General features: G+C 43.7%; 1 protein-coding gene across 3 annotated transcripts; it reads right to left on the bottom strand.

Annotated features, from left to right (window-relative positions):
• Positions 1 to 853: 853 nt before the first annotated feature.
• On the bottom strand, positions 854 to 56,367 carry RAB11FIP3 (RAB11 family interacting protein 3). Of its 3 annotated transcripts, XM_075179389.1 has the most exons (17): positions 49,208 to 56,366; positions 34,137 to 34,230; positions 28,068 to 28,156; positions 20,959 to 21,113; positions 20,325 to 20,501; positions 18,913 to 19,053; positions 17,957 to 17,992; positions 17,531 to 17,621; positions 16,263 to 16,366; positions 14,542 to 14,682; positions 14,248 to 14,329; positions 11,063 to 11,200; positions 6,192 to 6,347; positions 4,836 to 4,976; positions 3,699 to 3,808; positions 3,256 to 3,297; positions 854 to 3,173 (listed from the first exon to the last, which is right to left on the bottom strand). In XM_075179389.1, the coding sequence occupies exons 1-16, from the start codon at positions 55,892 to 55,894 to the stop codon at positions 3,267 to 3,269; spliced, it is 8,373 nt and encodes a 2,790-aa protein (XP_075035490.1). In that variant the 5' UTR covers positions 55,895 to 56,366; the 3' UTR covers positions 854 to 3,173; positions 3,256 to 3,266. The 3 variants fall into 3 exon arrangements, with proteins under 3 accessions (XP_075035490.1, XP_075035492.1, XP_075035491.1); XM_075179391.1 differs by lacking the exon at positions 18,913 to 19,053 and having other exon boundaries at positions 49,208 to 56,367; XM_075179390.1 differs by lacking the exon at positions 3,256 to 3,297.
• Between the last annotated feature and the right edge of the window lie 5,498 nt (positions 56,368 to 61,865).

Below are 61,865 nucleotides of genomic sequence, written 5' to 3' on the forward strand. Positions count from 1 at the left end.
TATATGATCCTTTGGGTCTATTTTGCTTAGTCCCTACAAAGAAAAACTCCACAAAAGGTGGACGTACAGTTAAATCTCAAGAACATTAATTTTGTGAATGAAAATCACTTTGACATTACTCTAAGGCGGGGAAAATCATTCAATGCGCCATCAGCCCTACACATGCACTTCTGCCACCTCAGCCTTTGCTGACTGGAAGCCGCCATGACGGTCCCAATGGGCTGTTCTATTCTGTGTCTGCCGAGAGTGAGGAAAGTTCTAAGATAAAATAATTGCTCTGCTTTTATTGTCTGTCACAAAGCATAAGTATGCGGAAATACTGCAAACAATAAACTGCTGTTATCATATATTGCTACTAACCGCAGTTTATTGGACGAACAGAAGCCGAAAGCAAGGAAATGTCTAAGATAAAATAATTGCTCTGCTTTTATTGTCTGTTATAAAGCATATGTAAGAGTAAATACGGCAAACAAACTGGTGTTATCATATATTGCTACTAACAGCGCAGTTTATTGATTGAACAAAATAATTTGGGACGTGAAACGTACTTTTAGAGAAATATGACAGCGTGTAGAGAGCAACTTAGGAATTATTTCCAATTTAAAGAGTTTCATGACATTCGTTGAAGTATCAAACAAAAAAAAAACCGTTGTAGCTTAGTTCTCCTTGTCATACAAATTTTCAGAATTTTATCACAGGATAACAAGGTTGACCTCTTTACCTGTCCGCCATCAGTAGTGAACGGATATGTATGAGTCTCAGCCAACATGGGGGCCAGTGAAAGGCTGCCTCTGGGGGCCACATGAATTTGCAGCGTCTTGGTTTACTGAAAATACTCAAACAAACATCAATGTTATTTCAATCAAACTGAATTTATTCCTCAACAGAAATGTCTGAAAATACACAAAGATAAAGAAAATGATCTCAGAAGAGTTAAATTAAACAAATGATTCTTTATACAGATAACCTACTTTCATGTTCCATAGAGTCACCTATTTGCAAGTCTTACACTGCATTGCGTGGCTGACCCATCTGCCCATCTGTATCGGCTCCTGAACACTGACATATCATTGAACGCTCTGACAGATGCAATCTACAATTATCTTCATTTAAACCAACTCAAAACAATATATACTATTTCCTCTGAACACGGATATCTGTGCTGAATACAGTAGTGCATGGTTTTTTTTATTGATTAATTTTAACTACATACTCTATTTGTAAGATAGATCAAGCTGTCCTAGAGATTGTATCAACGGATCAGGCCTGCGACATGGACACCACATAACAGGAAATCTCTTGGAAGCCGGTAAAGACGTCAATATCATATCGGCAAGTTTGACTTTAACCAAGAAATCCGTTCCGGATACACTTTACACGGGCATCCGAAGCGTCTCTCTAGCTGCTGTTCAACTACAAGTTTCAGCATGCCCGGCCGGACAACGGTATCTCAGTGAGCAACGGAAAAGTTATAACATAAAAAGGCAAAACAAGATTTAAAAAAAAAAATAATAATTTAGAGGGTCATGTAATATGACCTAACGGAATGGGACAGACCACTATCATGTGGATCAATAAATTGATTTACTTGCCGAAACTGAATTTTCACTTCAGAAAGTGTTTTTTTTTAGGGTAGAATTAACCGATCTGTCAACACTAGAGAAATAATACCAATAACCTCTTTTTTAATTTTTTGATTGCATGTTCCAATGAAACAGTCTTCAAGCAAATGGCCGCCATCCTACAACTGTGCACAATGTTGGAGACATGTCTTCAGGACATCATTTTGACCTCAACTGGCTGTTTAACCAGGTCAGTGCCACAGATGGGAATAGATCACACCAATATGCCCTGCATTGTATTGCTGTATCCCCTTGGCCACAACGTGGTTAAATCCAGTGATTCAACGGGAATGCGTCATCCCAGAGGGCCCCGTCGGCTCCTAGCCTGTATATATACAGATCAATATATATATATATTTATTTATTTGTATCTACTTATGTACATACACATATAGAAACTTTCTTCAAAAGTGTCTAAAAATGTGATTTGTCTGCATATAAAAAGAGAGGAGGACGCTAGAGGACAAGATCCCACTAGCTTATTAGTCATTTTCACCCTCTTAGTGCGGGAACAGGCTGGTTAGGCATTAAATGCAGCACCAACAAGTCAGACGTTTTGGATGGGGTGGTCACAGAAGCAGCCTGGAAATCTCTTGTATAGTACTGTATACACGTTTAGGAGATCCCCCAAAAAATGCATGTATTGCATTTAGACTTTTACACACCCGTAAGTATGTGATGCACAGATATTGTGCAAATAATATGCACACAAAAAGTTCACTGGGATTCTTTAAAAGAATATATATATATATATATATTTTTTTTTTTTTTTTTATATATTTATATAGTATTACTACTTTAAACCCATATTTTAATATAGCAGGCTTAGGCAAATTGTGGCTCTCCAGCTGTTGGCCGTGCATGCTGGGGCTGGTAGTTCTGCAACATTTTGAAAAACCACAAGTTGCTTACCTCTGCCATAGAACAGAACTCACAAGGATGTAAATGAATGAGAAACATGTTAATTATTAACATTATTAATGTTGGATCATCCCCGTGCTGCAGTTTCAAAACACACACAGACTGTATATACATTAGTGCATTGACACAACTCTATATACACAAAAATAAAGCATTAGACAATTGCCTTTAAGTTTGTGGTCCAATAATCCACATTGGGAGTTACTCCATCAGCTAAGCCCACAACATAGCTCTTCATTTTTAACCAATAAACGGGAAATAGTGATTTGGCCTCTTCCCATGGAAGGTGAGAATCGAAGCAGAAACACGTAGTCTTCGGGGTTACAGAACTCAGGATGTCCTGCAGTACATTCCTCAGAGATCCTGGGTGACTGTGATAAGTCCCACGGAAGCTGTACAGAAGCCACGAGTCCCTTTGTGCATTCTCTCTGACGGGAGGAAAACAGACGACACCCTGACGCACAACGGCAATCTCCGTGGAAGATCTTCACGAACCAGAGTTTGTCTGGATAAAGCGGAGTGCAGCCGTTGGTGCCCCCCACTGTCCGAGGTCACGTCTGCCTCCTCTGCTTTCTGGATCATGGGCAGAGCTACATCTCCTTCTGGAACATCTTGTGGGGTTAATGTATTCTGCAATAAAGAGAAACAGGTCAGCCGCCAAACGCCTAAACCAGCCGTGCCGTGTACAACTGTTCAGTGGCTAGCTCCTCACCTTTAATACATTCAGCACCATATGTTGTTTGGAGATCTTACACTGTAGTAATAGAAATAATACGCTCACTTTCTGTAGCTTTCAAGCCGCAGCTACTGAGAGGTAGCTGTAACTAGTGGTCTAAATAACATCCCTCGATTCCAACAACAGTATTGCATGCCCTCTGTCTCATTTTTTAAATTAATCGTAAGTGACTAATAAATAAATCTTTGACATATGCACTGTGCAGGCAGAAAGCAGCACACTGGTTGCTGCTGCCCTTAGGCATATGTCTACTGGGCCTAAAGCAGATTCCAGCGCTGCATGTGGCTGTTTACAAGATATATGAGATTAGATTTTGAAAAAGCCACAAAGAATGTATTGCTAAAATATATTAAAAGATGGACATAGGATTTAATTCCCCCACTATATAAACTATAACTGTAGGCGTTATCTAAACTTACTTCACTTCCAAGATGGCTGGGTTGGTCTCCATAATTGCCACGATGATACGGTCAATATAATCCTGTAATCGAAGGTTGATTTCTTCTTGTTTCTGAATAGCCTCCATAAGCTGCAATGGAAGAGAGACCATACAGTAACACAGGAGAAGGTGGTCATCGCTAATCACACCGATCTATAACTTACCTACCACATCGCTAGAAACGTCTAACCATCATTGTCTACCATACCTCATCTCTAGAATCAAACCATTACCAACAACACAAGTTCATATCTTCAATACATGATCTCTCTCTGTATTAGATCTCTAGAATCATCTCAAACCATTAGTAACTTCCATGCCTCATCTCTATACACAAACTGTTACCAGTAACACCAACCTATATCAAGCTTGGACAACTTGTGGCTCTTCAGGTGTTGTGAAACTACAAGCCCCAGAATGCTTTGCCAACTGATAGCTGGCAGGTATGATTGGACTTGTAGCTTCACAACACTTGGCGAGCCACAGGTTGTCCAGGCCTGATCTATATCTTACATATCGCATCTCTGTAGACCTTTCACCATTATTAATAATACCGGTCTGTGTCTTCTGTATTTCATCTCTAGTATTGTCTAACCACCAACAGTTACACTAACCCGACGCCTCCAGACCTACCCTCTCCAGACGCCTCCAGACCTACCCTCTCCAGACGCCTCAAGACCTACCCTCTCCAGACCTACCATCTCTCCACGCCTCCAGACCTACCCTCTCCCCACGCCTCCAGACCTGCCCTCTCCCCACGCCTCCAGACCTACCCTCTCCCCACGCCTCCAGACCTACCCTCTCCAGACCTACCCTCTCCCCACGCCTCCAGACCTACCCTCTCCCCACGCCTCCAGACCTACCCTCTCCCCAGGCCTCCAGACCTACCCTCTCCAGACCTATCCTCTCCCCACGCCTCCAGACCTACCCTCTCCCCACGCCTCCAGACCTACCCTCTCCCCACGCCTCCAGACCTACCCTCTCGCCTCCAGACCTACCCTCTCCCCACGCCTCCAGACCTACCCTCTCCCCACGCCTCCAGACCTACCCTCTCCTGAAGCTTCCAGACCCTCTTGAAAGCTTGAACCATCGCCTACACCACCAATGTCTTCCGTACCTCATCTCTAGAGACGCTGCTAATTTCAGCAGCCAGCGAGTCTGAGAACGTGGTGGAGAACAGATTTTTGGCTCCCTGGATGCTGAGGTTTATGATTTGTCCATTCAGTTCTTCATTCTGCTCCTTGAGACCTCGTTGCTCCTACAGAGGGAAAAATAAAACAAATGAAATATATATAACAGAACATAGAGTAATGTACCTACATACATATATATATATATATATATATATATATATATATATATATATATATATATATATATATATATATATATATATATATATATATATATTTATATTATCTTTGTTTCCAGCTTCTTAGCTTGATATCTCTTTTTTATTTTTAAATCTCCCCTCTGGTGGAGTGACAATAAAGAATTTCATCAGCATGTCCTTTCCTCTACAAAGGAGCAGAAAACTACAATTCCCAGGACGCACCATGCTGTTGTAGAAGCAGGGAGCGTGGCTAATAAGTCAACCAATTACAGTGCAGCTCTGGTGCACGCGGGCTACGTTATCTACGGAGCTCAGTGGAGGAGGGAGCCAATGCATGGAAGCCCGCTGTCTCATAATCAGAGACAACCCTGGTAAACAGAAATTAGGGAAACTCTATAAATGACTGTGGAAAGGGAGGGAGCAGGCAAGATAGCGGCAGACACCATATTGGTGACATGACCAGAGCGGGGGAAGGGATTGAGCTACCACAAGTATCATCATCATCATTTATTTATATAGCGCCAAGATATTCTGTAGCGCTTTACAAATGGGGACAAACACAGTAAACTAATAAACGAACTGGGTAAAACAAGTATGGTAAACATTATTAATCCCTTTAATAGAATACCATTAATAACATTTAAAGACCACTACTATAAATGCAGACAAGAGTCTGAACATGCTCAGAATACAGGGAACTGTTGAAAAGGTGATCCCTATCCCAATATAAACAAAAAAAAAATATCATTAATTCCGATACAAAAACAAAACTATCAAACAGACAAAAAAAACAACCCAGAAAGAAATCTTTATAACTATCTTCTCCAGAGTGGGTTTCATCATTATTTTGGAACTATTAGAATGTCTGTTGAATCTGTCTCCTGTCTCTCTTTTGGAGAAAATGCCACTGGCCATATGTAACAAGACTGATAAAGAAAAAAAATACTAATGTAATATAAAGTTTGTCAAGTAATATTGAAGCAGTTTTAACTCGAAAAGTCTTCCTATACAAATGTTTCAATGCCACGGCTAACAATGCAATTAACGTAGAGCTCCCATTACACGTTAATTCTAATGCAGTGGATGTATTTATGTATAGATGAAGATTACCATCATAAAACAGACACGTAATAACTGTACCTGTTTAAGTCGCCGGACTTCTTGCTCTAGCTCCGCCTCCCGGGTGCGGCAGTTGTACTCCTGCAGGGCGGCGCTATTACCCAGCCCCATCCTGTGCTCCATTTCAAGGCGCATCAGCTGCATCTGCTCTAGCTCCCGCCGGAGCTCCTCGATCACCTGGGATGAAGGGACAAGAAGATGGGAAGGTAACAGGGTTATGAAGGTAATATAAGGGGCTCTTACCCTTTGTACCACTCCATCTCCAGTCCTTACTACATCTTTCTGGACTTCTGCTGCTGAAGCTACAATGGATCCTGTACCCAGCACTGCTGTAGACTGTTCAGGTAACCTCATCCTTCCTTCAGGCTCCGTGTCCTGGCTTTCCTGCTGCCTCTATGCTCTGGAGGTGTAAGTCACAGACAGGCAGTGACCTCAGACAGTATATCTGCCGCACACTAGTTCTGGTCAATCTGACTGACCGATGCCTCCTCATCCAATTCCTTCTGCATACATACTTTATTGTGTGCTCCCAGGCCGGGTGTTAGACAGCACCTGATGTACACACACACATCTGGACTGCATTCTCCTGGATCTTTGTGGCTAACATTGTAAAATACACTTCTTGTGTCTTCTACGACACAAGTATGGAGGAAACCGGTCCAGTTCTCAACTTATGTTTAAATTTACATCCGTCAACTTGTATCACAATATCTTGTATATTTTCTGTACTGTCTATTTCATATATGTCCTGTTCTATTGATACTACACATCTTATTACAGATTATTCCTGCCACCCGCAACTATTCCCCTATACCAGGGGTGAATTTCTATATATGCCTTTTTTATAATAACCAGTAATACCAGATTTTGTTAAGGGTCTGTGCAGGGCTGTCGGCTCTGCAAGACCTCCCTGGAACTCACCCCCTACCCAAAATTGTATGCTGTTGTGGAACTGCAAGTCCCAGCATACCAGAGGCTGAAAGCACCTACTGACACTGGTAACGCCACAACTGGCTGTCAGGCCGTGCTGTGAATTGCATTATCGCCAACAGCTGTCTACCTCTGTATTAGAGGCGTCCGGCTGCCAAGATATACTTGCTCCGATCCCTCAAACTATTAGCACTTAAAATAGTTATTTCTGAATACCTCAAATGTCTCTTACTATTAACGGTGATCGATTGTTTATAGTTTAGGATACTCCAGCGATTTGCAGACAACTGAGCCAACAACATTAAAAGGTCATAAAAGGTCATGCTCATTCGCTCTGACAGTATAGGGAAATGTGGCGTATAGTCCCGGATTCTGCAGATCTGAAAGTAGTATGCGGAGCCATGTAGGGATGTACCAGCACTAAGCCTAATCCGTTGGAAGGATGGGTCTGTTTATCCAAGGAATTATGTAGCTACACAGGATTTTGTGCATCCAAGTCTCCGCAGCACTTGCAAAAAAATAAATAAATAAATAAATACTACTGCAAATGTCTAAAATCACATTAGACTTTTAAGTGGCAATCCGTGGTGGCAAGGAAATTGCCCGTGCTTGATCCCATTTACGTTCTCTACTCTGGAGGGGCAAAATGGGTCAATCGGGAAAGGCCACACGATCTTTATTCATTACATAGCCGTTAACATTTTGCGATCAGCTAGTACTAATTAGTCGGATGCTTGCCCTAAGTGTGCATGAGGAAAGCTTCGCTGGATATATCTGTTGGTTATAGAATTTTTGTCAAGTGGTATTTACTGTTATAAAGAAACACAGGAAGGAACGATTTCAACGTTGCTCACTGTACACTTTATTTGCTTAAGTTAATTGGACCAGCTGAGTGTCCATGGAAGCCAGCGTGTCTACATGAAGGTACTTTAATGACCCGTAAGATAATCCTTAAGAACTGGTTGGACCTGACTCTACAATCATTATTAGTTTAAGTAGACAAAGGCATCTTTAAGTAACAATCAATTTGCTTTCAAGTGATTATACCTGGAGACGGCAGTTACGATGTCACGCACCACAGTGACACATTTTCCTCGCTCTCAGACAAGCATCGGTATATACATTATGGAATGGAGAGGTGAAGTGGCCCATTGAGAGGCTGGAACGGACCCTGGTTACCTCTCCCCCCCAATCCTGTCCCACAGGGCCGTAGAGAGGGCTGTGTAAGAGGGGCAACCGCCCAGTGCGCAACGCTGAAGGGGGCGAAGTTTAGTTTCATTTGGTTAAAATTGAGGGTAGAGGGGGTGGCAGCTTTCAATCTCGCTCAAGGCGCTAATGTTACAGTTCTGCCGAGGATATTACCCCACTCATGTTGTCAAAGAAACTACTGTTGTTGACTCAAATATAAAAACAACATGTTCACTTTATTTGAAACTGTAACTTGTAACCTTGTTTTGTTTATTGTTGTCATTTTGCACTATCCTTACTATCCTACTGTAGGATGTCATGGCACTGCCAATGTTCTGACTGTATGAAAATGAATACGATAAAAATAAATAAATCTATGTATACTTCAGTTAAAAGGGTCACATTAAATATACATCCAACATGAAAATGCCTCTGGTAGCAGTTATAAATTTATCTGTAAAGATTTCTATAGTAATATTATACTGTATACATTCTTGTTTTGTGAGCAAGTCAAAAAGTGCCCAGAAATGAGAGCAAGTCACTGGAGGGAAGAGGGACAAAGAAGAATGAGGGCAGGGAATATCCTAAATAATTGATAGCAGGCATAGTAATGCTCTGCCATACCGATATCTACGTCACCTCACACTATTCCATTCTCAGCATCCAGCTCATATGTGGTTTGCCAAACCTACTTCACTATGATGCTGTAACTACTGCTTATTACAAGGGGATTTTCTTACCAATGAAAAACTCTAAGGGCTGAATTTATGGAACCTTCTAAATAGGAAAAGTGGAGGTGTTGCCCATAGCAACCAATCAGATTCCAGCAATCACTTATCTAGTACATTCTAGAACATGATAGCTAGAATGTGATTGGTTGCTATGGGCAACACCTCCACTTTTCCTAATACATTCTAGAACATGATAGCTAGAATGTGATTGGTTGCTATGGTCCACACCTCTTTTCCTATTTAAGAAGGTTTGAATAATCTACCCCTATGTGGGGCATTGTCTAGCGTGCAGGGTAAGCTTACATTTCAGTAAGATACTTATTAACCAGTGTATGCCGTCTAGAGTTCTATAATCCTTCTGTCCTTTCTAGATCCTGAGGCGACAGAGTGTCAACCTATAGCCCTTACCATAGAGGTTACCTGTGGAAGGGACAACCTTACCTATGTGCTATGACACAAACACTGGTAAAAGGTAAACAGTGATGCAAGGAAGAGGGAGGAACACAGGTCATGTAATATATTCATATATAATATAATATATAATATATCACAGAAAGGATTCCCCCTAGAAGACTGGGTGTTCGTAACGTTAAGAGTTGAGATGTGAGAGATGGTCTCCAAGAAATAGGAATAGAAGTCAGTGGTTGGTAGAAGAGGGCAATGTTCTACAGATCTCTAGATAGGTCAGTAAATATGAAGTGGTTATCTGTAATATATTAGTAGTAGGAATAGTAAACACACTGCAAAAGAGAAACATTTGTAACTTAATATGTTCAGTTCTCAAAGGGAGAAAAACATATTTAGTGGCAAAGTCTTTGTATCCAGCAATGACCTTATAATACTGCTCCGAGTAGCTCACACATTATGCTCCAGTTATAATTATTCCAAGTACATCTCTTCCTGCTGACTAGGACAACCCCTTGCTTTTCAGCTAATGTGGAACTATCCTGCCTGTCTTGTGCTGGCAGTGCATGCTGGGACTTGTAGTCCAAGATCCTAGCAGGAGAGCCAAGCTGAGCATCAGAACTCACGTGCATGTCTCACAGCACAGAGTAAGCAACGTTTAAAAAATCCCCAAAACAAATAAGCTGCAATATTTATAGCAGAATTATTATTTTTTTCTACTTTGTGACGCCTGTTCTGGATTTTATTTTGTGATGTCAAAAGTGGGCACGGCTGCAATATGCCTTATGAATAACACAAAAGGTATTATCTGTGTATAAATATAACCATGAAAAACACAAGCAGATACCGCCACCTACTGGATATTGGAAAAAGTGCACAATATCTATTAAACTGGGTACACACCTATGCAATCTCACTTCGTCATCATCATCACCATTTATTTATATAGCGCCACTAATTCCGCAGCGCTGTACAGAGAACTCACTCACTTCAAATGCAATGTCTGTAACAATTTCACCAACAAAGGAAAGCCCTGATGAGTGTGGCCATTCATGTGTACACACTGACGTGATTTACTGTCAGATCTGTGATCTTCATCTCTCATAACCATCTGACTCTGTACACTCTACAGATATCTGCCTACACTGGGGCTCAATGTTGGAACTATTGGTAGAAGTGTTGGACAGACGGTCGTGAGTACGTGCACACTTCCACTTTAGCCCGACATCGTTTCGTTGACTGTGATTTTTAGGAAGTTTAGGAAACCAAATGAACAGATGCGATGTGCTTTGGTACGATAAAAAATTATTGCTTGAGTGTAAACACTAATGCAATATCTGATCAAACAGCCGTGAATCTGCACAATGATCGCATAGATGTTTATCCGGCTTAAGGTGTATTAAAGTCAGTTTCAACTTTAAGAGGCGCTGTACTTAGAAAGACTCTAGAATGAATACGAACATTCTGAAGGACATTTCTAACAGCCCAGATTATATATCCCTACGTCCTTTAGAATAAAATAAAAGTTAAGGGCTTTCCCCATAAGTGAGACAAACATACAAAGACACTTTCCGGATGCTGAACACGTTTAATCCCTGATGTTATGAGAGGTAAGGAGCAGAGTCAGGGCATAGTCACCTCTTGGCATTTCTCCTTCTCAGACAGTTGTTTGAACTTCTCCTTATTAAGGATCCCTCCTAATTTGCTGTTCTGTTCCAGATGTTCTTGCAGTTGGTGCTGCAGTTCCTGCAGCTGTTCATGTAACCGTTCATTCTCCTGCAGAAAATTCAAGACATCTGTTTCTATGTCCATCCAATCGTCTAACACTACAATTTGTAAATCTAACTACCTTAAATCAACCTTAGCCAGACAGTGCACTTTCATCTTCTTTCAAAACGTTGTAATCTTACAGAAATGTCATCTATTAACACCTGTGTCCAGTTGAGATCATCTTAAAGCTATATAGTCACAATGTAGCACTGATTATTATTATTATTTATTTGTAAGGCGCCACAGATTCTGTAGCTCTGCACTCATTTCTAGATGACCACTCGTTTATTTTACCAACTATCCATCCTATGTTGTTTTACACATTCTTCTACAGCGCTCGCTACGGCCAGCCACCTACAGCGCTCGCTACGGCCAGCCACCTACAGCGCTCTCAACGGCCAGCCACCTACAGCGCTCGCTCCGGCCAGCCACCTACAGCGCTCTCAACGGCCAGCCACCTACAGCGCTCTCAACGGCCAGCCACCTACAGCGCTCGCTCCGGCCAGCCACCTACAGCGCTCGCTCCGGCCAGCCACCTACAGCGCTCTCAACGGCCAGCCACCTACAGCGCTCGCTCCGGCCAGCCACCTACAGCGCTCGCTCCGGCCAGCCACCTACAGCGCTCGCTCCGGCCAGCCACCTACAGCGCTCGCTCCGACCAGCCACCTACAGCGCTCTCACCGGCCAGCCACCAACTTCTCCGTCCAGCCACCTACAGCGCTCGCTCCGGCCAACCACCTACAGCTCTCGCTCCGACCAGCCACCTACTTCTCCGTCCAGCAACCTACAGCACTCGCTCCGGCCAACCATCTACTTCTCCGTCCAGCAACCTACAGCACTCGCTCCGGCCAGCCACCTACAGCGCTCGCTCCGGCCAGCCACCTACAGCGCTCGCTCCGGCCAGCCACCTACAGCGCTCGCTCCGGCCAGCCACCTACAGCTCTCGCTCCGACCAGCCACCTACTTCTCCGTCCAGCAACCTACAGCACTCGCTCCGGCCAACCACCTACAGCTCTCGCTCCGACCAGCCATCTACTTCTCCGTCCAGCAACCTACAGCGCTCTCAACGGCCAGCCACCTACAGCGCTCTCAACGGCCAGCCACCTACAGCGCTCTCAACGGCCAGCCACCTACAGCGCTCTCAACGGCCAGCCACCTACAGCGCTCTCAACGGCCAGCCACCTACAGCGCTCTCAACGGCCAGCCACCTACAGCGCTCGCTCCGGCCAGCAACCTACAGCGCTCGCTCCGGCCAGCAACCTACAGCGGTCGCTCCGGCCAGCCACCTACAGCGCTCTCACCGGCCAGCCACCAACTTCTCCGTCCAGCCACCTACAGCGCTCGCTCCGGCCAACCACCTACAGCTCTCGCTCCGACCAGCCACCTACTTCTCCGTCCAGCAACCTACAGCACTCGCTCCGGCCAACCATCTACTTCTCCGTCCAGCAACCTACAGCACTCGCTCCGGCCAGCCACCTACAGCGCTCGCTCCGGCCAGCCACCTACAGCGCTCGCTCCGGCCAGCCACCTACAGCGCTCGCTCCGGCCAGCCACCTACAGCTCTCGCTCCGACCAGCCACCTACTTCTCCGTCCAGCAACCTACAGCACTCGCTCCGGCCAACCACCTACAGCTCTCGCTCCGACCAGCCATCTACTTCTCCGTCCAGCAACCTACAGCGCTCTCAACGGCCAGCCACCTACAGCGCTCTCAACGGCCAGCCACCTACAGCGCTCTCAACGGCCAGCCACCTACAGCGCTCTCAACGGCCAGCCACCTACAGCGCTCTCAACGGCCAGCCACCTACAGCGCTCGCTCCGGCCAGCAACCTACAGCGCTCGCTCCGGCCAGCAACCTACAGCGGTCGCTCCGGCCAGCCACCTACAGCTCTCGCTCCGACCAGCCACCTACAGCACTCGCTCCGGCCAACCACCTACAGCTCTCGCTCCGACCAGCCATCTACTTCTCCGTCCAGCAACCCACAGCACTCGCTCCGGCCAGCCACCTACAGCGCTCGCTCTGGCCAGCCACCTACAGCGCTCACTCCGGCCAGCCACCTACAGCGCTCTCAACGGCCAGCCACCTACAGCGCTCTCAACGGCCAGCCACCTACAGCGCTCTCAACGGCCAGCCACCTACAGCGCTCTCAACGGCCAGCCACCTACAGCGCTCGCTCCGGCCAGCAACCTACAGCGCTCGCTCCGGCCAGCAACCTACAGCACTCGCTCCGGCCAGCCACCTACATCTCCGTCCAGCCACCTACAGCGCTCGCTCTGGCCAACCACCTACAGCTCTCGCTCCGACCAGCCACCTACTTCTCCGTCCAGCAACCTACAGCACTCGCTCCGACCAGCCACCTACTTCTCCGTCCAGCAACCTACAGCGCTCGCTCTGGCCAGCCACCTACAGTGGTAAAATGAAATGAGGGGAAGGGTCCCTCCCCCCCACAGGAAAACACTATTACCTGAAGCCACAACATGACACTCTTGCTGTGTGCTTGCAGTGTATGGGAAGGGAGGAATGGACTGCCCCCAGGGGGTGTGGGGGCACTACTTTCTATGTGTCAGGGAGATTAGAAATAGGGTTGTTCTACAAAAGACAATCATTAGAACATGGGGGTATTATAGCGGAGGCTGGATAGACTATGCTGCAGATGACTGAACAGAGACAGCACCATAGATAATTAGGAGTAAATAGGATTATAGGTGGTTTGACTGAAGATAATAGATAATTGGACTGACCTGAATCCACGTATGAAAACCCCTCTCTATCCCCTTAAACCAATACCTTTTGCACCATACATGCACATGTTTTACACATTTGTTTGAGCTGCACTACAAAAATAACAGCTAGAATCTGATTGGTTGCTAGGGAGAACATCTAAGTCTCTTTTGGTTTTCATATATGTCCCAAAAATGTTGTATGCTTTAGCACAGACTGCCCTGAATGCAGGTATGGTCCTCAACATTCCAATCTACGCTGTCCGGTGCACTATGGTGGAACACTGCAGAACACAAAGTAACTGGATGGGGTATATCAGAAGTTACCGCTCACCTCTACTAGTCTCTGTGTGGTCGCCTTCCCACTGGGCAGCTGGGTGCGGAGCTCCAGATTCTCACTCTCCAGCTCTTGAACTCTGCAGAAATAAGAGCGAATATTATTGCATTATAGTCCTGAAAGCACTAGGGAAAAGAGCAAGGACCTATATATAGGCCCCATCTATACATAGGCCCCATCTATATATACATAACTTGTTGTCAGGAGGAATCAGGTTCTGTTCAAACTCCGTGTCCTGAGCGGCAGCCTGAGCCCAACGCTGCAGCCCAGTTCCTCTAGGCAGAAGATTACCTGGCTTTCAGAATGCTCAGCTGGTAGCTACGGTCACTTTCCATCTTGCGTAGCTCGTCTCTGTGCTTGCGCGTCTCTTCACTATATACCTCGTCCGACCGTAGTTCCTGATCTTTAAGTTGCTCTTCTAGTGCGTGAGCCCTGAATAGCGGAAGAGTTCAGAGTTAACATGGGGAGTGGAGTTTTCAGCACAGTAATCTCATATCATTAAACACGTCCTTCCAGAAGACCCTGACTTATAACCCCATGTTGTGACAGATATCTATAAAATATTTGTGTCATGTAGGCTACAGAACGTGGCCGGAACTTGTCATTAGCAGTGAATTCCAACTGGACACCTGGGTTCAGAGCACAGAGTTGTTGTCACAAAACTCAAACAAATAATGTCGACATATTCCGCAGTCTGGAAGCCGGACAAGTGTATCTCAGTACAGTTTGGCAATACCACCCAAATACTCACGAGAGTGTAGTCTAGGCCTGGCCAACCTGTGGCTCTCCAGGTGTTTGTGAAACTACAACTCCCAGCATGCCCTGAAAGCTATTAGCAGGCTAGCTACTGGCAAAGCATGCTGGGGCTTGTAGTTTTACAACACCTGGAGAGCCACAGGTTGACCAGGTCCGGTGTAGCCTATCACTGTATTAAGGACTTGTGACAACACTGAGATAGTACATTAATTCTCTACTTGACTGACAGGCTGCGTTCTCGTTAACCTCAGCCCACAAAAATGGCTGAACTGCCTATGTGATGTCACTGGTTACTTGGGTGGTGATTGGCTGCACTCATAAGTATTGGTTTAGCCCACAACATGGCTGTGACGGGCAACCTGATGCACTTCGGGGGCCGCATGGTTTGCCCTTTAACCTTCAGAAGGGCCAAACATTACCCTTAATGCCATTAATAAGTTAAAGCACCACATTTGATCAAAGTAAGAGAGACCTATCTGCAACAACATATCGGCAGGCACATTAGTGTAAGCTACACAAGTGTTACAAGATACACCAAAATAACCCACAAAGCAGGAAGGAGCTGGGGGCCACCAGTGGCCCTTCACTGGTGCAGGTGATGGTGTGCACCTTAAGGAGCATTGTAATTAGGGCTCTCATAATTCTGGAATTAAAATCAAGCCACCCATGTGACCTGATGTACAGATCTAATGGAATGGGACAAAAGAGAACAGCGGGAATTATTGATTTATTTTTAGCCTCAAATTCTAAGCCAAGCTGTTGCCTTCCTATCAATTCAGTGATGTCATAAGATTTTATAATATTATACCAGGTATCCAAAACCGTGCTGGCTGGTCTCAGACTTATACCAACTGCAATCATAGAGACTACAGTCTGAGTACTAATAATGGGCCCGCGATCAGCATATACACATAATACTTAAATCCTATCGTTCAGCTTTTTAATGTTTAGAGAAAATAATTTTTAATGGTGAATGGCTACTTAAGACCACACACAGCGGGGGGCAGACATTCTTGTGGCCTAAACCAATATTCATGAGACCTATCAATTCACTAGGAACCATCACAGTGGTGCTCAAAGGCATTTTTAGGCTTTACGCTTCAGGGACGTCAGTCGATAGGTTGACCTCTCATGAATATTTCAGGTCCAGCCAAATATAAATTCCGAAATGATGGTCAGAACGCGGATGTTCTTAGTGTGGAATCCTAGCGGCAATGGCTCAGTTCCAAGACTCCGGCAGATGTTCACACACTCACCTGTGTAACAACTGCAGGTTCTCCTGTCGGAGACGGTTCTGCTGTTCTCCTGTGGTGTTTGCGTCTCGCTCGAGCTCACTCACCCTCTGCTCCAGGTACAGGACCTGCAGGATAAATAGGAAGAGCAGGTGATGACAAGCGGACGGGTTACGGAGTCCACTGCTCAGTTCTTGCTACCCACAGCTACTTTCATTGTGTACTGCAGCAGAGGTGCCCACTCACATAGGGGTGGCATCACAAAGGTCTGGCTTACTACTGTGTGACATCACTGTATATCCTGCACTCAGGGTGCCCCAGCCAAGCTGCCCTACCCACCAAGGCTGGACTGGCCTGGAAACTGTGGACGTGTGCCGTGGAATAAAACTGGGGACCGTGCAATTAAAAATGTCCTTTAACTTTCCCCTTCCAGGAAACAACATGTCTTTATGTCCCTATATAACGAAGTATAAATCACTGTTCACAGAACGTCACAGCACTGGCAAAAATGACACTTGGTTTTCCACCTTCAGACAACGCACATTTATTTGGCTTCTACATGTATACTACATACATTGCTCTATCCTTCTATGCGCTAGGCAGAGTTGTACGATTTGTGCTGCCCTTGGATACAACACTAAACAGCTCTACGGATACAACTGGATGCAATGCACAGAGAAGAACAGAGCTGTGTCATATCCAAAACATCATATAAAAGGCACTGGTGACAGATACAGCAGGAAGCCAGGAACATAAAGCAATGTATTCTGTGAAAGTAGCAGGAAGCCATGTACAAACTAATACGCTGCAGATGTCCAAACAAGAACCCCCCCCCTTGTAAGCAGCCTGCAGAAACAGATCATCATCATTTGTCAGCAGCAGGAATACACAGTTCAGCAGCACATGCTCTCTGACTACACTCTCTCAGATTACACTCTCTGTTGCGCACTGATAAACTCAATTGCAAATGTCACAATTTAGTGTTTCTAGCACGGACACACGGTGGGGGCAGACATTTTGTGGGCTGCACCAATATTTATGAGAATGCAGCCTATCAGTTCTCTAGGAACTAGTGACATCACAGAGGCATGAGGCAAAAAACATGCCTCATGCGTGTCAGTAGTTCCCAGTGAATGAACAGGCTGCATGGTTACGTTTATTGGTTCGCTCCATGAAATGACTGCCCCCAGTTGTTGTAGACGTCACCTTACCGCCACGGCACATGGAGAACCGATTTGTAAAGATCCCTCTTGCATCTGCAAATGACCATTTCCACACATCGTCTTCCTTACCTTGTCCGTGAGATCGGTCTCGTCGCAGGCCATGTCTGTGAGCTGCTGTTCCGCTGAATCCTCTCCCAGGAATCCGCTGTGCTGGAGCCTCCTAGAGACAGCAAACATGTGTAAAGTATAGGGAGGGGGCTTGTATGGTAGCGCAGCGATGTACGGAGCATACGTCCTGTCCTGTGTTTCCTGATGTCTGATCAGTTTTTGTGTAGTAAGGGATTCTTGTGTGGAAACAGCTGTCTTATGTATTTTGTTTTGATCGCAAAGCCTGCAGTGTCACAACCGTATTCTACCTGGTGCCTGCAGGACATTTATTCATTAACGCCTTCGTAGCTAGCGACCCTGCAACATACCTCAATTATTAACCCCACCGCTACCGGAGGTGTAGAGCTTTACTCTACACCCCAGAGGAGCATGGCTGAGCTCACTCACCGTGCCTCTTTCCTGCTGGAAGTCCTCTTGTCTGGGCTGCAGGGTAGACAAAGGGAGAATATAAATAAGAAAGACAAGACGGAAGTAAGAAGAGCAAGTAGACCTGCTCATAACACTGCAAATCCAGCACACACCACACATGAAAGCAACAAGAAACATGCAAAGCCCGGAGAGTCTAGCACTCCGCACAAGTGGCCCTCGTCTCACTAGTACTCCACACAAGTGGCCCTCGTCTCACCTGGTTAATGGGTAGAGGAAATAGAGTGACAGGTGGATGGACAGACACCGATACCAGCATGGATATTAACTGTGGTCAGTTGAAAGCTAATGACCACTTGGCTTTCCCTATCAGAAGAAGTGTCTGGGGTGATTAGAGTTTCCTGTCCCAGGAAATAACAGGAGGGAAGTCAGTCCAACCACAGAACCCCCCTCCTCTCATTTCCATTATATCTTTCTACTGAGAGAGGATTCTACAGCATCAGTATCCTACAGATCGCTTTTCACACCATAACATCACGTGGGACAAAAGGTTAGGAGTGCATAGAGCTTAGGCAATGCTCATAGCCGGATATTCAGCAACCTGCTCTCGCATGCCACAGACCCACGTAAATCCCAAAAGCAGAACCACTTAACATGCAGTTTGTCACAAACATGCACAGCAACCCTAGGTAGAAAACAGGACAGGGAGAGGCACAACCGAGAACCTTTAGAATAAGGGGAAACTAATTTAAAGTGGAGCAAATTACAGTTTAAATATTGGTGTAAATGTAACCACCTGGCTTACAAAATTCAAAGTTTAATAGATAGAACAGGGCTGTGATGTGTGGAATCTGCCACACCTTTAATATGGACTGCTGATTGGACAAGACACAGTCATAGAATGTCCCAGGATAAGACTCCCAATCAATGCTGACGCCTCTCCCTGTCTCCGGCGGGTAACAGGCATGCAGTGTCACCTGTCCATCTCGAGGTATCGGAGACGGGTGGACAGATCTTCCAGGCGGTTGACATGTTTGTGGCACTGGCTGCAGTACAGCCCCCCTAGGGCTGAGCAAGGAGGGGGTGCCAGAAGTTGGCGGTCAGATATAGGCGCACCACTGGGGGGGGGGGGGGGGGGGAGGGGTGCAAAAAAAATTTGGCCATGAGAAGTATGGAAAAAATAGGAGCCTTCAATTATTTCAATGTAGAGGACACACAGAGCATGATACGTACAGTCTCCTTACTAATATTACATATTCCAAACCTCTCTGTTTTACCATTTACCTACCGGTCACGTCAGGATGTGCGGAACATCATCATCATCATTTATTTGTATAGCGCCACTAATTCCGCAGCGCTGTACAGAGAACTCGCTCACACCAGTCCCTGCCCCATTGGAGCTTACAGTCTAAAATCTCTAAGATACACACACATACACAGACAGAGAGAGAGAGACTAGGGTCAATTTGTTAGCAGCCAATTAAACTACTAATATGTTTTTGGAGTGTGGGAGGAAACCGGAGCACCCGGAGGAAACCCACGCAAACACGGGGAGAACATACAAACTCCACACATATAAGGCCATGGTCAGGAATTGAACTCATGACCCCAATGCTGTAAGGCAGAAGTGCTAACCACTGAGCCACCGTGCTGCCCATTCCTGGGAACATGATGTCTGAAATTCAGCACCCCACTTTCACTACACAAATATGCTCATCCTTTTCTCCTCCCAATGTTATGTTGCCTTAATCGTGGAGCAAGGCAGAAACGCTTCTAGTTCAGTCTGTTTGGTGCATTGGCTTAGTCAATCAAGTACGCTGCTGTTGTCCTACTAGCAGCTTCACTGTATGGACCTAGTTTTCTATTGCCATGTTCATTTATAATACAATTTTGTTTCTCCTAAGAGGTGAAAGTCCGCTCCTCATAGCTAGATGGTTCCCGCTCGATTTCTTACGGGGGCCACTGGTGAAAAGGTAAATGTCTCCCCCTTATCAAAACATGAATACACATCTCTAACATTCTATTTTACCTATAACATTCTTGTACATTGAGGTCATGTTGTAGAGTGACGAGTGTTCCGTTACTAAGTCACACATAAGGGCCCTTTCTCCGCAGAAGATATTCAAGTAGATCATTAATGGTTTAACCTGGAATGCTGTGCCCCAACTGTCTCTTAGATCTACGCAATGGGGATCCAAGTAAAAGTCACACAGACCATACCAATGTTTACAGAGACGTTGGCCTGCATATTCTGACCATAAAACAACAGTTAGAATACAATTGGCTGCAAAGGGTTACAGCTCATACTGTCTGTGCACCAGAAAAAAAAGAAAGAAACACAAGCGTCCTCTCCTAAATCCCGACTCAGCAAAAAGCGGCGAGATCTCACCTGGGGGTGAGGCGTCGGGAGCTGCTGGTTGTTTGGTTGAAACCGTCTTCCTCTTCCTCGCAGTGGTTGTTGAACAGGTCCGGCTCTGCTCCTTCACCAAAATCCTCAAACTGCTCCTCCTGGCCGGTGACTGTGATCACCGAAATGTCACACAGGGAAAGTTCCAGTCCCTCAGGCCTGAGAGTGAGAGGGGATGAAAGATGGCCACCAGATAGAGATACAGGGCACAATATAGATACATTAATGTTCTAGAGGGTGGTGAGTAAAACTGAACGGTCTTCTTTAAAGATACATGGATGAGAAGGGACTATGTAATTTAATATAACATCTAATTGTCTTAAGATTCCATTGTAAATACCACAAACTGCAGAAACCCACAGCAACCAATCACACTCTGCGTTGTTCAGCGGAGACTGACAAATTAAAGCCAATATCTGATTGGTTACTATAGGTCAGGCTTAGGCAACCCTTGGCTCTCCAGCACCGGTGGGACTACAAGTACCAGCATGCCTTGCCAGCCTCCCTCAGTGGTGGGACAAGTATTTGGAGTCTCACAAAAGCTAAAGAGCCACACAGTTTGCCTGCCTCTGCTTTAGGTGAAGGCACAAATATCACCCACTCCCGGAGTACTTACGTGGCCGGAGCACGCCCACGAGATCCTGCCCCATCGCCCTCGGTTTCAGGGTCTTCGTGGGCAGCCAGCCCTCCGGTATCCTCATCGGTAAACGTCTCACATTCGCTATAGGCGCTCTCTGAGCCTACGTAGGCGCTGTCCGTCACTTCTGTCACCTGTGGGGAGGGGAGGGAGACACGGCCATAATCTGTAACTGAACCCGAACGTAGAAGATCAATGCGTTAACCCTTGCCGCCCCCACTCGATTATCCTTTACTGGTCAGAGACCACAGACATCTAATGAATTAACCCCTTCCTTCTTGGACGTTTGCAAGTGAAGGAGTTAATGCTTTGTTGTGTACAGCTTCTGTGCAACAGGTCAGTGCTCACCATTAAAACCCCCGTGGAGTGTTTATATCTAACCGGAATAAACAGAATTGGGTTTATCATTAAAACATTTTGTGCCGCAGGGCCACTAATAGGTCACTCAGTGGGGTGACAGAGGAGCGAGGAAGGATAAGACTCCACTGTCCTTCCTGCCTCTATACGTTCTTCATACTCAGCGTAAACTTTATCAAACCAAAGTTCAGTATCCTGACACTATTTCCGTGCCGGCTAATGGCCTTATGCAGTGTATACGATGCAATCTAAGTTAACAGATGATTGCAGTAGACATCTGGTCTCAATGCGAGAACAAAGTTCAATATTCAGATAGACATTATTACCATGCCCGATAATGGTCCTATGCAATGTATACAATGCAAATGAATTCAGTGAAGCTCGACAGACGTCAAGCCTGAATGCAATGCACCCCCTCATTTTAGGTTAGGGTTCATTGCAGACACTTGGGGGTAAATGTATCAAGCTGAGAGTTTTCCGGCGGGTTTGAAAAGTGGAGATGTTGCCTATAGCAACCAATCAGATTCTAGGGCCTGGTTCATTAAGGATCTTAACTTGAGAAACTTCTTATTTCAGTCTCCTGGACAAAACCATGTTACAATGCAAGGGGTGCAAATTAGTATTCTGTAACATAAGTTAAATACTGACTGTTTTTTTATGTAGCACACAAATACTTGATAGCTTATTTGTACACTGAAATTTAAAATTGATATTTGTGTGCTACATGAAAAAACAGGCAGTATTTAACTTATGTGCAAAACAGAATACTAATTTGCACCCCTTGCATTGTAACATGGTTTTGTCCAGGAGACTGAAATAAGAAGTTTCTCAAGTTAAGATCCTTAATGAATCAGGCCCCTAGTTATCATTTTGTAGAATGTACTAAATAAATGATAGCTAGAATCTGATTGGTTTTTCAAACCCGCCAGAAATCTCTCAGATTGATAAATTTACCCCTGGACTCATTGACCAAACAAAAAAAAAAATCAATATCCAATCATAATACAATAAGAAAAAAAACAAACAACAAAAACTTATTAAAAAAAAAAAAGCAAGAAAAAAACAAAACAAAAAAAACCCCAACAACTTATTAACCCACGAGTATAACTGGTAGCAATGTAATAAGGTACCACCTGCAAAGGGCTCTGCATTAAAGTGTACCCCTCGCTCTCACACGGTGGGGGCAGCTGATCAGTCTTAGTAAATAGACATCGGTTCGGTTCCTAAAGCGGCTGCCTGCACCTTGTGTATGCAACTGGTCCAGTAACAGATGGGAGTGTAAGATAGTACAGATAATCTTTGCATTAAAGGTATATCTTCGTTAAATTGTATACAGAGACAGGAATAAGGAGGTTATGCTAATCTTTGGGCAATTATTTTGTTTATTTTTTTGTTCCAGAGACTGATCCCTGCTAAGAGTCCTAGTTTATTAATGGTCCCTTGTAATAAACAGAACACAGAAGTCCATCCAGTGCAGTATTTATATAAGTGGTTGTATGCAAACAGCTGATCTTAGCACACTGTGGTACATCCACTCTGATCTCCCAACGCTAAAACATTTCATCTGAGTGCAACAAGATCCTCACAAATTAAAAGGCTTATTGCAGAGCAGTAGATACAATAATACAGACAGTACAGCTCTCTGCTAGTGTATTTACAGGACAATTCGCTGCACAGTAATGGAATCTTCAGGTAAAGATGCAAATCCTCAGCCGATCTCTGCAGCCTGTCACCTATACATATCTCTAGCACATACAAAGACCACTATAGACACCTGGATTATTGTAGGTCACAGCAAGAATATATATACACGTCGGCAGCAATATTTGCATATTAAAAAACAAAAATGACAACACTAACATATGTGAAATAAAGAATACAAAATACAACAACACCAGAAATAGCATGTACTGCACCGGCTGTAGATAAAACAATACAACAAGTTTGTGTATATGACTTGTGCTAGGTACACATACACACTGCAACAGCTGAGTATACAAAACACAAGACAGGTGTCCTGACACCGACTCACCTGTAATGCCATCCTCACAGGGCCGTCTCCCTGCCCTCCTTCCACCAGCATTGCATCCCCTGGCAGCACTGGATTGCCCACTTAGGTCAGTAGTGGTAAGGAAACAGCACGAGACTTGAAGTGGGAGGAGGACGTGGGGGGGAGAAAGTCCAGGAAGCAGAAGAACGGAATAGAAAGGCTTTTTTGTTTCTGACCTTGTAACCTGGAGCAGCGTCTGTGAGCTGGGAGGGAGGGGACAAACCTGTCCCAAGTCACGTGGAGCCAGGTACACTCCTCCAGCACAGATCTCTGCCTGTGTGACATCAGCAGGTGCCCTGGTCACCCAGCACAGCTGAACAGACCGTAACAGGTAACGTACCTGGGATCAAACACTCTCTAAGAATTCTACTCCGCTGCCCCCCTCAAACCTAAGTGTGAGAACAGCAACAGTCGGATCTGGAAAGTTTCAGGGATTGGAATTAGCTTCAGGGCACCCAGGAAACAGAATGTAATGAGCACTTACCTTACCGTCCTTTAAACCTAGAGCTAAAGATGGTGGAAGGCAGAGGAGCCGTCTGTATAGGTGCTTAATGCAAGTACGGTGATAGCAAAAAGCTGCCAGAAGTCACAACAAGCCAAACTCCTATGTCTCCCCGCACTGTGTTTAGGTTATACCACTACTGGCTTAGAGGAAACGAGATCTGGAACACAAGTGGCTCCCACACAAACAGGGGCTTTTATGTTCGCTGTAATAGGTACATGTGTGAGATCTATTATCTGGAGACTTGTTATTCAGGAACGTCAGAAAACCACAAAGAAAGAAGAAAAGAAAAAAGAAAAAGAAGTAAATCATGGCTGTAGCTAGGTGAGAATGTCACACACAGGGGCTGGCTATGCTGGGAGCAGGGGGGCATCCGACCCCCAATACGGTCCTGTAGTTGGGTTGGGGCACTGGGCTACCTGCATTTTTAGCCTTTAAAATGTTTCTAATAGGCTGCCGGGCAGAGTCTCGCCCCCATCGACTAAAATTTGCCAGCCAGCCTCTGGTCTCCTGTAGACACTATGAGGAGCGCTGCTAAACAATTTAATGAAGAGGTGGAATGCCAGATGCAAGTTAAGGACGTCCCTTTGAGGCAAGTTTTATTTGGAGTTACGCGGATCATGAAATATGTTACCAGGCGTAAATTTTGCACCTCCATAAACGAGGTGCAAATTTTGGAGCCGACGATGGCTGTAATCGAACAGTTATTCATATATTGACTACATATTACACATCAGTCCCTGCCCCAGTGGGGCTTACAATCTATTTTCCTTACCATAGGGCACCACACAGTAGGGTTAATTTACTCAGAAGCCACTTAACCTTCTAGTAGGTCTCTGAAGTGTGGGAGGAAACCGGAGCACCCGGAGGAAACCCACGCAAACACGGGTAGAACATACAAACTCCACACAGATAGGACCCTGGTCTGAATTGAACCCATGACCCCAGCGCTGTGCTCCAGCAATGCTAACCACTGCTAATAATATAGTCAAAAGCTTCCCACAAGTTATTATCAAACTTTATTCTAGGTGACCCTTAAACTCACTGGGATGGATTTACTCTCCAAGTGCAAATGTCCAGTATCCCATAGCAACCAATCAGCTACAAGCTTTCATCATCCCAGTACAAGTCATGGAATAAAAGCAAGCATCTGATTGGTTGATATAGGTCACTGCACGCCACTGTCTGCAGGATGTGTTATTACAGCATATATGTGAAAATATATATACACATGCTTAAAAAAGGCTTCAGACTCCAACGCTTCCCCATAATTAGTGACAACAAAACTACCATATGTGGGTGTCTTACAAAACAAGTAATGACTTGTCTCTTCATAAAAAAAGAGAAGGGACTTTTGAAATGGGAGTTTCCACTTTCAGATTACTTGTAATGAGAACCTGGTCACCAAACCCTGCAATATTTACTTAATTATAAAATAATTTGCCAGGGAGAAATACATTGAGTGCCCTCTAGTATGTCCTGAGTACATCATATACACTCGTGGGCTGGTTGCAATGGTGGCTCTGAGTTGTGTCTTACTCAAGGGCACCCATAATGTGCAACTTTGCCCGAATGACATACACACAGCCGGAAGTCAAAAATATAAAGCATTGCTTTAAATAAACGTTGCAGGAGTGCGTGCACAAACTAATAACTTCAAAGTCGCGTGGAGGTGGAAATTGACTATTAACTTGTCTTTCTTCTCCCCAAAGCTATAGTTGGAAAGGTCACATTTTTTCCCCTATCTTCCTGTCATTTGCACAGAACGCTGCTTACATTAGGGTAGAGGTGCCGTGTAGTTCAATAAAATAATCTCTTTTTGTGAAAAAATATATTGCAATGGTTTTTAATACAGCGTTGTCTATTTTATCAACGTCATAGATATATCCAAGATCTAAGTGAGGTTTGCAATCTGCTTTCCTCTTCTTTGGAGGGAGCGTTTTAGGTGTACATAGCAGAGTATTGCAGCTAGGAGGAACTAACATTTGTTTACAGGTATCTTCTAATCTCCACTGGAGTTCTCAGGAATAATTTGACTTCAATTCCTGCTAGTTCTGCATTTTATCATACACAGCTTAAAGGGGTTAACCAGTTGTTGGCTGTAATTCAGGTCTACTCATTCTCAGAAAACACCTTTTCCCACGATCAGACATACAGGCGATGTATGTAGAACCTGTTTGACCTCCCCCCAGCAACTTTCACCATTACATAACAGGTTGAGTCATTTGAGGAATTCCATTTTGGAACAGTAGAGGGCAGCAAAGGCAATGTGTACATCAGCCAGGTGACAGACAGAAAATCAGGATATAACAACACTGGCAGAGAAGTGAGAGTGGGGGGCATGGATGAGCGTAGTGTTGGGGTAGGGGGTCAGTGATGAGCGTAGTGTTGGGGTAGGGGGGGGGTCAGTGATGAGCGTAGTGTTGGGGTAGGGGGGGTCAGTGATGAGCGTAGTTTCGGGGTAGGGGGGGTCAGTGATGAGCGTAGTTTCAGGGTAGGGGGTCAGTGATGAGCGTAGTTTCAGGGTAGGGGGTCAGTGATGAGCGTAGTGTTGGGGTAGGGGGGTCAGTGATGAGCGTAGTTTTGGGGTAGGAGGTCAGTGATGAGCGTAGTGTTGGGGTGGGGGGGGGGGTCAGTGATGAGCGTAGTGTTGGGGTAGGGGGGGTCAGTGATGAGCGTAGTGTTGGGGTAGGGGGGGGTCAGTGATGAGCGTAGTGTTGGGGTAGGGGGGGTCAGTGATGAGCGTAGTTTCAGGGTAGGGGGTCAGTGATGAGCGTAGTTTCAGGGTAGGGGGTCAGTGATGAGCGTAGTTTCAGGGTAGGGGGTCAGTGATGAGCGTAGTTTCAGGGTAGGGGGTCAGTGATGAGCGTAGTTTCAGGGTAGGGGGTCAGTGATGAGCGTAGTTTCAGGGTAGGGGGTCAGTGATGAGCGTAGTTTCAGGGTAGGGGGTCAGTGATGAGCGTAGTTTCAGGGTAGGGTGTCAGTGATGAGCGTAGTTTCAGGGTAGGGGGTCAGTGATGAGCGTAGTTTCAGGGTAGGGGGTCAGTGATGAGCGTAGTTTCAGGGTAGGGGGTCAGTGATGAGCGTAGTTTCAGGGTAGGGGGTCAGTGATGAGCGTAGTTTCAGGGTAGGGGGTCAGTGATGAGCGTAGTGTTGGGGTAGGGGGTCCGTGATGAGCGTAGTGTTGGGGTAGGGGGTCCGTGATGAGCGTAGTGTTGGGGTAGGGGGTCCGTGATGAGCGTAGTGTTGGGGTAGGGGGTCCGTGATGAGCGTAGTGTTGGGGTAGGGGGTCCGTGATGAGCGTAGTGTTGGGGTAGGGGGTCCGTGATGAGCGTAGTGTTGGGGTAGGGGGTCCGTGATGAGCGTAGTGTTGGGGTAGGGGGTCAGTGATGAGCGTAGTGTTGGGGTAGGGGGTCAGTGATGAGCGTAGTGTTGGGGTAGGGGGTCAGTGATGAGCGTAGTGTTGGGGTAGGGGGTCAGTGATGAGCGTAGTGTTGGGGTAGGGGGGTCAGTGATGAGCGTAGTGTTGGGGTAGGGGGGTCAGTGATGAGCGTAGTGTTGGGGTAGGGGGTCCGTGATGAGCGTAGTGTTGGGGTAGGGGGTCCGTGATGAGCGTAGTGTTGGGGTAGGGGGTCAGTGATGAGCGTAGTGTTGGGGTAGGGGTCAGTGATGAGAGAAGTGATGAAGAATAGGCCAGTGATGAGAGAAGTGATGAAGAATAGGCCAGTGATGAGAGAGCTGGCAGCAGGTGACAAGGAATGTGGTGAAATGAATAACATTGAATTGAGTGTGGGAAACTCTTAGTGCAGAGACAAATGGGAAACAAGGCAGGTGAGGGCACAGCCCAGTCACAGGGAGAGAGAGACCAGCTATGTGGGGGGAAAAGACCAGTGAAATAAACAGTGTGTGCACAAGTGGAAGAGAGGGCTAAGTTCAGCAGTGTTGTCAGCACTGGATATGATTATATATTTATATGATCCATAACAGTCCTCCTAATAATACCCAGTCCACCGCTTGGGCTGCATTACATGTGATCGTGGTATACATTGAATAATCACAGGTATTAATGACACAGATAATGCCCAGTAGCTGCAGTAACCTCTTCCATTGCTCTCCACAGAAGCTCATTTTTCAGCACTGCGAGCCGGGTTAATGAATTAAATCCCCAGTAGGACTCACCTCAAATGCTGCCAGGTCATCAAAATCCACCGAACAGGTCGGTTCCTCCTCAGAGGGGTATCCCATATCATACAGCTGCATGTCCAGATCTACAGGGGGAGCAGAGGCACAAAGGGGTCAGGGGGCTTCATGTATCAAGATACTTTTCTGTTTACTGTATCTCTTTTTTTGTACGTTTTATTTATGAATAGGTCAAAAATGTACAACAAAATCTTTAAACTACAAACGACTCATAACTTTCATTTCGATACTTAAAATGGGGTGGTACTTCATATATTGGCATATGTTAACAAATGTAGTGTCTGCTACATACACTGGTGACAGCCATGTTGTGGGTGGTACCAATACTCAAGTGAGTACAGTTCGTCCATTCAGTAGGAAGCAGGTACCTCAGTGATGCATGAATATTGGTTCATTAGACAACATGGCTGCCTCATCTGTGCTTCAGTGATGTCACTTTTACCTAGTGAGTGTATATAGGCTGCACTGGGAAAGGGTAAAATATAACTGTTTTACTAACATAAAGAGACACGCTTAGCTGTATCCTCAACAAAATGGCTGCCTCCAATGTGTATCTAAGCTACAGGTGCCCTTTTACAGGCATGTCTCTTTAGGTTATAATAACCACCATATTTTACCTCAACATTCTGCCTTTAGACGATTACATTTCATGTTATACAGCAGATTGTGCAATGCAGTGGTCAGACTGCAGCATTTGCATGGAGTCTAATGGTACTTATCTGCAAATGTTTAAGGATCAAGCAGACATAACTGCGATGACAAGATAGGTTAGAGAACTAGCACTGCCAGAACTACAGCTCTTAATAACCTGCATTTCCCACTATCCTCCTAAATCCAGAGTTGAATGACAATTGTGGGCCTTGCAATCCAACATTCCTGTACACGGGACATACATCCATCCGGAAAGAAGCCCTCACTTCCCTCCACATAGACATTACAAAACAATTCTCATCAGTGTCTATACAGCTAAACAGAACTACAGCTCCCAGCATGCCGTGCCACACAGGGCAGGGCACAGGATTTGAAATCCTACATGCATGCTGTAGGTTGTTTACCCTGTGCCATTTAAAGGAATTTAACCTTAAAAACGTTTTTAATTATGTCCAGCAGAGGGATGCATAAGCAAGGCATCATTTTCTGTCAATACCATATACAGGCTACAAGCAAACTTAGAGAATTTAGGATATAAGTGCTCTGGAGCAGAGTCCTCTCTCCTCATGTTCTCCTTCTACGACTCAATCACCCTCTGTACCTCTAGGCTGCTTCCCCAGCCATGTATTCGCAAGCCCAGGCCTGCTTCCCCTCAGACATGACCTTCACTCTTGCCCGTAAATAACCTAATCTGCATTATCAATTCATCTGTGTATAATCTGTTTATTAGTAGATGTCTGGTCTATGTATAATTATGTTTAGTTTAATAATGTATTATGCAACGTATTAGGGATCGTTGCAGGCCGTGTATTGCATGCAACTGTTAATTCATGTACGGCGATGCACACTTCTTGCGGTGCGTTATAAATAAAATAAAAATGATAATATTTAAATAATGATTATTATTAATAATAATAATAATAATAATAAGTTATATTTTCAGTCCTCTGGACCGAGGCTTGACCCCAGTATCATAGAAACCATGTGATTTGCCACCAGATGTGGGGATTATGTGACACAACCAAATGAGCCAATTTAGTAATACCTGCATAGTAAACACTTATAAGTCTATAATAAGCATATTATTATACATTTACCTCTAAATATGTCCGTAGACAATAAAAAAAGACAATAGAAACTACTTTTAAAGTGACAAAAAGCCTTAAATCGCTTTATCAGTGATCATTAGGATGGTGAGAAATCACTACCATGTGATGATCGCGATATTAGAGTGTACTCATCATCTATACACAGTCATACTGCAGGCTGAACCAATATTCAGATGATCAATTCCCTAGGAACAAGTGGCACCACGGAGGCACGAGGCACCTAATGCCTCAGTGACTAACTGGTTCTCGCTGAATTCATAGGCTGCACCAAATACTGTGTGTAAACAAATTGCCAACAAAACATATGCATAGTGTGAGAAAACAAAGTCTGTATAGTACTACGAAGGAGTTAAAAAAAAATGAAATGTAACCTAAAACTAATTATTTAATTTGTCAGTGGAAAACAAAGAAACAAAGACGTCTAAACTACTATTCCTCCTTCCACACAGACACACACCCCTATAAGCTCAGCATACAGAGATTTCTGGCTTCCAATCTATTCTCCAAATAACACCAGACAGAGCGGAATGGAGAAAGGATAAAGATTTCCTGTGGATAATGCCCAAATATATTCCATGCCTCACTATTTCTCTCACCGCCATTAAACCTGCTGATGCCAGGGGGAAGATTGCCAGATTGTGTGACAATATTTTGTAGGACTCCGTGCTGTGCATTTCAAACTCCAAACTTGCTATTCCCGTTTGTGAGAGGGATGGACAGGATTCAGTAACACGCAGGATTTGTTGTAGATGGGGAACAGGACAGATCTACCTAAAGTTTCCAAAACCTGGTGCCAGCAATAATATTTTGTAATATACGGTCTCCAGGACTCCTAATTCCTGGTATAGGAAAACTATAAAAAAGAGAATGTGGTAAATTTTCCCAGGTAGGAGCAGGGCGTTCTTTGGATAGATTGCCAAGCCTCGTATACAGGTGCCATTCAACTCTGTTCCAGGGTAGTGAAATTGATGCCATTTTTTTCACTTAAAAAAAGTCCCTGAAAGGATTTAAACCATACTTGCCAACTCTCCCGGAATGCCCGGGAGACTCCAGAATTCCTGGCAAATTCTCCTGCATCTGCTCACTTCCCAGTGAAGTGGGCACATTTCAAGCCTCCATGATGCGATTCTCCAGAAATCGCATCATTTTGGCCCGTCCCCCGTGTTAAAATGACGTGTTTGCATCATTACGGGGTCAAAATGACGCGATTCGCGGACCCCCGCCCCCTCACGCCCACCTCTACTCCGAGACTCCCGGAGGCCAGTCTTTAAAGGTTGGCAACTATGATTTAAACAGAATTTACCTCAAGAATTTTAATATCTAATACTGGCACTCCTCTGTAACAGTGTTTAGTCTCTAAATGACCCCAAATCGCGTCATCACGTTCCCAGCACTTGCTCCTTGAACCCGTCCTCCAGGGTCTCCCGGAACGAAGGTACAAAAACTAGACTAAGTATGATTTACGGACAATTACTACGTATCCAAATGTTCTACACAAATCCATGTTTATTACTGTACATGTTATGTTACTAACTCAAGTTAGTTACAGTATTACACATGCAAAATGGCAAAAAAAAAAAAAGTTATACAAGTTATTAAAAGAAGCTATGAGGGATCTATAAAATGCATCTATCTGGAGTGTAAAGGGGTTGTCCACTTTTAGATTGCTAATTTATTAGTTTGTGAATGTCCTATTGCAACATTACTAAATACTTGTTTATCAACTATGTTTTTCTATAAAGAGAGGTGTATTTTACAGCAATATATCCGCTGTGATTGGCATCACAGACAGAGGCTGCTGGGATTACCCAGACTTCATCACAATAAAGTTGTCCTTAGACTCTTTCAGGATTTTGCCACCTGTTTTACATATGCGACATTTAATATTTTTGTTCAGTTTCTGATGGCGCACATGAGAACAAAAGCAGATTAGGTTTAGGTCAGCGCGCGATACTGAAAAATGAAATTCCCTCTTTATCACAGAGCAAAATGTCATCGCCAACAACGCAGCCATTTTATGACAAAGCAGATGACACATTATCCTGCCGGCTGGTCCTTCTGAAACATATAATATACTCGCTAATTAATATCTCTGCGGCTGGCATTTGAATACAGAAGGTTCACTGTTCACGTTTAATAAATCCAGGGACATTGAAAACACTTTAAGTGCACCTGTCACCGACAGCTAGCGTAAGCAGCCATTTTGTGGTCTGAACCAATATTCAGCCTAACAATTCAATAGGAACGGATGACATCCCTTAGGCATGAGGTGATGCCACCAATTCCTAGCCAACCAAATAGCTGCTTCTTGTAGACATCTGTAACAAAATGGCTGCCTGCACTGTGCGTAATGCTTTAAAGGACTAGATTGACTAGACTTGTGGAAAAATAGTTATGCAAGTTCACATAATTTTCTTTAGAAATCCCCCAAACATAGGAATTTTACAGATAATTCACTATAGAAACAAATGATGCAATCTATGCTAATATCAACCACTTCCTTTTCTGTGTAACTTTTCACATGCAAATTTAGAGCACTAATGGATTACTGGCTAACCTTGTGTATTTACAGGGAAATAAGTTCAAAGCCAGGGACAAGCAAATATCTTTGTCCACAGAATGATTTTAGCATGGAAATTACATATATATGCCTATCATTGTAATGAAGTGTGGAACAACAAATAGTTCTGCAAAATCTAATTATCTTGTTGTTCTGGTGTCTAACCGCACACTTTTTCCATGTGTGCTTAAATTAATATAGCCTGTGTACAATGGTTGAATATCAAGACTCAATTACATATATTCAGACTGTCACATATCTCCGGACTCTCCTATTTCCTGACAATCGCCACTTTTGTCCCGATGTTCGGAATGTAGGGACTAATGTCCTGTTTACCGCTGAACATATGCCATATACACCAGTCACTGGTTCATGTGGCAAAGAATAGGTTAATTGAGGGGAGGGTAAGGGAGTAAGTGGCGGCCTAGCGAGAACCACCCGGGGGTGTGAGCCACACACCCAACGAGACGTGGCCACGCTCCCCTCAGTCGTAAATGAAAGGCCTAAAAGTTAGGAAGTGTACAATCATAAAACCTTCACCTACACATAGTGGAGGCGGCCATTTTGCGAGCTCAACCAATATTTTTGAGTATGTAGCCCAGTGTTGGCTAACCTGTGACACTCCAGGTGTTGTGAAACTACAAGTCCCAGCATGCTTTGCCAGCTATCAACTACTGGCAAAGCATGCTGGGGCTTGTAGTTTCACAACACCTGGAGTGTGACAGGTTAGCCGTTACTGATGTAGCCTATTAATTCACTAGAAACCGGTGCCTCAGAAATATTAGTTGGGTCCTATGAATATTAAGCCAATGACTTGTAGTGAATTGTTAGGCTACATTCACGTGAAACCATAAAATGGTTGCAGTTATAACTCTTCCCACACAGCATTTGATCAACAAAAGTATATATATATAATATTGGTAAGATATTGCAAGAGTATGTACGCCACAACCATGTTTTATAGTACCAAACAACTTTGTTTTGTCCGATTTGGTTTTCTAAACTTCATAAAAATCACGATCAGCAATGCAAGGATATAGGGCAAATTTGGAAGTGTGCGCACTCACAACTAGCAGCGTAGGCCGACATCTGTAGAGTGTGCAGAGTCACAATCTTGTCAGCAGATGGTTATGAGAGGTGCAGATCTCCGTTCTGATGGTAAATCGAGTAAGAGACGCTCCATTGTGTCTGTTCGTCCTCCCTTTAGAATGTAAGCTCTTATGAGCAGGGCCCTCTTTCCTCCAGTCTCTATACCTATCCTTCTGCTCCAACTTCACCCCACTAGCTATGCTGGGAGAGCTTGGAGTCTCGGTATTATTTGATTGTTGTTTTATACCTTTTTACCCTATATGCTCTACTGTTTGTGCTCTGCACGGTGCTGTTGAAATCTTGTGGCGCCTTACAAATAAAGGATAATAATACACACACATACATACACATTAACGTCTGCCTTCACTTTAACACTCGCTCTCTGTACACTGACAATGTCCAGAAAGGCAATTGGAATGTCTTGTGCATTACAGAATAAAACAAGTTCATGACTAGAAAAATGGGTGCTGGATCCAACCAATAGGAAGCTGCAATTCTGATCAGTACGATAGGTTTATAGGAATCCTGAAGCCAGACAGTTTCTGTGGACAATTCATAGCAGAGTATGTGATGGAAAACATAACCCAGAATGTGTCACCAGAAGGAAATGACATCAAAGTATAACACACCACAACTCACCTTCATTCTGGATTTCAGAGATGCCCCGGTAGAAGTCACGGAAGTTGATAACACCCAGGCCGGCTGGATCCAGATAACCAGTAAGGTATTTTACCTGTGAGGGAATACAACACAGCATTAACTCCGGGAGCGCTTAACCTAAAATATAATGGTAGGTTAATTGTCTGCTGACAAAAATTGACTCTAGTGTGTGTGTTTGTGGGAGTTTACATAGGCAAACCGGAGGGGGGGGGGGGTTCCTAGTGCCTGGAAACCCCCCTCCAAGCCTGGGGCACTGTATAATTGAGGTGGCTGGACCCTGCTCCCGCTTCACACAGCTCTGCTTGAAAAGGGAGAGCAGTGTGCACCTAACAGTAGTTCAGGCAGCATTGCCCATGTATATTATAGGGATAGGAAGAGTTGGAGAGCAGCCAAGTACTGTCTAATATTATAGCCACGCCCCCACGCATGCTGGTCACGCCCACTGGCGGCGTGGTGTGAAAACCCCCCCTCTACAAATCCTGCGTTTGCCCCTGGTTTAGATGGTAAGCTCCAATGGGGCAGTGACTGAGGTGAATGATTACATATTCTCTGTAAATCTCTTCATAATATGGTGTTATATGAACAATAATAAATAATATAATTCATAAACCTGGCTGTGAAAAATCTGTAGTAAATTGATCATAATGGGCACATGTGCATCAAAATGTAACAGCGTGCCAGCATTAACTGGCCATTCTGATGTTCTACTGATTACTCATAAGGTAACAGAAAAAAATATTTTGTTATTCCCGAACCTGCAGAACATTGGGTTCACCCTTCACCCCATCAGAGACTTGGGGCTAGATTTACTAAGCTACTGGTTTGAAAAAGTAGGGATGTTGCCTATAGCAACCAATCAGATTCTAGCTTTCATTTATTTAGTACCTTCTACAAAATGAAAGCTAGAATCTGATTGGTTGCTATAGGCAACATCCCCACTTTTTCAAAGCCGCAGCTTAGTAAATCTAGCCCTTGATGACTACTGCAAAAATATGTCCTCTCTTATACATGCAGCCCCTCTCACTAGGAGCCATTAAAGAGAGGAAAGCATAAAAAAATGAGTAACTTTGTACCTGGACAAAACCATGTTGCATTGGAGGGGGAGGTAAATTTAAAATGTGAGGACAGATTTATAGTTGGGATAGGGGATGCCCTAGATCAACTTTAAGTTTCAGTGTAAAAATAAAGCTATCAAGTATTTGTGTGCTAGATGACAAAACAGCAAGAATTTAACTTATGTGCAAAATAATAAACTAATTTGCACCCCTTGCATTGTAACATGGCTTGTCCCAGAGAACATTTACTCCTTTTTAGGCATGACTTCCCTTCATGACTCAGGGCTTATATGTTTATTATACCTGAAGTTACCTAATTCTCCATAAAGAACATTCACCTGTTACAAGATAAGACAAGCAGAGTATCATAACCATTATCAATTCAGCTATTAATAATGCTGAAAGCAGAAGTTGAATTGTGAAGGGCCTTAGCCCTTACACCTTGGGGATTGCAACATAATGAATTCCCTATAACAGGTTCAGGTGTAGCTCTGTGGCTGGTGTGGAACTACAACTTCCAGCATGCCTTGTGTTTCCTACCCGTGCCCTGTAGACTCAAAAGGCCTCAACCTGATTTGAGTATAAAGAAAGTTAATCTATAACTCACTGATGCAAATAAATCTACAGTACTGAAAAAAATAAATGTATTTAAAAACTTCTGTTATCAACCTATAAGATCTCCGTTAACCTTTACTCAGCCTAATCCAGACTAAACAATGTCCATTATTGCTGACCCAGAGCAACCTGCACAGCAAGACTCCTGAAGTTTCCTTACAGCTTTCAAAGACAATCCTCCCCCCAGGAAGATCAACTCCCTGTCACTCCCACCACCCCCCTTTCCTGGCTCTGCCAGCCATTCCTTCCACCCCACTGCACATATTAACCCCAAGCTTCCCATAAGAACGGAAGCAAAGATATAATTAAGATGTAACTTTTTACACTCCCATGTAATGAGCTTGCACAGGCTCACACCCACCCACACACACAGCCTGTGAACATGTCTGCAATGACGTCACTCCTAGCATAACATCAAAGCACTACTACAATGATTGTCACCTTATGGAAAAATATTAACTATATACCCAAAACTCAGTATACACATGGATTGGTCGTTCTGCCATGATGTTTGTGCTGGATGCCTTGCACCTTAGTGATGTCACTGGCTCCTAGCCAATCAAAAGCCTGCATTCTCCTAAAATATTCCTCCAACCCATAATATGTTGTGTAGGTGACAGGTGAACGCAGACATTGTACATCAGTCATGGCCTTAGCACTACATTCTGTGAATATTGATTCAACCTGCAAAATGCTTTTTTTTCCCAATACAATAGGTGCCTTTTAAAAGGACAACTAACTCCCAAATTTGAAGTTTTCAGATATGACCCATGAAGGCAGAATAAATTGTTCAGGGTTACCCTGACTTGTCATTACAGCTCTGCTAAAAAGCTAAATTATTACCTCCATTACTGACAATTGAAGCTTCTCCCACATCTAAAAGGACAGTGTCCTGATGGGATCTATACAGGTCAAAAAGTTAATTCTGCAATCACTCAAACTCAGGGGCACCTCCCACTTAACATGGCAGCCTGTGAGTAGAGAGCGAGCGAGCAGAGAGAGAGCATAGAACAAGCGAGAGAGCAGAGAGAGCTCGCAAGAGAGAGAGAGAGAGCAGAGAGAGCGCATAAGAGAGAGAGAGAGCGTGCGAGAGAGAGAGAGAAAGCAGAGAGAGCGCACGAGAGAGAGAAAGCAGAGAGAGCGCACGAGAGAGAGAAAGCAGAGAGAGCGCGCAAGAGAGAGAGAGCAGAGAGAGCGCGCGAGAGAGAGAGCGCGCAAGAGAGAGAGAGCAGAGAGAGCGCGCAGAGAGCGCGCAAGAGAGCAGAGAGCGTGCAAAAGAGCGAGAGCAGAGAGAGCGAGAGCAGAGAGCGCGCAAGAGAGAGCAGAGAGAGCGCGCAAGAGAGAGAGAGCAGAGAGAGCGCGCGAGAGAGAGAGCAGAGAGCGCGCGCAAGAGAGAGAGCAGAGAGCGCGCGCAAGAGAGAGAGAGCAGAGAGCGCGCGCAAGAGAGAGAGAGCAGAGAGCGCGCGCAAGAGAGAGAGAGCAGAGAGCGCGCAAGAGAGAGCAGAGAGCGCGCAAGAGAGAGAGAGCAGAGAGCGCGCAAGAGAGAGAGAGCAGAGAGCGCGCAAGAGAGAGAGAGCAGAGAGCGCGCAAGAGAGAGAGAGCAGAGAGCGCGCAAGAGAGAGAGAGCAGAGAGCGCGCAAGAGAGAGAGCAGAGAGCGCGCAAGAGAGAGAGCAGAGAGCGCGCAAGAGAGAGAGCAGAGAGCGCGCAAGAGAGAGCAGAGAGCGCGCAAGAGAGAGCAGAGAGCGCGACAGTGAGAGAGAGAGCGCATGGTGGACATATTTAGTATAAACACTCCAGTTATTTCATGCATATTACTCAGCTCAGTAACACAAATCTGTTGCTATACGTCAAGTACTGGCTTTACTCGTTCTTTAAAACATGTCTGTCTGTAGTGAATATGGGTTTATCGTTAGACAGGATAATGGTGGAACAGGAAAATTCACAGTGCAAACAGACGAAATATCAAGCCTGTCGCAGCTATAAGGAAATTAGTGATGTATTGATGAGTCAAGCGCTTTGTCATTGACCTAGTCCTGTCAGGGATACGTGCATTAAAAATCAGTGTCTTTATCCCACACAGCGCTGCAGCCTAGCAACACAGTCAGCAAGAGACGGGGCTCTGGTAACCAGCTAGATGTGAGCACCTCCTGTGTGATAGCAGCTTGTCTGCTCCTTATCAGGTCACCGCTATCTAGCATAGAAATCTCAGGTGAAACGCGCTGTGTCTTAACATCTGAACTGCGCTAACACACAGTCTTTGGCTTCTTTTACAAGTAACAGAATGTATTACAAACTCAATCAGAACCCCTCATATGCACCAAATTACCGGACAGTAAAATGAAATAAAATAGAAATAAAAGAGAGAGAGAGAGAGAGAGAAAAATCTGAATTTTACAATAATAGTATTATTAATTGTTATAAAAAATGTTTCCATATTTTATTTCATTATTAAGAATAGAGTTATTTAGCACTTCACATCAATTTAGTAAAGTCGTGTTCTGAATTTTTTTTTTCTAAGATAAAAGAAAGATGAGAAAGTAATAAGAATTGTGTATTAAGATTGCAGATATCACAATCACTAAGAGTGCTGTAATTTATCACAGAATGTGTCAGGAATCAGGATTAATGCCATATGATAAACCGTATAATTAGGTATATATATATTCCCTGGCAGTTTCTTAATTTCTAAGGTCATATAGAATATATAGGAATTAAAAAGTAATACAATATCTTTCTTATGCCTTCCAAGGATGTGGCACCACTTGTCCTAGATGGTCTATAGGGAGCATTTATAAAACACGAAAGCAGTGTTAGAACAGTGACTGTAGACTGTGATCGGTTGCCAGGGGATACAGCACATTGTCCCACTCCACCAGGAGAAGCAGTGAGTCTGTGCAGATCTATAACAGCTGTACGGTACATTTTTCCCCAGACATGGTGACAACCGCAATGGAATTCAGATGCAGAAACGTTTGGTTACCAGACTCTGTGCATGTGTGTCTAGCACAAAGAAATGTTATTACTAGAAAATGAGGAAGTATAAACATAGCACATTACCCAGCTGACTATGTAAGACCAGCATGTAAAATGTGGAGAGTCATTGGCTTTTCCCGTACAGTCATTCTTATTTATTTATTGACAGTTATTTATATACTGTGTAGATAGTGCTTAATTTGCAGATAAGGAAGGAAGTAGCACTCAAAAACTAATTGCCTATGTCTAGGACCGGTGCAAGGAGCACCGGCGGCGCCCTTGCCCGTAGATGAAGCATGCACTGAGAAGCCTCTATGGCACTCTATACCGCATGCGCAGAAATGGCTTCACTGAGCATGTGCCGCTACCCCCATACCGCCAGCGATTGTTCCAATACCTGTTGTTGTCCACAGAGCAGGGACTCGGTATATAAATTAGTACAATGCCCACGTCATATAGGCAGCTGGTGGGGTGCCCTCCTAGAGCTCTTACCAAGTTTACCATATTCCACCGGCCCTGCCTATACTGGAGGTAAAAATACAAATGTAAACATTAAAGACTAATGGGCTAAAAAACATATTATTTTGGATGCAAGTGACGTCATGCCTTACTTATACACTTAGTGTCACTCTGTACCTGTTAGCGGATCACTATGACCATAAGACCAGCAATGGCTGTAAGTGAAATGTTCTACAATACGGACTCTTGAGTCAACTGTTCCTCCAATATCACCAAAGGTTCATGAGTCAAGTACGTTTGGGGGGGGCAGGTTCATGCTGTATAGGGGAAGCGTTTAGTGGAACATATGGGTGGGCTTGTTATGTCATTTGATTATACAAGTGAAGGATCTTGGAAGAAAATGGTTACTATATGGCAATAGGATATAGATCACGTTTTTGTTATCTCAGTGTACCTCAAATGGGTGAAGCTTCTCACTTTAGCCTTAGCCCAGTTAGACGTACAGTGCTACTGCTCTGTGTTTGTTCCCTTCAGGATAACCCCGGCCTTTCAAGCACCTATAAATTGATTGAGCAACTTCCACTTCTGTATTGTTTGTTTGAGAGGCATCCTTTGGTGTTAGTAGCTGCTGGGTAGTGCTGGCACCATATTGCCATTTGGAGGAGTTTGGGGTACCTCTTGGTAAGTTAGCTCTTAATTTAAAAACATATGTATGGCCCAAAAATAGGGACTCCCATTGTTTAGAGTTAGGACCACCCTATTAGTAGAAGCGCCGTGAAGTGGCGGGTGGCTTATCAGAGATTTGCAAATGTGTGCAACTGAGATTTCTGCATTTTTATGTACAAACAGAAATAGCAGCTCCTTTGCTGGTTATAGCAGTGTGCTGGGGGATTTTCTTTAGAACACCCTGTGGAACTTCCCAATGCAGCTGTGTTAGGGATAGTGTCAGTCTCCCCTGTATATGATATACCACAAAAGAAAAAGTCCACACAGCGCAGAGGGGAAGACCTACATGGTGATTAATGATCAATTTATATAAAAAGGCTTCATCCAAGCTAATTGCAAATATAAAATCATTTTATTACATTCCCATAAAATTGAATATATGATACAAAAACATTATCAGGGGTAAAATACTCCACAAAATGTAAAAACGCAGAGGTTTAAATCAAAACCCCACAGCAAATAAAATAAAAGAACCGATACTGCAGATTAAATATCTCTAAAAATATTACAAATGTTAGAACTCTACGGGGCGTATTCAATTGTTCCTCCGGCCGCCGGAAAAACGAGCGCTCTAAAACTATTACCGTTTATACGGTAATTACTCGCTGAATTTCATCTCGCAGCTCCAGCGAGTAAACTACCGTATTAACGGTTTTTGCACACAATATTACCGTATAAACGGTAATAGTTTTAACGCGCTCGTTTTTCCGGCGGCTGGAGGAACAATTGAATACCCCCCTACGAGTACACAATAAATTCCACAATATTATCGTATTCAATAGCCCGTCAGGTCCAAGTTCTCAAGCAAACTGCAGTTGTTGTTAATTTATCACCACGGAGAAAACGCACTGGGAGGAGTTCCAAACATATTCATCATCATCACCATTTATTTATATAGCACCACTAATTCCGCAGCGCTGTGCAGAGAACTCACTCACATCAGTCCCTGCCCCATTAGGGCTTACAGTCTAAATTCCCTAACACACACAGACACACACACAGACAGAAAGACACAGACTAGGGTCAATTTAATAGCAGCCAATTAACCTACCAGTATGTTTTTGGAGTGTGGGAGGAAACCTGAGCACCCGGAGGAAACCCACGCAAACACGGGGAGAACATACAAACTCCTCACAGATAGGGTTATGGTCAGGAATGAACTCATGACCCCAGTGCTGTAAGACAGAAGTGGTAACCACTACGCCCCTGTGCTGGCCATAATTATGGACTAACAAGGAGTTTAGCAAAGTCTTGCACTTACAGTCTCCAGAACGCTAGTCTCTGCTCACTCCTACTTCGACCAGCAGCTACCTATGATGGTAATTGGTGTAGAAAACATAAATATTCTGCACTACTAAGAAAAACCAGCACATTTTTAAAAAAAACTTGTTACAGATCAAGAGGGCAAGCATAGCCTTGTCCCGCAGATTACCTGTACCAACGTACCTGGAAGCCTTCTATTAATTCTTGTGGCATCCAGCCGTGCTCATCATTAATAAGCTTCCATCCCACTCCGCAGTAGGGGGGACCGCAAAAGTTAAATAACCTGCTCTCGGATTACTCTTCCCGATAATTTATAATGGTGCGGTAATCCCAGCTTTCCTAAGTACTGAGAGCAGTTATGTCACATTTGCTGAACCAGCACTGCAGACTCTCGTCTCTACACACACATCTCCAGATGCACTGGAATATAGTTCTATTACTTGGCCAGAAATAATTTATTATCACTCATTTATCAAAAAGAGTAGACCGAAATAACACAATAGAAACAAAAACTATACTATTATGTATAGCGTAGCTCAGATAAAACTTGTCGTAAAATTGGAACGTGAAGTGTCTTAGGAACGTGTCCCTCATCACCTTGTGCTATAAATCACTTTGGCATTTCAGTATTTTGTTTTCATGAGTTTCCTTGTTTTGGTTTAAAGTTTTGTTCCTTGAAAAAGGTATTAAAAAAAAAAATGTAAAGAAAAAAAACTCAGATGACATCCCCCACAAGAGGACATATAATACGTCCATAACACCGATCTGGCCATTCTCCTTTATTTATCAACTAAATCTGGGGCATTCCGTACTTTCTATAGTTTCCATATTTTATTTCTGTGCCTATTACACTATTTACACTTCAACATGTAATTATTCAATTCTTGTTTTCCTTTCCAGAATGACAAGTTCAGCATTAAACATTTTTTTTTATTTTTTTTATTTATTTTTTTAAGAGCTTGTATTTTGATCCCTGTGTTTGCGTGGGTTTCCTCCAGGTGCTCTGGTTTCCTCCCACACTACAAAAACATACTAGTAGGTTAATTGGCTGCTATCAAAATTGACCCTAGTCTCTGTTTGTGTATGTGTATGTTAGGGAATTTAGACTGTAAGCTCCAATGGGACAGGGACTGATGTGAATGAGTTCTCTGTACAGCGCTGCGGAATCAGTGACGCGCTATATATATATATATATATATATATACACACACCAGTGCCAGTTTTAAAATGGGCAACAGACCACAGATGTGCGTATTGCACATTACACAGTATCTCTGGCTGCTGATGCAGTGGCGGACAGTGTCATTTCTAACAATGGATGATGACATTAACAGACCCATTGTTATCCCTTAATGGTCACATGACTGTACACATCACCCCCCCTCCCGCCGGCTCCATAGTGCTGGGTTGCATGACACCAGTGTGTGTGCAGCCACACAATAGCGTGGTAATCAGATCTTCTCCCAGTGGAGATTCATTACCTCCCATAATCCCTCTGGGCATTACACACGCAACACTGATACCCGAGGGAAAAAGGTAGTGATTTAGCACATGTCCCACAAGAGTCGTGCACCAGCCAAGTTACAGATCCTTTCAAACTAATTCACGCAAACGAACTCAACCACTTCTCTGTAAACCAGTATATGACTAAATACAAATGACATTTCACCATCTTAAAGCTACATGGAGGATTCACCTTAGTGGTTTAAGCTCTGTTTTTCTTTTCTTCATTTCAAAATACAGATTCGGGTACTGGAGTAATTTATTTTCATTGTATTTTACCCTCTCCAGTAACACATTATCAAGAGGTTGAAGTGGACGCAAATGAGACAAGGCCAAACCACAGCTATCAGCCCTACCTTGGTCAGGGTGTCCATAGAGGCTCCAACAAGATGGCCGTCCTTCACCACCAGAGTACCCAAAGGGACACCCATCTGACCTACTCAGGTCATACAATCTACCCCATGCCACTTCTTACATCCCAAATAAATAGTTTTATGGATTTTTTCCCACTTATTCTGTTAGTTCAGGTGAGTTTAAGTAATGGGGAAATAAACAATGTAAGTTAAAGTTCTTGGTTGGAAAAAAAAAGGGGGACATGTCCTGGAAAAAACACTGGCATCAGGGTCTGCAGGGAGCATGGTTATCACATCACATCATGGCGGACTTGCAATGTTTCTTTATGAACGCAGAACATTTACTAGGTCCTCTAGCACATTTAATGTGCCCACTTCACGGAAAATCAAACTATGCCTAGCTTTGTGGGTTTGTGGATACACCTGAAAATTTGCAAGGAAGGGAGAGGGAAACTTAAGTACTGTGTCAAAGTGCGTCTGTAAATGTGTTTTCTCACAGAAGTGTAACTGGAGACGAGTCCTGAACCGCCAAGATGGTGTAAACATTAAGGCCTTTTACAAGCCAATAAAAAAAAAGGCGGAACTGTCCCTGCACATGGACCCTTCCCCCCCCCATTTATGCCAATGACCCTTAATATTTTTGATTGATCAAAATAGATTTTTGCTCCTTGATTTCCTCCATAGGCTTACAGGGCAAGATTATTTTTGACATTTGTGGAGGAGAAGTATGTGCAAGCAGAGGGAGGAGCTAGGCGAGAGAGGTTGTTCCTTGCACTGTATTGCGCAGGAGCACTGGTAACAATCCATCGGCGCACTTCTAGTTTGCAGACGTACCCTCCAAGAGCTGAGGAAAGTGTGCACATTTGTGTGAACTGTGGGACCATCCTGCAAGACCAGTGCAAAACTAGGTGTTTGTGGTTCAGCAGAGAGCACTGTGTAAATGAGGATCAGCTAGTTTACCATAGGGCAGCACGGTGGCTCAGTGGTTAGCACTTCTGCCTCACAGCGCTGGAGTCAGGAGTTCAGTTGCCGACCATGGCCTTATCTGTGAGGAGTTTGTATGTTCTCCCCGTGTTTGCGTGGGGTTCCTCCGGGTGCTCTGGTTTCCTCCCACACTCCATAAACATACTAGTAGGTTAATTGGCTGCTATTAAAAATTGACCCTAGTCTCTCTCTCTCTCTCTGTGTGTGTATGTTAGGGAATTTAGACTGTAAGCTCCAATGGGGCAGGGACTGATGTGAACGAGTTCTCTGTACAGCGCTGCGGAATCAGTGGCGCTATATATATATATATATATATATATATATATATATATATATATATATATATATATATATATATATATATATATATGGTGATGATGATGATAGTGATAGCTCTGATCAGATCCTTTCAAGCTGTGTTCGCCTTAACAAGGACCAAGCTAGAATTTGCTTGTGGGGAAATGCCCTCAAAATGCCAGTATGATTAGTACCCCCCTAGTGCAAGGACACAATATACATTTTTCATCACAATTCCTTGAGTTTTTAACATACAGTATATAGAGCAGGAAAAAAACAAACACACAGGCCAACAATATGTTAGTTTATTGTGCTTCAAAGGATGTGAAATAAAGTGTATACACAATTTTTTCCTCCATAAAGCTGCTGGTGTCTGTTTAACTAACCTTTCATATTTTCATTTCGGGGTCAACAAAGGCAGCACTTAAACCCAAAAAAAAGCCTCTTTATACAGGAGAATACAAAACAAACAGCATTCCCTCATGAGGAAAACAAACTGTCTTTCACACATAAAAGAGGTAAAACAAAAAAAATAAACGCCAATAACATTAACGTAACCCACAAGATTTTGCATTGAAAAAAAACTGTGACCTCCCTCAACATTACACACCTGGCAAAAGCCTTTGTCCAAGTAGAATGAGAAAGGTTTATTGCCAAGCACAAAATGTTTATTTTAGAACCATTAGGCAACGTGTTTGTGACTCATTCACCTGTGTAGGCAGGAAGACAAATATCTGTCCCATTGTCTTCAGTCAGACAGAAAATCTAACACTGCATCTCACCACAGTGCAATATACCCTAGTGCGTATCACACCATACTTCCATCTGTACAATTTAATCAGGCTCAGGCAACCTGTGCATCTCCCTAGCTGTTGTGGAACTACAAGTCCCAGCATACCATGTCATGCTGGAGAGACACAGGAGTCCTAAGCCACACAGAGAAGGAAGTAAATATTGTTTTAGTGGAGGAAACATGACCTCTTGGAGGAAAAAGGAGTAAAACTAAAATTAGCTTTAGTACACAGCTCTTCTGGAGATTTCAATCTTTTAAGTGTTCATTGAATACACAAATCTTTCAGGACTTGTGTTAGATTCCTGAGATGTCTGATGTTCGTTCCCACAGTCTAAGAGGAAACTTACATCTCCACACTGGCTGCCTATTACTTATAGGGTACATTGCCTGAAATGCAATGCAGAAGATAAACTTTGGGGCTCCTTGTTTTCTTGCAACAGTCTTCCCCATAGGCAAAGGTTCTATAGAAATTGCCACCACAGGTAGACATTCACTCCTCCCCGGGGGCTGGCCGGGCTACGGAGGTCCCAAAGTAGGCTACCTTGGGTTGAGTCACTGGGCTAGCTGCATTGTTTCCTTTAAAATGTTCATAATAGGCTGCTGATCCAAGTCTTGCCCCCGGGCTAAAATTTGCCGGTTAGCCCCTGCTCCTCCATTGTTTGAAGGGCTACAGATCAATCCTGACATGACAGCCATTCCTGCAGAGTGACAATCATGCAACGTGATCTAGACTGACTTTCATGGCTGTGAAGCAGGGCTGACAACCCGGCCCTTTCCCAAAATCGTCCATGAGAACCTTCACAATCAGGATCAATAGGTCATTCATTATTTGTGAAGTGACCTGGTAGTGTTTATAATAGAAAGCCTGGCTTCAATAGCACGCTGTGTGAATGTTAGGGACAGCTGACATCGCAAAAGACGGTCTACAGCACAAAGCATGAAAGTATTCTAGAAAACAACTATCAAAGTTAAGGGACATTTGAATTGAGTAAATATACACAGGACATGTACAGGTCCGGTGTGAAATGGCCTTATTCAAACCGGTTTGTAATTCAATAAAATTTGGCTGCGTCAAAGACATCAAACTTGTTTCTAGTACAACTAATTTTTTAGGCAGATTCAGTTTGGGACAAAATCGCAGTTAAAACGAAAGAATTTAAACCAAATTATAAAATGTAGCCTTTTTAAACTTATATGGCTACATTTTATAGTATTTTTACTATTTTTTTCCATTTGAACCAGCCTGTTCCCCTAACTCGAACTTAGCTCAATTTTTTTACTCTAAAGCTTAAGGGGCATATTCAATTGTCTGGTTCCCGCGGCGCGTAAAAACTATTACCGTTATTACATAGTTAGCTGGATTTCAGGGAGCTGCGAGCTGAAATCCAGCGAGAAAACTACCTTAACGTTTTTTCCGAGCACTATTACCGTAATAACGGTAATAATGCGCGGACCACGAGATTTCCGGCGTTTCCGCCGACAATTGAATATGCCCCTAAGAATTAATCGTAAATTTTCGAACTTCATAGCCAATTCCAGTAACTGATTCAAGAACCACTTTGAAACAAATTTGAACATCTCTACTCTGCACCTGCTCCATCACCCAAAATTTGGTTGGCCTCCTTAGCTTGAGCACTTGTCAATCAACATCCATACCAGTGATCGCATTAATGTCTGCACAGGCCTCTATGACGCCTTACAAAGCCCAGGCACTCTTCAAAATCATCCTCAAGCGTATTTCTGCGCACACTGCAAAGCTATGTTAAACCATAGAAGATAACCTCCCAGATCCCCGAACTGACAAAATGTGTGCTACAAGAAAATGGCCACCACTCTCCTGCACACAGATGTAGTCATTTCACAACTAGGTCCATTTATGTGAGAGCAGCGGCCATTCTCTTGTAGCACAAGCCCTGATAAATAAAATTTATGTACCAGGAGGAGGTGTGCTACAAGAACATGGCTGCTCTTCAGCATTTTCTTCTCCCCACGGTTTTCCTCAGGATACCTGGCCAGTGAGATGGTCCTGCACACAGAATAAGGGTGTGTGTCACTGACTGCGAGTGTCTCTGTGTCTGTCTGTGTGTCCCCCTTCTTTTTACAATTAGGAAGTCCTAATAACTTCAAGACTTACTAACAAATTGAAGTTTATGTAGTTGTCAAACTTCCAGTGGCAGCACAGTGATCTACAGATATGGGATCTATTATCTTCTAGAATGTTCTGGACTTGGGAGATTTCCACATAATGTAAATCACACCAATGTAAATGCATCTAAAATTACACCAAATTATTAAAAAAGAAAAAATTATCCTATTCATAATTATCCAGAAAGTGAAGCGGGAGCCTCATGCAATGAGCTTGTATGTGCATTTCTGCTTAATATGGTACTGAAATCAACCTTTATGCATTTTTTTTTTTTTTTAAAAACTTTATAATTACAATTATAATAAAATAATTTTAAAAGTACACCAAGATTATCTCATCCCTTGATCCTTCAAGCCACCAAAAGTTACATGCTTTAGCAAAACACCCCTAAATTCTCCATGTCTGTTGGGATTATTTACATTTTATTATGCTCAGAATAGTAGCACTGAATTCTGCAGTTTATTGCAAAGCAAATTACTATTTGAAAAGCGTTGATAATGGATTACTGTAGTGGATATTAGCTGCTTGGCAATCATGCCGGGCAACATTCATACAATTATATTTCTGGGACAGACAATTGACAATCCAGCTGATTAATCTGCATCATTATGGATAAAATCTATCCCAGCACAAACAAAACAAAGTAAAGACAAATAATATAAAACCTATTTTACTTGTTTAAACATTGTAATACATGATATTGCTGTATATAATGCAGCAGGTACATATTATGGGATTGTTGATATGATATGTGTGTGTTTAAGGAGTATGTAACTACACTATTTGACATAATATAATTTATATTATGTCAAAGGTTGTGTATTGCAGCACTGCATAGTTTAAGTGAAATAACTGATGTTACTTAACTAAACATGTCCGCCATGTATCCTTCACTCCTCTACAGTATGTTGCCATGTTAGGGGGATTATTATTAATATTGATTTAAAGGAGCCACAGTGCTCCACAGCATCACATAGCGGTGAGATGTGTTTCTCAAACAGCGATAGACAATCTGGTACACTTCAGTGGCCGCATGGCCTTCAAAATGGCCGCACACACACACACAGACCAGGGTTAATTTTGTCAGCAGCCAATAACCGACTAGTATGTTTTTGGAGTGTGGGGGGAAAGTTACGAAAACACGGGGAGAACATATAAACTCCACATTACCTTTAATCTCTGCAATATGTTGAAACAATACATTTAATCAAAGAGAGAGAGACACCTATCTGTAATAACATTACAGTTTACAAGCTATATCAAACAAATATGACCGCAGGGGCCGCAGGTTAAGGCTCGAAGAGTGAAAACAGAAGGTGAAACACCCTTTAAAGAAAAATACAGCAGTTTATGGGGGACATAGAACAAAATAAAATATGTAATGGCCAAAATAAGAGAGAAGCCTGGATCTACAAATCAATTCTGTTAAAGATATTGTCCCCTTTTACACAACACTCTTTCAGTTGTACCTACACAGTTGCCTATCTTAGTACCAGAATAACAAGGCCGTAATTTGCATCCTGTGCAATATACCCAATATATTTAACTAATGCGATGTTTGACTGTATCAAACACAGGTTCTGTTCATTCAGGTCCTCTATTAATGAATCCAAGAAGACCAAGAAGGGAAAGGTTTGATGTAGGACTGTACATGTTACATACCTGCCCTATTCTAAGCTCTGCACCTGTATCACAATATCCAGCAAAGCACAAGTTTTGATTTCACCACCTTCCCACTGCTAATTTTCACCCATTTTCTAATCTGGAAAATTGCTGGACTTTTGTGAGGAAAAAAATATATTAAATTCAGCTGTTCCACCAGTATGCACATTTCCAGCACAAGAAATTTAGATCTAATTTTAACATTAGGGTTTTTCCTTACCTGCTCCGCTCCGTACACGGTAGCAAACTGCACAAAGTCTTCCATTTTCACAAAGCCATCTTTATCTCTGTCCAGAGCTTCAAATACAGCTCGGAGACGGGCCAGCTCATCCCCAGAACAAGGAGTGCTGTTGTCCAGAGAAAATCCCAAAAGTGGGTCGCACTCCCTAAACGACATGGGAGCAGAAGCCGAATCCTGTGAGTCGGCAGGCTGGTGGAGGCCACATGACAACAGCTGGACACTTTCCAATGGTGAACCTGTACGAGTCAATGGCAAATCAGCAGTGGCGATACATTGAGGCAAAGGCGTGGTCCCAAAACTGGAGTTTGACTGAGGCGGTCCATAAGGTATGCCACTTGGAGGCAATTCAAAAGAAGAGTCTGAACAAGCTGTGGTCAACTGGCCGAGGTTGGAAGAAGTTGAGCAAGAGTTTGAGTTGAGCAAAATCTGTTTTTCTTTTACATCGCATGGCGGCAATTCCACGATTTGGAAGGGAGTGTTCGTTTCAGGGAGAGGTGACTTACTCATCTCAAGTGGTATGTTTTCAGCAGAGTCATTCAATAAATCCAAGGGGTCTTGTGCTACAATCACTTGTAACTGTGCGGTTTCACCAAGCAATCCTAATGAAGATGAACCCATTTCAGATGGAGGCAAGAAAGAGTCATCAAAACTAGGAGGAGATGTTTCTTCCTTTTCAAGAGGTGACTCCATTTTGTAAACTTGTGATTGTGAACAAGACTGTGACGTGTCACAATGAGGCAATGGGCTAGTAACATTAGCAAAGGTCACACTTTCGAAGGACGGACTGGAGTAAGATGGCCCAATGCTTGGACTGGTAGGCAAGCTTTCTGTTTCCTGCTGTAACCAGTCAGGTTCAAACAATAAATTCAAGCAATAGAAGTTGGATTGGTCAGTTTCAGGACTGAGGGGGCAGTGGTCAATCTGAGAGTTGGCACCATGAAGGGAACAGGGAATATGGCATTTTAAACTACTTTCAGAAGGTGGCTTAGCTTCAAAGCCCATATTTGATAGGTTATCAGATAATGGTTCACCTTCGCTGTTAAAGTCTTTTTGACCACTAGAAATGATAACGGGTGACTGGGCAGTTATAGGGTAGGACTTGTGTTGTTGGGAATAGGCTGCTTCTTCCTCAATGAAAGGCAATTGTTCTGTCCTAAAACCGTTGTCCATTATGGATTGAGATAATATATCTACTTTGCAACAAAGCTGTTCACTGTCCTTTTGTGGGTATACTAACTCATCAGCTTGTAAATGTGAGAAAATATCACAAAGGGACAATAAATCACCGGAAAGGGTAAATTGGTCCGTTTCTGGGGACATTTTGGTAGAGTCTGGGGGCGTATCTAAACAAAATATTGAAAAACTGTCATCAATTTCATTAACTTGATTCCTAGAGTTGCCTGGAGGTAAATTCAAACACAGGTCAGACTCACAATCTAGAGTCACACAAGGAAGGTCCATTTGGTCCAAGTTTAGTGTCCAATCCCAAGTCAACTGGGATTCTTCTAGAGGTTTATTGGGAAGTTTGGTGTTAGACTGGGATGTTTGACTGCTATTTGAAAGACAGTCAAACAATTCTAGATATGATTCAGACTGGTCAGCATCAGAAACAAATGAGGATTTAGACTCTGGCAACTCGACAGGGCTGGGTGCCACAGAGGATGGTTCAGAGGAGGCAAACCAGTTAGGTGTTGCAGAAAATGATTCAGAAGAAGGAAACCGGTCAGTGTTGGGTGCCACAGAGGACTCAGATAGGGGCAGATGGTTAATAGTGGGTGTTATAGATAATTCAGACAATGACAACTGATCAGTGTTGGGTACCACATAGGATGATTCAAACAAGGGCAATTGGGAAGAAGTGGGCACCACAAAAGATTCGGACAGGGGCAAATGGTCAGTGTTGAGTGCTACAAAGGATTTAGAGATGGGCAAAGGGTCGGTGTTCAGTGATATGTAGGATTCACACAAAGGTATCTGGCCAGTTTTGTGGAGCATACAGGAATCCGTTAAGAGCAAATTATCTTTTTCGGTAGGAACAGATTTTTCAGACAGATGTGGCTGGTCAGGGTCATTGGCCAAATAAAATTCAGATAAGTTTAAATAATCAGTGTCAGGGCCTACAGAGGATTCACCAAGTGGGAATATGTCAGAGTCATGTGCTGAATAAGAATCAGACAGGGACAAATGCTCAGTATTGGGATCCAAAAGAGTTTCTGACAGAGGCAAATGGTTAATGTCATGAGCGAAATCAATTTCCAACTGGGTCAACTGGTCAATGTGGGGTACCACAGAGCATTCTGGCAGATGCTGGCCAGTGTCAGACAAAAAAGATTCAGACTGGGGCAACAGGTCAGGGTCCAAACACGATTCAGACTGGGGCAACAGGTCAGGGTCCAAACACGATTCAGACTGGGGAAACTGGTCAGGGTCCAAACACGATTCAGACTGGGGAAACTGGTCAGGGTCCAAACACGATTCAGACTGGGGAAACAGGTCAGGGTCCAAACACGATTCAGACTGGGGCAACAGGTCAGGGTCCAAACACGATTCAGACTGGGGCAACAGGTCAGGGTCCAAACACGATTCAGGCTGGGGAAACAGGTCAGGGTCCAAACACGATTCAGACTGGGGAAACAGGTCAGGGTCCAAACACGATTCAGACTGGGGAAACTGGTCAGGGTCCAAACACGATTCAGACTGGGGAAACTGGTCAGGGTCCAAACACGATTCAGACTGGGGAAACTGGTCAGGGTCCATACACGATTCAGACTGGGGAAACTGGTCAGGGTCCAAACACGATTCAGACTGGGGAAACTGGTCAGGGTCCATACACGATTCAGACTGGGGAAACTGGTCAGGGTCCAAACACGATTCAGACTGGGGAAACTGGTCAGGGTCCAAACACGATTCAGACTGGGGAAACTGGTCAGGGTCCAAACACGATTCAGACTGGGGAAACTGGTCAGGGTCCAAACACGATTCAGACTGGGGAAACTGGTCAGGGTCCAAACACGATTCAGACTGGGGAAACTGGTCAGGTTCCAAACACGATTCAAACTGGGGAAACTGGTATAGGTCCAAACACGATTCAGACTGGGTCAAATGTTCACTGTTGAGGTTCAAACATGATTCAGTCTTGGGCAACTGGCTACTGTCGGGGTCCAAACAGGATTCAAGCGGAGACACCTCATTGTCAAAATGGGATTCAGAATATGTACACTGTTCAATGTCAGAGTCCAAATTTGACTCAGAGTGGGGCAACTGCACAGTGTTCGGATCCAAACAGCATTCAGACTGAGGCAGTTCATTTACAAAATGGGATTCAATCTGTTTTTCCTGATCAATGTAAGGGTTCAATTGAGATTCAGAATGGGACAATTGCTCATTGTTGTGGTTCACATAGGATTCAGACTGGAAGAGCTGTTGAGAGCTAGGATCAAAATGGGATTCAGACTGGGGCAACTGGCCACTGTCGGGGTCCAAAAAGGATTCAGACTGGAGCAACTGGTCATTATAAGGGTCCACACAGGATTCAGACTGGGGCAACTGGTCATTATAAGGGTCCACACAGGATTCAGACTGGGGCAACTGGTCATTATAAGGGTCCAAACAGGATTCAGACTGGGGCAACTGGTCATTATAAGGGTCCAAACAGGATTCAGACTGGGGCAACTGGTCATTATAAGGGTCCAAACAGGATTCAGACTGGGGCAACTGGTCATTATAAGGGTCCAAACAGGATTCAGACTGGGGCAACTGGTCATTATAAGGGTCCAAACAGGATTCAGACTGGGGCAACTGGTCATTATAAGGGTCCAAACAGGATTCAGACTGGGGCAACTGGTCATTATAAGGGTCCAAACAGGATTCAGACTGGGGCAACTGGTCATTATAAGGGTCCACACAGGATTCAGACTGGGGCAACTGGTCATTATAAGGGTCCACACAGGATTCAGACTGGGGCAACTGGTCATTACAAGGGTCCAAACAGGATTCAGTCTTGGGCAACTGGTCATTACAAGGGTCCAAACAGGATTCAGTCTTGGGCAACTGGTCAGGGTCCAAACAGGATTCAGTCTTGGGCAACTGGTCAGGGTCCAAACAGGATTCAGTCTTGGGCAACTGGTCAGGGTCCAAACAGGATTCAGTCTTGGGAAACTGGTCAGGGTCCAAACAGGATTCAGTCTTGGGAAACTGGTCAGGGTCCAAACAGGATTCAGTCTTGGGAAACTGGTCAGGGTCCAAACAGGATTCAGTCTTGGGAAACTGGTCAGGGTCCAAACAGGATTCACATACAGGCAACCGGTCATTATCAGGATCCAAATATAATTCAGACAAAACCAACTGGTCGGTGATTTGGGTCACAGAAGATAGAGGCAACTCATCATTAATATGGGCCATAACGGATTCAGACTTGGGCAAATTGTCAGTGTCAGGAGCCTCGGGGGAATCAGATAAAGACAAATGTTGAGTGTCAGAACTCAAACAGAATTCAGACTTAGGAAACTGTTCTTTGTCTGATTCAGACAAAGGCAAATTATCAGTGACAAGTGTCACAGAGGATTCAGACAGAGGCAACAAATCATTATTAGAGTCCAAACAATGTTCAGAAAAGGGCAACTGGTCAACAAGGGAGAAAACAAAGGGTTGAAATAACGTCAACTGGTCAATATCATGAGCCATAAAGGATTCAGACAGGGGCAACTGTTCGACTTCTGGGTCAAAAGATACTTCAGTTTTGGGTAACTGGTCAGTGCTGGGCACTGCACATAACTCAGTCTTGGTCAACTGGACATTGTCAAGAATCAAACACAACTCAGACTGGGGAATCTGTACAGAGTCAGGGTTCAAACAAGAATTACAGTTAGACAACAGTTCAAAGCTGGAATCCAAACATGATTCAGACTGGGACAAGTGGTCAGTGTCAGAGTCTAAATCAGATCCAGAATGGTGCAACGGCTCATGGTCAGGGTTCAAACAGGATTCACACTTGATAAACTGGTCAGTCTTGGGTTTCAAATCGTTATCAGACTGGGGCAAATGGCCATTATGAGGGTCCACAGAGAATTCTGAATGGGCCAACTGATCAGAGTCCAAACAGGATTCAAGCTGAGACACCTCATTGTCAAAATGGGATTCGGGCTGTGTAAATTGTTCACTGTCAGAGTCCAAATTTGACTCAGAGAGGGGCAACCGCTCGGTGTTGGGATCCAAACAGCATTCAGACTGAGGAAGTTTATTTTCCAAATGGGTTTCAAACTGTTTTACCTGTTCAATGTCAGGGTTCAACTGAGATTCAGAATGGGGCAACTGCTCATTGTTGTGGTCCACATAGGATTTAGACTGGAAGAGCTGTTGACAACTAGGATCAAAATGGGATTTAGACTGGGGTAAGTGGTCAATGTCTGGGTCCAAACAGGACTCGGAATGGGGCGACTTCTCAGGGTTGGTGCTCAAACACTTGGTAAAATGGTCTGTATTGAGGTCCAAACAATATTCATACTGGGGCAACTGGTCATGGTCAGGGTTCAAATAGGATTTACAATGGGCAAACTGATCAGTGTTGGAATGCAAACAGGATTCAGACTGGGGCAACTGGTCAGTGGCACGTACCATAAAAGATTCAGACTTGGGTAAATGTTCATTGTCATAGGCCAAGCAGGATTCGGCCTCAGGCAAATCATCAGCGTAAGGGTTGAAATAAATATCAGATTGTGAAAAATGGACAGTGTCAGGGTCCAAGTGGTTTTCAGTGTGGGACAACTGTGCAATGTCAGGATCTAAACAGGATTCAGATTGGGGCAACCGTACAGAGTCAGGGACTACAAAGGGTTCAGAAAGAAATTGTTGGTCAATTTTAAGAGGCAGACATGATTCAGGACAAATTTGGTCAATTGCAAGTGGTAAATAGTCAAATGATAGGGGCTTAAATTCATTTCCTTGGTGCATGGTGCAAGTAAACTGCAGCATCTGGTCTAAATCTGATGTTAAACTATTAATAGGCATAGGCACCTGATGAGAATCTAAAGCAGATACCAGGGAGAAATTAGCTAACTGGTCCGTTTTATGTGTCAGAGTGGGTTCAGGAAGGAGCAAGCGATGGACATCTACCAGGTAATCTGGGGACTGCTGATCTCTGTGGGGCAAATTCATTTCAGAAACAAGATAATGCTCAGATTCTTGGTTAAAGGGAGCTGGACACAGAGGCATGTGGGTATTATCAGATGGTACATTAATAAGAGGAGGCATGTGATCAAACATATGGGGTAGAAAAACAGGAGGCAAAGAATTTTGTGCTGACTCCTGGGATAAATTCAAAGTACATAGAGTGAGTTTACCATTCTGTTCCCCAGCCCAGGGGTCAGTAGCACACAGAGACTGGCAATACTCAGCCCCCGGAGGCCTTAGCAAGGACTCATCACACTGGGACAGCAGAGGGTGTGGAGCCGGCATGAACTCACCCTGCTCATCTGGTATTTGTAGTCTGGGCTGCAGGGAGACGCAGACCTTCTCCTCCGACCCCATCAGAAAATAGCCCCCTACCACCTGCTGGGGGGAGATAAGGTCTATAGCTCGCCCCACCTGCTGCCCCTTCAGATGTTCCGTTTCCAGACTGCCCCTCATGACACCCCAGGCAGTCAAATGAGGGTCCCCTTCCATCCTCATCAGTCCCTGCAGGCTGGAGGTCCGGGGGAGCTGTAATGAGGCTCGGGTGGTCTCCGATCCGTCTCTCACATCATCTCCTCATCCAGTGGTCTCTGACATGTTCCATTATTGCAAAAAAATAAATAAAAAATAAATAGCTCCTCTGCTGATGTCCTGATGTCCCCCTCCCACTGCAAAAGGGGGGTCACTGCCAATGGCCCTCACCTGCCTCCTCTGTCCTGGGGTGCATCCTTCTGGGAACAGAGCAATAATCCAGGCTGCAGCGTCTACAGTGCCCTGCAAGGTGCAGATCCAGGGCTTTGGAACCTGCAAACACCCCGGAGCCAGGAAACAATGGAATAGAACGTTGTACCGGCCGGGCAGGTGCAGGGATCACAGCGGTGCTTAGAGGGCCCCGGGTACTGACTGGGGGGTGTCCAACGGGCGACAACCGAGGAGCCAGTGACTCTCCATCCGACAGACTGCAGGATACTGAGATAGGGGAGGCTGGGAGAAAAGGGAGGAGCAAGAGGGGGGTGTCTGATGATGGGGGAGAGGAATGAGCAGACGGTGGGTGTGATGTATGGACACAGAGGTGCTGGAGAGAAGAAGGGGAGCACCTACAGATCCACTACTACAGGAATGGGGGTGTCAGAGCATGGAGGGCACTGGGGTCTAATAAATAAGGAGGGGGAGGGTGGATGCAGTCAAAGGGGTTCGGTATAGAGGGGTGGGTTGATAGGGAAGGGGGTTTTATACAGAATCAAGGGGTTAACAGACAAAGGAGAGTGATCCAGTCAATTTAAGGGGTTAAAATGGGGTTGATAATAAATGGGGTGCTGTGACAGAATGAGGGGGTTCTAGTCTCGGTGCATCTGGTACAAAATAAAAGGGATGGGGGGGTAACATGAAATGGGGGATTGTGCATTTCTTGTAGGAGCATGGATATAAATAGGGACACTAATAAGGATAAGGTCTGTGGTATAATAAGGGGGCAGACTAACAATTGGGGGAGGAGAATGCAGGATGGCAGCCAAGGAGGGGGGGAAAGTGACTTAATACAATAAGGGAAGGAAAGAAGTGAGCTTACCAAAGATGGGGAGAGAGAGGGATTAATGATACATATGGAGGCGGAAACCCCAAACCCAGGATTGTAGAACAGCAGTAACCCTTTAAGTGCATGGAGCAGATAATACTACAAGCACAATATGTAAAATCAGCACTGGACATTGCTACAGACAGACATAGAATTTCCTGCAGGTCTCCACACACTTTCTCTTACAATGTGTATCCAGCCCTGAGCCCTGGAACATGTCACTGAGGTATTGCATGTTGTGTGTTTGGGAAATAACACCTGCTAATACAAGTGCAGCAGCTGTATGTTCAGCAAGAGATTCCATGGCGTCATTACCCTGGAGAAGTCATGTAATGCTGTATGTCAGAATACCTGTGCTGTCCTACATTCTGTCCTGCTCTCATTTAACAATACTCCACTATAATATATGTGTGTTACTCCATATTTACATATACTAAACATGTCAGGCCCTCCATATAACCAGTATGTGTGTTTGTGTGTGTGTATATATATATATATATATATATATATATATATATATATATATATATATATATATGACACCAAAAAAGTCTTTAAGCTAGAAAGCGCTTATTAACACCAAGTGCAAATATTAAACAGAAGTATACTTAAATTTTCCAATAGGCAGCTCCCCAGTCATTCAACACCTGTCTGCAAGTGTCAAGCCTAATAAATGAGATACAAAAAGACAGGGGTCGCCAAACATAGTGTATTAAAAGTGATATATGACACTCTCCACAGATATGTAGTGCTCGTACCGAATAATCAGTAAATCTGGGCCAAGATTAGCAGTCACTCTGATGGTACCGGATAAGATAGAAATCCTCTCAGCGAGCCCTTTATTCAGATAGCACATCCAGTCTGCAGACTCAAGAAAATGGCCACAATAGTATAATAACGTAAGATCAAATCAGAGCAATCATTTATTTGGCAGCAAATTGACTCTGCAACACAGTAAAACAAATGCCCGTACATAAAAAAGGTAAAAACACGCTTATCTGTCCTCTAGCACATGCGCAGATGAAAGGAGTACCAGCCGGCACCGTCCCATACACATCCCACAATGGTCACAGGATACAGACAAGAAACAGCTCTCCGACGCGTTTCGTCTTATACAAAGACTTTTTCAACTCCTTGGCGCCCCCTGTCTTTTTGTATCTCATATATATATATATATATATATATATATATATATATATATACATATATATATATAATGTGTTTTCTGACAAGAAAAAATACAGATCATCCTATTTTCTGCTCCAATAAATATTTATTTGTACAGTAAATTAACCTTCAACTGCAAATACTATCCTCCACCATCTCACATGGTTATTATAATCATTATACTGCATGGATGCTATTAGGAATATATTAGGTGTATATTTTCCACATAATAGCCTGGATTTGATAGGACATGAATACAAGTGTGGTATTTATTTTTAAAAATTCAATAGTTGTGGCCAGTTGATTGCTGTTGGATCTCTCTTGACTCCTGATGTTCCAGAAGTTTCACAGGGAGATCTGGTGGCTGGGGAGGAGGATGCAAAAAGCTTTATCTTGTTCCTTGAACCATTATAGGATTTTCTTAGGTGTGTGACATGGAGTATTATCTTAGACATGGAGTATTATCTTGCTGAAAAAGCTCATTACAGACTGTACCATGAAGGGATGCTTCGTATTTGCACTGATTTTCAGGAATCCTCTCTCTTTCAAATATTGCACCTCTTGTTTCAAGGGGCCTAATGTACAGCAGTAAAACACAACCCACATGGCCACCATCAGCCTGCATTATTGACACCTGCGAAGATGGATCAATGAATGATTGTTATTTTCATTGCAGTTGCATTTTTATTGCTGACAGCAGTGGGATTTCGTGCACTACTGCAGTACAGTGGGGGCTGTGGGCTATTTTTAAAAACTTACTAGAGAAAAGTGCAGTAACCCATAGCAACCAATCAGATTCTGTCTTTTTTGTTCCAGTGCAGTTTAATAATAAAAAGCAAACATTCAATTGGCTGCTGTAGGTTGCAGTACCCGTTGTTAGCCTATGTTTGTGCAGTTCAACATCTCCATAAAGCCCATCATGAGCCATTTACTTTGCTACAGCAATGTTTAGTTTGCCACCATAGGACCACCCATGACTTGGGGGTAGAATGACTAAATCTTCTAAAAGGAAAAGTGGAGATGTTGCCCATAGCAACCAATCAGATTCTAGCTATCTTCTAGCATGTTCTAGAACATGATAGCTAGAATCTGATTGGTTGCTACAGGCAACGCCTTCACTTTTCATGTTCAAAAAGGTCAGTTGTTCGGTATGGAAAGTTTTCTGTGATATCGTGTACATATTTCTTACCATTGTCTGTGAGGAGTTTGTATGTTCTCCCTGTGTTTGCGTGGGTTTCCTCTGGGTGCTCCGGTTTCCTCCCACACTCCAAAAAAACATACTGGTAGGTCAATTGGCTGCTATTAAATTGACCCTAGTCTCTCTCTATGTGTGTGTGTTGGGGAATTAAGACTATAAGCCCCAATGGGGCAGGGACTGATATGAGCGGGTTCTCTGTACAGCGCTGCGGAATTAGTGGCGCTATATAAATAAATGGTGATGATTGTCTGTACATTATATATTGTATATATTGCAGTATGTCGAACTGCCAGTCATTGCTAGAAAATAGATCCAAGTACTGTAAAGTCTGAAATATGAGAAGGAACGTCTCGCTAATTGCTAAGGGTGTGTTACATGTGGTCATACCTATAACTGATATAAATACCCATAATGCATTATGTCAACACCTTGTTATAAATATATGCTATTATTTAATAAAAATTGTATCACAACAGTTATTTAATTATATAACTCCAATCCCAAGGTGTCTTTGGGGTTGTCCAGCTTTGTCAGCTGGACAACCCCAACTTCCCTGTTACACAATATGACCCATTTCATGCGCTACGTTGAAAATCGTCCACTGGTTTTCCCACATTTTACTGTTCCAACAACCCGAACTAACTGGTTTAAGCATGTCACATCAATTATACAGTCCAGTCCTGGTTCCTGCATAGAGGAAGGAGCTACTTTCAGAGATCTTCTGTAAAATATGATGTAGATGCCAGGAACAATCACACTTGTATAGAAGTACAGGCATAAACTATTAAAGGCAAATACCAATTGGGGGCAGAGGGGCAACAGAAACTAGTCAAAAAATCCCCCAAAAGAGGGAACCTCTCGGATTCTAATGGCCACACAGGCTCAGGGAACAGAAGCTCAGAAGGGTCCATTGCATTTGGAGGGGGAAGGGGGGGGGGTGTCAACTCACAAAACGAAATTAAAAAGTGCATAAAAAAGGTGAATCATTTCAATAAATTACTGCCATCAGGCCCCATCCTTTTCATCCAGAAATGTAAAAAATGTTCTTGAATAGTCAAAGAAGAGAAAAATTGTTGCTGAAAAAAAACCAGTGCCATCATGGAGCATGGTATTAATATAGGCCAATGTTGGCTAACCTGTGACACTCCAGGTGTTGTGAAACTACAAGTCCCAGCATGCTTTACCAATATATAGCAGCTTATTGCTGGAAGGGTATACTGGGACTTGTAGTTTCCCAACACCTGGAGTGTCGCAGGTTAGCCAGCACTGATATATGCTCTCTTTGGCCAGACAGACGGCTAGGCTGCCTATTATCAGGGGGCAATCCATGCCACCCAAGGACAAATTCTATACTTAGTCTTAGCTGAAAGGAGATGGTCCTCATGTCGCTTCCACCAATCTAGCCGAGGTGTATAGATCGCAACTACGTTACTTCTTACAGCTCTTTCTGTTGTTTATTTTACCTATTTTCAGTCTTACTTACAGACTCTTGTTCTGACTACTAATCTCTATTATATTACACACCTCCTCCCCGGCTCTATATGTAACACATTCCAGTCCAGACACTAGTCATTAAACCAAAATACTTTGGGCGTATTCTAGAACAATGGAGGAATCTGAAATTGTTTGTAACAATGTCTGTGATGGAACGACAATGTTACACTATATTCTATTTAAAAGTCTTTACTGAGCATGTAAAAACATCTTTTTGTGGTGGAGGCCTGTCAGAAACATCTTTTCTTCAAGAATATAAACTCCTGGTGCATTAAAAAGGCACATTCAATAAGCCTATATGTGAAACGCGTGATGAGTTTGCTGAACAATTAACATACCTACTGCTTATTTAATATGGCCAAATACTACCGTACATTGCTTGTCATACTTTGTCATTTTACACAGTGGCAGCACAAATTCTAAGTATGGCTCTGATCCTTCCGAATTAATTGTATACAGGGAACATTAATTCTTTAAAACATTAAAAGCTCATTATTACAAGTGTCAGGACAAATCTAGCCTCCCCTGTAGCATATTTTCTGCTTGTTGTACTAGGGGTGGACTGTCAGAATGACATCTCTCCCTAATGCATTTGTCTCAGGATTCTATTCACTACGGGAGGCCTAGAACATAATGTGACCAATCACTCTTCATACTTTCCCATAAGAGCTCGTACACACCGGTATTGTGAGCTATTCAATTACAGATAAAGAACACAGATGAAGTTGACATGTATAGAAAGCAGTGGGTCAAACAAACAGGTGTTATGGACAGTATTATTAATGTAGACAGAGACTGTATGTCACACAGCCATCATTTCTGAGGGAAGTAAGAAGTGTTGTGGTTGTCTACAGAGCGGAGGCAGCCATTTTGTTCCTCATACTTCAGTGATGTCACTAGTTCCTTCTGAATTGATAGGTTACATTCCCATAAATATTGGTCCCGCCTACAAAATGTCTGCTTCTATGCGATGCGTGAACTTTAAAATATAAAGAAGAGTATATTAACTTATTATTAATAAAATAAAGTTTCTCCTT

Source organism: Mixophyes fleayi, chromosome 7 (genome assembly GCF_038048845.1).
Source record: "Mixophyes fleayi isolate aMixFle1 chromosome 7, aMixFle1.hap1, whole genome shotgun sequence".
Classification (NCBI taxonomy): Eukaryota; Metazoa; Chordata; class Amphibia; order Anura; family Limnodynastidae; genus Mixophyes; species Mixophyes fleayi.

Bases quoted from the DNA above. Each gene is read 5' to 3' on its own strand.
- RAB11FIP3 (XM_075179389.1), bottom strand. From the start codon at position 55,894: ATGAGGATGGAAGGGGACCCTCATTTGACTGCCTGGGGTGTCATGAGG. The intron at 19,054-20,324 runs GTGAGATCTCGC...CCCCCCCCCCAG, and splicing joins TCCCGACGCCTCACCCCCAG to TGGTGCGCCTATATCTGACC. The intron at 14,683-16,262 runs GTGAGTGTGTGA...TCCGCTATTCAG, and splicing joins AACCTGCAGTTGTTACACAG to GGCTCACGCACTAGAAGAGC.